Source organism: Mytilus californianus, unplaced genomic scaffold (genome assembly GCF_021869535.1).
Source record: "Mytilus californianus isolate M0D057914Y unplaced genomic scaffold, xbMytCali1.0.p SCAF_3, whole genome shotgun sequence".
Taxonomy (NCBI): Eukaryota; Metazoa; Mollusca; class Bivalvia; order Mytilida; family Mytilidae; genus Mytilus; species Mytilus californianus.
The window spans coordinates 49429473-49501561 of NW_026262679.1; the positions used below are offsets into that span (position 1 = coordinate 49429473).

The window sequence follows — 72089 nt, forward strand, 5'->3', positions numbered from 1 at the left end:
AAGTTTCATCCCCAAGGGTGACTGGGGAATAGAAGTATGGTCACCATTGGTCTTCCTCCGACCGGCGGTAAAACCCTCGTATAAGTGGGGCGTCCGTTTGGCTGTGCGGGATGTACAAATTTGCAGCCACGTCCGGTCAGAATGGGGACATTAAATCCGATGCCTCGTGTAAAGAGAGTGCCACGCTCTTTGCACGTTAAGAACCCTTGCAACAACTCTTTGAGGGGTCCGTAGGTGACCTGTTGCAAGGCTAAATTTCTGTCCCTATCCAATATACCCTCATTTCCCGTGGCAGTCTAAATTTCTCTGACCTTAATCCCTTAGTCTATTACAGAACCTACCTATTGTATTGTGAACTTGTTCTCGTCCTGAATATGCATGAAATATTTGCCCCTGGACGTTAAGCAACCAACAATCAATCAATCAATAATAAGTTTCAAACATGAAACAAGGGAAGTAAATCTAAATTTTTCTGTTTCATGAGATGTGTTCTAATTTTATGTATCATAAAACATTGATAGCAATATGTATGTAATAGTGCCTAGACTACAGTATACTTTTAAAGAGTGTATATTACAATATACATGTAATTAATGACATTTGCAAGCAACGTAAATAAAAAATGAAAACATGCTATTGTGATTTTTGTACAAAAATAAGAATAACAACTATAATCAATGCTTATTATTCTAATTGGCCTTATAATTAAAGTATATGGCTAAATTTACTGTACTATATAGCTTTTCAGTTAAATCTATAGCTGAATTATCTTGCAAGTTCAATAAGTCTACTGAGAAGTAGGTTCATCTCACTTTTGTTGGATCTCCCATTGTTAGCGTTGTGATATTGTTGACTACCGGTATAATAGTTATAGGGGTTTTGGTTTTCATTGTACATGTAGTTTTGCCTGTAAGACTGATTGTCATTGTTTTGTCGACCATAGGAGCGGTTATGTCTAAAGTTTCCGTTTTGTGTTTTACTTGTAGAAATAGAAGTTTTGTACTCATTTTAAGGTTTAAGTCCAAATACTGGGTTCAAATGTGTTTTTATACGACCACGGTCGTATATTGGTATCACGTCGTAGTCATCCGAAGACACTTTGGTTTCCGGACAATAACTGTTGTTTAAGTGTATGGATTTCTATGAAATTTTACCATAAGGTTTATGACCACAAAAGGAAGTTGAGATTGATTTTGGGGGTTATGGTCCTAACAGTTCAGGAATTAGGGGCCAAAATGGGGCCCAAATAAGCATTTTTCTAGTTTCCAGACAATAACTTATGAAATGGTGTATGGATCTCTCTGAAATTATACCACAAGTTACCATATCACAAAGGGATGGTGAGAATTTGCTTTGGGGGTTATGGCTCAAACTGTTTAGGAATTAGGGGCAAAAAAGGGGGAAAACAAGGGTTTCCAGGTTAATGGACAATTACTTAAGTACAAAACATAATTTTAAAGCAGTGTAAGGGAGGTAATTCAAACACATATTGTCAAATTACCTCCCTTACACTGCTTGTAAATTATTTATAAAGAAACGTATTGTCTTTAGGTGATTAGCTGTCAATTTATTTTTAGAAGTTACTATTTTAAAAATGTTTAATAAAGGTAATTTAATTATAGCCATGATTATGTATGTGAAGGAATTTTATTTTTAGATATTACTATTTAATGTTGCTGATGGAGGCTTTTTAATTTTAAGCATGATTATGATGTCATTTTCTATTTTAAAAATTATTTAATTTTAGCCATGATTATGTATGTGAAGGAATTTTATTTTTAGATATTACTATTTAATGTTGCTGATGAAAGTGTTTTAATTTTAGGCATGATTATGATGTCATTTTCTATTTTAATACTTTTATGATTTATTTAAATGGGTTTTTATGGTTGCAAAGTCCTAGTTGTCAATTTATTTTTAGAAGTTACTTTTAAATGCTGATGAAGGAATTTTATTTTTAGATATTACTATTAAAAGTTGCTGATGAAGGTTTTTTTAATTTTAGCCATGACTATGATGTCATTTTCTATTTTAATACTTTTATGATGTATTTAAATGGGCTTTTATGGTTAAAAAAAACATTTTTCTAGTTTCCAGACAGTAACTTGTGATTAAGTGTATGGATCTCTCTAAAATTATACTATAAGGTTCCATACTACAAAGGAAAGACTGCAATTGAGTTTGATGGTTAATGCTAAAAGGGGGATTCAAAAAGTTTAGGGGGAAGGGGGAGTTTCCAATTTTTTTTAAAAGGGTTCATATTTTTTTTTCAAAAATTTCAAATTTTTGAAAAGTTTCAAGAAGAAATCTTCAATTGCACAGTATTGCGCATTAGATTTGTAAGATCTTTGACCACATTTATTTTGTGTCAGAAACCTATATTATGTCAGAAATTTGATCACAATCCAAAGTCAGATAGTATCAAGCTTGAATATTGTGTCCAAATTTGCCCTAACTGTTCAGGGTTCGACCACTGCGGTCGTATCAGGTTGCGCTCAGCGAAGCATTTTATCAAGATTCTGACGAGGCATTTTTTGCCTGATTGATTAAAATGAATGCCATCCTCTTGAAAAATGGACGTGTTAATACCACTTATGTCATTGTTCAAAATGAATTTCACATCTGATTGATTTTCGCAATATTTCTTTATTTCTTTATTGAATTCTTTTGCTTTTTGTCGAGCCTGCGACTTTTGTCGCAAAAGTGAGACATAGCAATCCTACATTCCGTTGTCTGCGGCGTCCACAAATATTCACTCTGTGGTTAAAGTTTTTGAAATTTTAATAACTTTCTTAAACTATACAGAACAGAAGCTTGTTTTGATCATATAATAGTATCCAGAAGTAAATTTCGTAAAAAAAAAAATCAGGTTTATCTTTATTTTACTTATAAATGGGCTTAGTTTTTCTGCCAGTTAACATTACATTCACTCTGTGGTTAAAGTTTTTAAAATTTTAATTACTTTCTTAAAATATCCTGGATTTCTACCAAACTTGGACAGAAGCTTGTTTATGATCAAAAGCTAGTATCTAGAAGGAAATTTTGTAAAAATTTATTTCCTGTTTTCCCGTATATTACTTATAAATGGACTTAGTTTTTCTTCCAGTTAACATTACATAATAAGTCTGCAGTTAAAGTTTTTAAAACATTTATTAGATTCATAAACCATCCTGGACTTTTACCAAACTTGGACAGAAGCTTCTTACAATCAAAAGATAGTATCTAGAGAAAATGTAAAAATTATCTTCTTTATCATTTGTTCATTCAATAAATTTATGTTTCAACTCTTTTATAAATCTATAGATTTGATTGCATACTGTATTCATTTTTTACAAGCATAACTTTTTTCATACATTTCAAACGTTTTATTTCATTAACTGTAAATCTATTATGTGCATTCCCCTATCACACTGAAACATAGACAACAGCAAAAGTAGGCGAGACACTGGGTTCCGTGGAACCCTTACGAATTTTTATTTGTTGAAACAGGGCTGTTTCACATGATCAAATGTTGGTAAAACATGTATGTCGGAACGAGTGTGACTGTTTTTTGTGTTTTCTATAAGGTTTTTCATTTCATTTAGACATGCAGTAGTTGTTTTGATACTCAAGTCATTGCTTCCTACACCTAAGACAATATGTCTGGTGTCTTTGTTGGTTGTTTCAAGAATAGTCTCCCCTGCACCTTTATTTTATTCTTCTTTCCTGGTCCAAGAACCTTGATTTTGGATTGTATGTTTCTGTACAGTTTTGATGCCAAAAATAATAGACCATTTCCATGAGAGTCAATAATTATTTCTAGATCTTGAGCATACCTGTATGGTTTTTCTTTCGAAATACTGTTATCATCTTTCTTTACTTTTTGTTCATCTCTGATTTTTTCATGAATACTGTTATCATCATATTTCTTTATTTTTTGTTCATATCTGATTTTTTCACTTATATCTGTCATGTCATCATTTTGTGTTGTAAGCCCTGTAAATCGGTTGTGTGTGCTTATGGTTGCCTCGTATTCAATTTCAGGTACATGTATCTCATGAAGTTGCTTTTCAAGATCAGATAGTTTCTTGTTTAAAAACTGATTTTGCTCCTCAAAAGCCTCATTTTGTGTTCTAAGTTTTGAGTTTGACGACTCCAAATTTGTCAATGCTTTCTTTAAGTCAGAATTTTCCTTTAATGTGACAGTGTAAGTAACTTCGTTTCTTTGTAAATTTATTTTTGTCAAAATTGATTTTTCAAAGTCTACAAGTTTCTTGTCAAGGACTACTGAACTTACAAATTGTTTCTTCATCTGATTAGATGATAGCACAAGACTATGAAGCTCTTTTTCTAATTTTTGTTGATTTCCTTTCAGGTCATCAAGATTTTGATTTAGTTCTGACATTTTGCTATCATAGTTACTGTTATCTGTAGGGTTGTCATCTTTTAAGCCTGCACAGGTGTTTGACACTTCACATAGTTTACTCTCTAATAGTTGCAATGATGCAAGAATATTTTCAGTAGGTTATTTATCACAGTATCATGTGTTCTTGGCGTTACAATTGTAGGGGTTGGCATTTTCATAGGTTTTGTCTCACTTTGGTCTAATTGTGTTATGAAGTTGAGTGTATTCTGTGTTGGATGAATCAAGAAGACTATTGTGTTCACGATTTGTGACTGTATTGTCTTGATTAAAATGATTGTCTAGTATTGATTAAAGATATTGGAACTCTGTTTTTGTCCATGATAAATAATGTGTTCCTTGAACTGTTATGAAAAAGTTGTTGGATATAAATGAAATGTAAGTAGTTTGTTTGAGTCAGTATTTATTTCATCTTCAGTGCCCTTGAAAATTGTATAAATATTTCACCTATTATTGCCCTATTTAGTATTTTCTTTGTCTGTCCACTTGCAAGTATAGTTGTCAAGAGCCCCAAATTGGGAATGGTAGCAAGCGAAAAGCAAAAGTTTTTATCCAAAGCAGAAATCGATCTTTTGTTTCAACTCGGAATGCTACCATACACGCAGCTGGCCTGTACAAGTCGTGATCAAGTTTTTCAAAAGGTGCCTTGATTGCAATGCCTGTTGGTGGTTTTGTTGATCAGGCAACTCATACTTAATAAATTCAGTGTCGGGCATCCAAAGATTGGATTGAGTAACACTCTCAAAGGCAATTTAAGGTAGATCGTCAAAAATAGACGCCATATTATTGTTAGTTTTTACAATGACGTGACAAGTTTTGGGTTAAAGAATGTAGATAATGGGCACAATGGCGATAATTGACTGTTGTGGTGGATGTTAACAATATAAGGAGTCTTTATATATTACTTGGAACCATTCCCTGAACCTTTGTCCTTCCATATTTAGGAATTGTTTATCATAGTTTGTCTATTATTAAAATGCACATGTTCCTCAACCAGAACCGGAAGTAATATTGATGGACTTATATATCTTCTTTATTATTAAAAATAAGTGGACCCCTTTTTATACGACCACTAAAAATTTTTGCGGTCGTATATTGGTATGACGTTGGCGTCGTCGTCGTTGTCGTCCGAAGACACATTGGTTTTCGCACTATAACTTTAGTTTAAGTGAATGGATCTCTATGAAATTTTACCATAAGGTTAAATACCACAAAAGGAAGGTTGGGATTGATTTTTGGGGTTATGGTACCAACAGTTAAGGAATAAGGGGCCAAAAATAAGCATTTTCTAGTTTCCAGACAATAACTTGTGGAACGGTGTATGGATCTCTCTGAAATTATACCACAAGTTTCCATACCACAAAGGGATGGTTAGGATTTGCTTTGGGGGGTTATGGCTCAAACCGTTTATGAATTAGGGGCAAAAAAGGGGGGAAAACAAGGTTGTCCTGGTTAATGGACAAATACTATAGTACAAAACATAATTTAAAGCAGTGTAAGGGAGATAAATCAAATACATCATTTGAATTACCTCCCTTACACTGCTTTTAAATTATGTAAAAAGTAATGGTCAATGAACAATTAAGACAATTTAAAACAGTGTAAGGGAGGTAATCCAAATACAACGTTTTGATTACTTCCCTTACACTGCTTTTAAATTATGTTTAAAGAAATGCATATTTATAAAGGAAGACCAGTAAAAATATCTGCAAATGTTGCATCTTTTTTTTTACAAAAAAATCCATATGAAAGATTTGACACCATATTTTAAATTCTAATATAAAATAGATTAAGTTAGCACTATGGTAAATTTAAATGGGTAATTATGGTTGCAAACTCCATTGGAAATTTGAATTGAGATTATGACCATATCTTGAGGGAAAGAATTTTTTTGGGGAAAAAGGGGGGGGGGGATAAAAAGAAATTGTGGGGGTCAATTTTTTCTCATTTCAGATTTCAGAAATTAAAAAGAATTATTCTTCAAGTATAATTTTTTTTTCAAATTTCAAATATTGAAAAATTTCAAGAAGTAATCTTTAAGTGCACAGTATGGCACATTAGATTTGTTAAATCTTTGACTACATTTATTTATTTGTTATGCCAAATCTAACTGTGTATTTAGATTTTTAATTTTGGGTCCAGTTTTCAAATTGGTCTACATTAAGGTCCAAAGTGTCCAAAATTAAACTTAGTTTGATTTTAACAAAAATTAAATATATGGGGTTCTTTGATATGCTGAATCTAAACATGTATTTAGATTTTTAATTTTGGGCCCAGTTTTCAAGTTGGTCCAAATTTCGGTCCAAAATTAAACTTTGTTTGATTTCAACAAAAATTGAATATATGGGGTTCATTGATATGCTGAATCTTACCATGTATTTAGATTTTTTATTTGTAGGCCCCGCTATCAAATTGGTTCATATTGAGGTCAAAAGGGTCCAAAATTAAACTTTTGTTTGATTTCATCAAAAATTGAATTATTGGGGTTCTTTGATATGCCAAATCTAACTGTATTTAGATTTTTAAATTTGGGTCCCATTTTTTAAATTGGTCTACATTAAGGTCCAAAGGGTCCAAAATTAAACTTAGTTTGATTTTAACAAAAATTGAATTCTTGGGGTTCTTTGATATGCTGAATCTAAACATGTGTTTAGATTTTTGATTTTGGGCCCAGTTTTCAAGTTGGTCCAAGTTAGGGTCCAAAATTTAACTTTGTTTGATTTCAACAAAAATTGAATATATGGGGTTCTTTGATATGCTGAATCTAACCATGTATTTTGATTTTTGGGCCCGGTTATCAAATTGGTCCACATTGAGGTCAAAAGGGTCCAAAATTAAACTTTGTTTGATTTCATCAAAAATGGAATTCTTTGGATTCTTTGATATGCTGAATCTAACCATGTATTTAGATTTTGGATATTGGACCATAATAGGTAAATTAAAAATTTTGAAGTTCTTAGACCACATTCATTCTGTGTCAGAAACCTATGCTGTGTCAAATATTTAATTACAATCCAAATTCAGAGCTGTATCAAGCTTGAATGTTGTGTCCATACTTGCCCCAACTGTTCAGGGTTCGACCTCTGCTGTCGTATCAAGCTGCGCCCAGCGGAGCATTTTACTTAGAAAAGTTGTTTCAAAAATAATGAATTTTTCCACTTTTAAGTTAAAAAAGCTAAGATTTTCTTTTTTCATTTCTACAACAGCAAAATGACACCTTGTCTTGGGGACAGTCCCTCATTTAAGGGATATCCCTCATTTGGAGGGTTGTTCCCAACCTGATAATATTTTTATAAATCAAGGTAATTTGGTCACAATGTGTACCTTAAGGATAAAGTGATAAAAGATAAAAATGAACTCAATGAATGCACCAGTGACTTATTCATAAAAGGAGTCCTGTATCTTCATAAAAAGAGTCCTGTAACACACCCCTTATTGTACTGTTTTTCTATAGCTATGCTGGGGGCAAAGTCGTACAACTTATATTAAAACTTTTCCCTTAAGGGGAATGTTTTATTATCTGACCAAAATTCTGTTACATAATTTGGTGAAATACCTTTGTCAGGTTAAATTATTTTTGTACACAGCTAGTTACTCAAGTGTGAAGTGAGTAAATGTGAGTGAACAGATTTATTACCTGTATGATCATGTGATCAAAAGGTTAGCATTTGACTCCAAATTAGTTTGATCTTTCCTTGAATAAAGACATGGATTATTTCCTTAGAACTTTGTTTGTACACCAAATATGTTCAGAGGTTTATGAGGAGTTTAAGGTATTATTTAGTTATAATTATTTGCTTCAATGCGATCACTTTGGGATTTGAAAGCATTTAGTTCTAGAAAATTACTTTTGTAGAATCAAAAAGATTTCACAAAATTTTCATGCAGAATAAGGTTGGATGTGAAACAAAATGATGACTATTACAGTTTCTTCACATTTGTTTATATATTGGAGAATTTTGTAAAACACTCTTCCAAATGTCTGTACATGTCTTCAAGTTTACAAGTTTTGCAAAAGCAGAGGCTGATTTAAGGGGGTGCCTTTCCCCTTATGGAGCTACATTTATGGGTCCCCCTTTTCAAAATCCTGGATCTGAAAACCTTATATTTATTAATATTTCTAGGGTCATTTGACTTAATTAAAATCGGAATGTATTGAGGCAAGTTTGACTTCTCTCATCAGCAAGTAGATTGTTCTAGTCTATACCGGTATGTAAAAATTTTCATGACCTGTTTTAATATTAAATGTTTCTTTTCAGTTCTTGGAGTACTATGAACTTACAGTCGTCTAACTTTGTATTCAGATGCATTTAGGATAGCCAGACATTATATTACAACTCTATTATATAGACTTTCAACAATGGTAGACCCAGTGTATACAGGTATAATAGTTAATAGTAAATAAAAAAAAAACTTTTACAAACCCTGGTTTTTGTCGAGCCTGCGACTTTTGTTGCAGAAAGCTCGACATAGGGATAGTGATCTGGTGGCGGTGGCGTTATCTAACTTCTTAAAAGCTTAATATTTCAGAAGGTAGAAGACCTGGATGCTTCATACTTTGTATATAGATGCCTTATGATATGAAGTTTCCGTCTGTCATATGTCCATTGTCCTTGACCTCATTTTCATGGTTCAGTGACTACTTGAAAAAAAAGTTGATTTTTTGTAATGTTAATTTCTCTCTTATTATGAGTAATAGGATAACTATATTTAGTATGTGCGAACCGTGCAAGGTCCTCATACCTGTCAGACAGTTTACACTTGACCTTGACCTCGACCTCATTTCATGGATCAGTAAACAAGGTTAAGTTTTCGTGGTCAAGTCCATATCTGAGATACTATAAGCAATAGGTCTACTATATTTGGTGTATGTTATGATTGTAAGGTGTACATGTCCAACTGGCAGGTGTCATCTGACCTTGACCTCATTTTCATGGTTCAGTGGTCATAGTTTAGTTTTTGTGTTTTGGTCTGTTTTTCTAATACTGTATGCAATAGGTCAACTGTATTTGGTGTATGGAAATATTTTACGATGTTCATGTCAGTCTGGCAGGTTTTATTTGACCTTGACCTCATTTTCACGGTTCATTGCTCAATGTTAAGTTTTGTGTTTTGGTCTGTTTTTCTAATACTGTATGCAGTAGGTCAACTATATTTTGTGAATGGAAATATTTCACGATGTACATGTCAGTCTGGCAGGTTTTATTTGACCTTGACCTCATTTACACGGTTCATTACTCAATGTTAAGTTTTTGTGTTTTGGTTTGTTTTTCTAATACTGTATGCAGTAGGTCAACTATATTTGGTGTATTGAAATATTTTACGATGTACATGTCAGTCTGGCATGTTTTATTTGACCTTGACCTCATTTTCACGGTTCATTGCTCAATGTTAAGTTTTGTGTTTTGGTCTGTTTTTCTAATACTGTATGCAGTAGGTCAACTATATTTTGTGAATGGAAATATTTCACGATGTACATGTCAGTCTGGCAGGTTTTATTTGACCTTGACCTCATTTACACGGTTCATTACTCAATGTTAAGTTTTTGTGTTTTGGTTTGTTTTTCTAATACTGTATGCAGTAGGTCAACCATATTTGGTGTAGGGAAATATTTAATGATGTACATGTGAGTCTGGCAGGTTTTATTTGACCTTGACCTTATTTTCGTGGTTCATTGCTTATGTTAAGTTTTTGTGTTTTGGTCTGTTTTTATTAAACTTTAAGCTATAGGTCAACTATATTTGGTGTATTGAATGATTATAAGGTGTATATGTCTGTCTGGCAGGTATCATTTGACCTTCACCTCATTTTCATGGTTGATTGGTCAATGTTCAGTTTTCCTGGTTAACTTTTTTTCTTAGATACCTTAAGCAATAGGTCAACTATATTTGATGCATGGAATGATTTTAAGGTGTACATGTCTGTCTGGCAGGGTTCAAATGACCTTGACTTCATTTTCATGGTTCACCGGTCAGTATAGAATTTCCATGGTTTGGTCTGTTTCTTTTATACAATAAGCAATAGGTTATCTATATTCTGTGTATGGAGGGATTGTATTAAAGGTGTACATGTATTTCCGGCTTGGTTTATCTGACCTTGACCTCATTTTCTTGGATCATAAATGTTAATGTGATACTTGTAGTAAAACTTTATATGTAGGACTATCAACATAAAATCAATGGTCAGTATAGCTAGCTGCTAGTAGGCGAGACATTTCAGTGTGTGCACTCTTGTTTTAAATTACCTTTTGGATACTTGTAGCTAAAAAGATTAATCAGATATAGATTATAACATATCTTTTCAACATAATAATATCTGTCTGTTTCTTTGCTTTAGTTATGAGCTGATATTCAGTATTTACAAATATTTGCCATGTATTATATAATTTATAGTCATCTACATATGCATCCATATGAACCGCAATAGGTCATGGAACAATAACCTTAATCTTACTTAATGATATTTACATGCAAAGAAATGTTTTATGGTTTAAGTTTTACAGGATAATATTAATATTTGGTTGGATATGTTTTTATTCTTGTTGAGATAAATATATTAGAAATTGATTGAAATATGACATTGATTAAAGGAGAATTTTTTGTACTAAAGAAAACATAAACAATCCGGGTTACACTTATCAATCCTTAAAAAAAACTTATTCTAAAAGGTTACCTATTCAACACTGTAAATTAATCTTTGAATATTGTTTTTATTGGTGTAAATATTGATCTTGTCATCAATGAATTAAAACCATACCAAATATTACACATATATATGTACTTTCACAGTTCTACAATCTGTCAATACCTATAGTTTGGCATTGCACAAGGTCATGTTTTTCTCTTGACTGGTAATGACGTATTTACCCTTAATCCATGGATGTTGGATGTGTACTGATTGATAATTAAGCCTTAGATACATGATTTTTATGCCCCATTTATGGGCATTATGTTTTTCGGTCTGTGCGTCCGTTCTTTAGTCTGTCTGTTCGTTCGTCTGTCTGTTCTTTCGTCCGTCTGTCCACTTCAGGTTAAAGTTTTTAGGTTACAGTTTTTGGTCAAGGTAGTTTTTGATGAAATTGAAGTCCAATCAAGTTGAAGCTTAGTACACATGTTCCCTATGATATGTTTTTTATTAGTTGTTATTGGCTTTGAACTAGCTGTCAGTAACTGCGAGTACTCTCAGATCTGTACTTTGTGTCTTTTTGTTTTTGGGATGTATAAGTACCCGTTTACGTCTACTTTGTGTTTTTATACGACTGCAAAAATTTTTTGCGGTAGTATATTTGTACATGTATTACGTTGTCGTCTTCGTCGTCTGAAGACACATTGGTTTTCGCACTCTAACTTTAGTTTAAGTGAATGGATCTCTATGAAATTTTACCATAAGGTTCAATACCACAAAAGGAAGGTTGGGATTGATTTTGGGGGTTATGGTACCAACAGTTAAGGAATTTTTTTGTAACTTCCAGACATAACTTGTGTGTTAGTGTATGGATCTCTCTGACATTGTACCACAAGGTTCCATATCACACAGGAAATGCTGGGATTGATTTTGGGGGTAATTGCCTGAAAATATTAGGAATTAGGGGCCAAAAAAGGGGCAAAAAACAAGCATTTTTCTAGTTTCAAGACAATAACTTGTGTGTAAGTGTATGGATTTTTCTGAAATTGTACTACAAGGTTCCATATCACAAAGGCAAAGCTGGAATTGAGTTTGGGGGTAATTGCCCAAAACGTTTAGGAATAAGGGGCCAAAAGGGGGCCAAAAATAAGCATTTTTTTTAGTTTCCAGACAATAACTTGTGTTCAAGTGTATGGATCTCTCTGAAATTGTACTGCAAGGTACCATACCACAAAGGGAAGGCTGGGATTGAGTTTGGGGGTGATGAATAATAAGGGGGTTCAAAAAATTTTTTTGGGGGGGGGGGATTTTTTTTTCTTTAAAATTTTCCATTTTAAATTGGTTATATCTGATTTATATATGAAAGCAAATAATAATGATATGGTTTGAATAGGTAAATTAAAAATTTGTAAGTTCTTAGACCACATTCATTCTGTGTCAGAAACCTGTGCTGTGTCAAATATTTAATCACAATCCAAATTCAGTGCTCTATCAAGTTTGATAGTTGTGTCCATACTTGCCCCAACTGTTCAGGGTTCGACCTCTGCGGTCGTATCAAGCTGCGCCTAGTGGAGCATTGTATTGTTAGATGTATTTCTATTTTTATCCATCTGATGGTTAAAGCCCTTTTCAACTGATTTTTATAGATTGTTCTTATGTTGTACTGTTACACCTCTGTCCCAGGTTAGGGGGAGTGTTGAACACTTACAAACATGTTTAACCCCGACACATTTCATTCTTTATGTGCATGTCACAAGTCAGGAGCCTGAAAGTTCAGTGGTTGTCCTTGGTTCATTTTTGTCATATTTGTTTTTATGTAAACTGTTTTGTTATAAATTAGACTGTTAGTTTTCTCAATTGAATTATTTCATATTTTTAGTGTCTTAGGGCCTTTTAAACCCGACCATATGATTTAGGGTTATCTCATTATAGAAGGCTGTACAGTTGCCTATAATGACTTACATCTACTTCATTTGAACTTTTGTGGATAGTTGTCTCATCATACCACATCTCCTTATTTTTATATGAATGTGTTAGATTGAATAAACATTAATTTTATAAAGAACTATAAATAAAATAAAGTTTTAAGTTTCCATCCTTAGATATTTTATACTTATCTGATATTTTAGAGGAACCCAACAACTGAACAGAGCAGAACAGTATTCAATGACCTTGAAGAGCATTTAGCAATGTGTACAGTAAAACAGCTATCTTTGTAGTTACCAAAGAGTATGGTATAATAGGTCCTTATGATATTTTTTGACTATTTGAGGACCATCTGTGTTCAATAAATATCATAAGGACCTAAGAGCTATGGTTCCGCAGCTATAAATAATATGGTTGGTTGATCTATTTCATTTTATATATTTTTATGTATAATGTTGTATACGTATTTATTTTTTAAATAGGTTGCTTCAAAGAATTGATGGTAAGGTAGCTGCAGAACCGTAGCTCTTAGGTCTTTATGATATTTTTTGACTTCTTGAGGACCATCTATGTCCAATAACTATCATAAAGACCTAAGAGCTACAGTTCTGAGCTAACAGTAAGGTTGGTAGATTTATTTCATTTTATATATTTTCATGTTTATGGTTGTATATATATTTATTTTTTATATAGGTTTCTTCAAAGAATTGATGGTAAGGTAGCTGCCGAACCGTAGCTCTTAGGTCTTTATAATATATCATAAGGACCTAATTAAGAGCTATGGTTCGGCACCTAATAGTAAGATTGGTTGATATATTTAATTTGATATATTTTCATGTATAATGTATATTATTTATTTTTTATATAGGTTTCTTCAAAGAATTGATGGTACCTTAGCTCTTAGGTCTTTATGATATATCATAAGGACCTAATTAAGAGCTACATTTGGGCACCTAATAGTAAGATTGGTTGATATATTTAATTTGATATATTTTCATGTATAATGTTGTATATATATTTATTTTTTATATAGGTTTCTTCAAAGAATTGATGGTAAGGTAGCTGCAGAACCATAGCTCTTGGTCTTTATAATATATCATAAGGACCTAATTAAGAGCTATGGTTCGGCACCTAATAGTAAGATTGGTTGATATATTTAATTTGATATATTTTCATGTATAATGTTGTATATTATTTATTTTTTATATAGGTTTATTCAAAGAATTGGTGGTAAGATAGCTGCGGAAACGTAGCTCTTTGGTCTTTATGATATATCATCAGGACCTAATTAAGAGCTACGGGTCCGCACCTAATAGAGGGATTGGTTGATATATTTAATTTGATATGTTTTCATGTATATTGTTGTATATATATTTATTTTTTATATAGGTTTCTTCAAAGAATTGATGGTAAGGTAGCTGCCGAACCGTAGGTCTTAGGTCTTTATAATATATCATAAGGACCTAATGAAGAGCTACAGTTCCGCACCTTATAGTAAGGTTGGTTGATATATTTAATTTGATACATTTTCATGTATATTGTTATATATATATTTATTTTCTATATAGGTTTCTTCAAAGAATTGATGGTAAGACAGCTGCGGAACCGTTGCTCTTTGGTCTTTATGATATATCATCAGGACCTAATTAAGAGCTACGGGTCCGCACCTAATAGTAAGATTGGTTGATATATTTAATTTGATATATTTTCATGTATAATGTTGTATATTATTTATTTTTTATATAGGTTTCTTCAAAGAATTGATGGTACATTAGCTCTTAGGTCTTTATGATATATCATAAGGACCTAATTAAGAGCTATGGGTCCGCACCTAATAGTAAGATTGGTTGATTTATATCATTTTGTAGATTTTCATGTATATGCTTGTATATATATTTATTTTTTATATAGGTTTCTTCAAAGAATTGATGGTAAGGTAGCTGCGGAACCATAGCTCTTAGGTCTTTATGAAATGTCATAAGGACCTAATTAAGAGCTACAGTTCGGCACCTAATAGGCCCAAGACCACAATTAATGATCCCGCTTTTCGTTGTCCACGAATATAGTTCCTTTTAATTAGAGTGTATTTTTTCTTAATTTTTTTTCTTTCCCTTCCTCACTCATTTCTTAGTTTTTTTTGGGTGGAAATGAAAGAAGAGAGGTGAAATAATCTTTTGGATGTTGTATTTTAACTAATTTTGATATGGAAAGAGTGATTAGGCCAGGTGCAAAAAGGTGATATTTACAGTTTTCGGAACATCTCTTGACTTGTTCATAGGGGTATGGATGTGTATTGGCTAAATTTGTAAGAGTCATTGGTTCAATCTTTCTGAATTTTGGATATATTTTTGGACTAGTACTATACATTATACACACAAAAGATTTGACAAAAATGCAAGGTGCAATTTTTTTAATGAAACAAAACGTTATAAAGAACTAATAGGGGAATTTAATTGTGGTCTGTGGCCTAAGAGGTGAATTCAGGAAATATTGAATTTGTACTTTGACAACTTCCCTGAATGATCTATTGGTATTAATTTGTCAAACTACATGAGAATAAATGATTTCCACTTTTATTTGATAGAAATTTTGTAAAAAAGTGACATTTCAGCCTACATGCCCAAAATTGAACTTTTTCAGTTGTTTCAATATTTTTACAAAAGTAGCATGCTTACTTTCTCTCTGAAAGATTTTTCTGGTTTTCTATTTGTGTTTGTGGTATCTAATGTAGATGTTTAACTCATTTTTGAACACTGAACACAAAAAAAAGTAGATAAAATCAGAATAAGAGTGCAAAATGTGCTGCTTTAATGGTCTTAGTCTAACGGTCAGTATGAAGCAAGTGAAAAATGAGGTTCAAGTACAAGTTGAATTCCTTTTAGCAGATTTCACTGAATCTGTATCAAAAGCACTTATTACTGGTTGTTTGACCTTGTCTGTTTCACAGACTACCTTTATTTTCTTTTGTTTGATAGCTAGTGGTTAAAATATTGGCCTTTTGAGGCTGAAATTTTATGCCGGTTTTAAAAAGTAAAGTAAATAACTTTGCATCAAATCATACTGTCTACATATATAGTTGAAAGTGACAGTCATGTTACATCCAGGCTCCATGTTTTATCATATCTAAACAAAGATTTGAGCAAAAAGAAGCATATCTCTATCTACCATATCATTTATATGCTTTTTAATATGCAAATGTGGGGAACGACCTAAATTGACAACCTGTTTTTTTAAGCTTGACATTGCTGAAGACCATTTTATTCACATGTGTTATGCTATTTGAAACTTATATTTCCATTAAAAGTACATTTATAACATGTAAAAGGTGTTTTTATAACTTAACAACTTCAGAAAATTGTGGTAAGTGAAAAATATTACATTTCATATAAGGCCTCGATTCATTTGAAAACCTCTATTTTTTGGCACAGGCTCATATAAAATTTACTTCTGGCCATTTTTTATAAGTCTGAAACATGAAGTATGCTATCTGTTGCTTTTAATAGGTGATAACTTATACATAGAAACATTAAAAAATGTAAGTTTTGGTATATTTTGGTTTTTAGAAGCCCAAATTTGATAGTTGAAATTGTTCTAATTCAACGCCACAATTCAGCACCCAAAGTTCAGATATAAAAAATGCCACATTTTTTATAATTGGTATCATATGGCTTTGAAACTTTGTAAACTGTTTTATAATACACTAAGCTTAAATCATGCCAAGTTTTATTAGAATTGGTCAAGTTTTAGACCCCTAATAGGCCCAAGACCACAATTAATGATCCCGCTTTTCGTTGTCCACGAATATAGTTCCTTTTAATTAGAGTGTATTTTTTCTTAATTTTTTTTCTTTCCCTTCCTCACTCATTTCTTAGTTTTTTTTGGGTGGAAATGAAAGAAGAGAGGTGAAATAATCTTTTGGATGTTGTATTTTAACTGATTTTGATATGGAAAGAGTGATTAGGCCAGGTGCAAAAAGGTGATATTTACAGTTTTCGGAACATCTCTTGACTTGTCCATAGGGGTATGGATGTGTATTGGCTAAATTTGTAAGAGTCATTGGTTCAATCTTTCTGAATTTTGGATATATTTTTGGACTAGTACTATACATTATACACACAAAAGATTTGACAAAAATGCAAGGTGCAATTTTTTTAATGAAACAAAACGTTATAAAGAACTAATAGGGGAATTTAATTGTGGTCTGTGGCCAATAGTAAGATTGGTTCATATATTTAATTTGATATATTTTCATGTATATTGTTGTATATATATTTATTTTTTATATAGGTTTCTTCAAAGAATTGATGGTACGGTAGCGGCGGAACCATAGCTCTTAGGTCTTTATAATATATCATAAGGACCTAATTAAGAGCTACAGGTCCGCGACTAATAGTAAGATTGCTTGATTAATTTCATTTTATATATTTTCATGTATATTGTTGTATAAATATTTATTTTTTATATAGGTTTCTTCAAAGAATTATTGATAAGGTAGCTGCGGAACCTTAGCTCTTAGGTCGTTATGATATATCATAAGGACCTAATTAAGAGCTACAGTTCGGCACCTAATAGAGGGATTGGTTGATATATTTAATTTGATATGTTTTCATGTATATTGTTGTATATATATTTATTTTTTATATAGGTTTCTTCAAAGAATTGATGGTAAGGTAGCTGCCGAACCGTAGGTCTTAGGTCTTTATAATATATCATAAGGACCTAATGAAGAGCTACAGTTCGGCACCTTATAGTAAGATTGGTTGATATATTTAATTTGATACATTTTCATGTATATTGTTATATATATATTTATTTTCTATATAGGTTTCTTCAAAGAATTGATGGTAAGACAGCTGCGGAACCGTTGCTCTTAGGTCTTTATAATATATCATAAGGACCTAATTAAGAGCTATGGTTCGGCACCTAATAGTAAGATTGGTTGATATATTTAATTTGATATATTTTCATGTATAATGTTGTATGCTATTTATTTTTTATATAGGTTTCTTCAAAGAATTGATGGTAAGATAGCTGCGGAACCATAGCTCTTAGGTCTTTATGATATATCATAAGGACCTAATTAAGAGCTACAGGTCCGCACCTAATAGTAAGATTGGTTGATTAATTTCATTTTATATATTTTCATATATATTGTTGTATATATATTTATTTTTTATATAGGTTTCTTCAAAGAATTGATGGTAAGGTAGCTGCGGAACCATAGCTCTTGGTTTTTATAATATATCATAAGGACCTAATTAAGAGCTACTGTTCCGCACCTTATAGTAAGATTGATTGATATATTTCATTCTATATATTTTCATGTATATGCTTGTATATATATTTATTTTTTATATAGGTTTCTTCAAAGAATTGATGGTAAGATAGCTGCAGAACCGTTGCTCTTAGGTCTTTTTAATATATCATAAGGACCTAATTTAGAGCTATGGTTCGGCACCTAATAGTAAGATTGGTTGATATATTTAATTTGATATATTTTCATGTATAATGTTGTATATATATTTATTTTTTATATAGGTTTTTTCAAAGAATTGATGGTAAGGTAGCTGTGGAACCATAGCTCTTAGGTCTTTATGATATATCATTAGGACCTAATTTAGAGCTATGGTTCGGCACCTAATAGTAAGTTTGGTTGATTTATTTCATTTTGTATATTTTCATGTATATTGTTGTATATATATTTATTTTTTAATAGGTTTTTTCAAACAATTGATGGTAAGGTAGCTGCCGAACCGTAGCTCTTAGGTCTTTATAATATATCATAAGGATCTAATGAAGATCTACAGTTTGGCACCTTATAGTAAGATTGGTTGATTTATTAAATTTGATATATTTTCATGTCTATTGTCGTATATATATTTATTTTCTATATAGGTTTCTTCAAAGAATTGATGGTAAGATAGCTGCGGAACCGTTGTTCTTAGGTCTTTATAATAAATCATAAGGACCTAATTAAGAGCTATGGTTCGGCACCTAATAGTAAGATTGGTATATATATTTAATTTGATATATTTTCATGTATATTGTTGTATATTATTTATTTTTTATATAGGTTTCTTCAAAGAATTGATGGTAAGATAGCTGCGGAAACGTAGCTCTTAGGTCTTTATGATATATCATAAGGACCTAATTAAGAGCTACGGTTCCGCCCCTAATAGTAAGATTGGTTGATTTATTTCATTTTGTATATTTTCATGTATATTGTTGTATATATATTTCATTTTTATATATGTTTCTTCAAAGAATTGATGGTAAGGTAGCTGCGGAACCCTAGCTCTTGGTCTTTATAATATATCATAAGGACCTAAATAAGAGCTACGGTTCCGCACCTAATAGTAAGATTGATTGATATATTTCATTTTATATATTTTCATGTATATGCTTGTATATATATTTATTTTTTACATAGGTTTCTTCAAAGAATTGATGGTAAGGTAGCTGCAGAATCTTAGCTCTTAGGTCTTTATAATATATCATAAGGACCTAATTAAGAGCTACAGTTCGGCACCTAATAGTAAGATTGGTTGATATATTTAATTTGATATATTTTCATGTATATTGTTGTATATATATTTATTTTTTATATAGGTTTCTTCAAAAAATTGATGGTAAGATAGCTGCGGAACCATAGCTCTTAGGTCTTTATGATATATCATAAGGACCTAATTAAGAGCTACAGGTCCGCGCCTAATAGTAAGATTGGTTGATTAATTTCATTTTATATATTTTCATGTATATTGTTGTATATATATTTATTTTTTATATAGGTTTTTCTAAAGAATTGATGGTAAGGTAGCTGCGGAACCATAGCTCTTGGTCTTTATAATATATCATAAGAACCTAATTAAGAGCTACAGTTCCGCACCTAATAGTAAGATTGATTTATTTATTTCATTTTATATATTTTCATGTATATGCTTGTATATATATTTATTTTTTATATAGGTTTCTTCAAAGAATTATTGGTAAGGTAGCTGCAGAACCTTAGCTCTTAGGTCTTTATGATATATCATAGCTCTGCACCTAATAGTAAGATTGGTTGATATATTTAATTTGATATATTTTCATGTATATTGTTGTATATATATTTATTTTTTATATAGGTTTCTTCAAAGAATTGATGGTAAGGTAGCTGCTGAACCGTAGCTCTTAGGTCTTTTATAATATATCATAAGGACCTAATGAAGAGCTACAGTTCGGCACCTTATAGTAAGATTGGTTGATATATTTAATTTGATATATTTTCATGTATATTGTTGTATATATATTTATTTTCTATATAGGTTTCTTCAAAGAATCAATGGTAAGATAGCTGCGGAACCGTACCTCTTAGGTCCTTATAATATATCATAAGGACCTAATTAAGAGCTATGGTTCGGCACCTAATAGTTAGATTGGTTGATTTATTTCATTTTATATATTTTCATGCATATTGTTGTATATATATTTATTTTTTATATAGGTTTCTTCAAAGAATTGATGGTAAGGTAGCTGTGGAACCATAGCTCTAAGGTCTTTATGATATATCATAAGAACCTAATTTAGAGCTATGGTTCCGCACCTAATAGTAAGATTGGTTGATTTATTTCATTTAATATATTTTCCTGTATATTGTTGTATATAAATTTATTTTTTATATAGGTTTCTTCAAAGAATTGATGGTAAGATAGCTGCGGAAACGTAGCTCTTAGGTCTTTATGATATATCATAAGGACCTTTTTAAGAGCTACGGTTCCGCACCTAATAGTAAGATTGATTGATTTATTGCATTATATATATTTTCATGTATATTGTTGTATATATATTTATTTTTTATATAGGTTTCTTCAAAAAATTGATGGTAAGGTAGCTGCTGAACGATAGCTCTTAGGTCTTTATAATATATCATAAGGACCTAATTAAGAGCTACGGTTCCGCACCTAATAGTAAGATCGGTTGATTTATTTCATTTTATATATTTTTATGTATATGGTTGTATATTTTTTTTTTTTTTATATAGGTTTCTTCAAAGAACTGATGGTAAGGTAGCTGCGGAACCATAGCTCTTGGTCTTTATTTTATATCATAAGGACCTAAATAAGAGCTATGGTTCCGCACCTAATAGTAAGATTGATTGATTTATTTCATATTATATATTTTCATGTATATGGTTGTATATATATTTATTTTTTATATAGGTTTCTTCAAAGAATTGACAGTAAGGTAGCAGCGGAACCATAGCTCTTAGGTCATTATAATGTATCATAATGACCTAATTAAGAGCTATCTTTCATCACCTAATAGTAAGATTGGTTGATTTATTTCATTTTATATATTTTCATGTATATTATTGTATATATATTTATTTTTTATATAGGGTTCTTCAAAGAATTGATGGTAAGGTAGCTGCGGAACCATAGCTCTTAGGTCTTTATAATATATCATAAGGACCTAATTAAGAGCTACGATTCTGCACCTAATAGTAAGATCGGTTGATTTATTTCATTTTATATATTTACATGTTTATGGTTGTATATATATTTATTTTTTATATAGGTTTCTTCAAAGAATTGATGGTAAGGTAGCTGCAGAACCGTAGCTCTTATGTCTATATAATATATCATAATGACCTAATTAAGAGCTATGGTTCGACACCTTATAGTAAGATTGTTTGATTTATTGATTTTATATATTGTCATGTATATTGTTGTATATATATTTATTTTTTATATAGATTTCTTCAAAGAATTGATTATAAGGTAGCTGTGGAACCATAGCTCTTAGCTGGTCTTTATATTATATCATAAGGACCTAATTAAGAGCTACTGTTCCGCACTTAATAGTAAGATCTATTGATTTATATCATTTTATATATTTTCATGTATATGGTTGTATATATATTTATTTTTTATATAGGTTTCTTCAAAGAATTGAAGGTAAGGTAGCTGCGTAACCGTAGCTCTTTCGTCTTTTTAATATATCATAAGGACCTTAAATTTAGAGCAATGGTTCCGCACCTAATAGTAAGATTGGTTGATTTATTTCATTTTATATATTTTCATGTATATGGTTGTATATATATTTATTTTTTAGCTAGGTTTCTTCAAAGAATTGATGGTAAGGTAGCTGCGGAACCATAGCTCTTGGGTCTTTATGATATTTTTTGACTATATGAGGACTATCTATGTTCAATAAATATCATAAGGACCAAAGGGCTATGGTTTCGCAGCTTTAAATAATATGGTTGGTTGATCTATTTCATTATATATATTTTCATGTGTATTGTTGTATATATATTTATTTTCTATATAGGTAACTTCAAAGAATTGATGGTAAAGTAGCTGTGAAACCATAGCTCTTAGGTCTTTATGATATTTTTTTACTATTTGAGGACAATCTATGTTCAATAAATATCATAAGGACCTAAGAGCTATGGTTCCGCAGCTATAAATAGTATGGTTGGTTGATCTATTTCATTTTATATATTTTCATGTGTATTGTTGTATGTATATATTTATTTTTTATATAGATTTCTTGAAAGAATTGATGGTAAGGAAGCTGTGTAACCGTTGCTCTTAGGTCTTTATAATATATCATAAGGACTTAATTAAGAGCTACGGTTCCGCACCTAATAGTAAGATCGGTTGATTTATTTCATTTTATATATTTTCATGTAAAACTATATGGTTGTATATATATTTATTTTTTATATTGGTTTCTTCAAAGAATTGATGGTAAGGTAGCTGCGGAACCATAGCTCTTAGGTCTTTATAATATATCATTCGGACCTAATTAAGAGCTACGGTTCCACACCTAATAGTAAGATTGGTTGATTTATTTCATTTTATATATTTTCAAGTATATTGTTGTATATATATTTATATTTTATATAGGTAACTTCAAAGAATTGATGGTAAGGTAGCTGTGAAACCATAGCTCTTAGGTCTTTATGATATTTTTTACCTATTTGAGGACCATCTATGTTCAATAAATATCATAAGGACCTAAGAGCTACGGTTCCGCAGCTAATAGTATGGTTGGTTGATTTATTGCATCTCATATATTTTCATGTATATTGTTGTATATATATTTATTTTTTATACAGGTTACTTCATAGAATTGATGGTAAGGTAGCTGTGGAACTGTAGCTCTTAGGTCCTTGTGATATTTTTTGACTATTTGAGGACCATCTATGTTCAATCAATATCATAAGGATGTAAGAGCTACGGTTCAGCAGCTCAAAGTTAGGTTAGTAGATCTATTTCATTTTATATATTTTCATGTGTATGGTTGTATATATATACTAGTCAACAAAAGAAATGATACAAGGCAACGTATTTTCCATATATAATGAAATTGGATACACTGCACCAAGGTAAATAATTGCCCAATTGGTCTAGTATTTACAAAGTGTTATATTCTTACCAAAATCATTGATTTAAGGGAAATACGTGAATTTTTTGTTGTTGCAATTTTTGTTATTTCAAAAATAGTATTTTCAACCAAAAATTCAAAAATCGATGTTAGAACTTAAAACTTATGCATGGTCTGCTTAAAATTTTGAATGCCTTTGCAGATATCTGAATACTTAATTCTCATCTTCGAAATTAAGTGCTGACTGTCATCATTTTCTGCAAAATAAATTTGACCCCTGTGTTATATAACACGGTAGTTTCTCACTTTCCAATTTGGTCAGATTCTTTTAATCATATGCATTTGCTTTGGATAATTTAACAGTTTTTCCTATTTTATTATATTTTATGATAAATTGGAGTTCAAACTTGTGTATTGTTACTTTTGTTGACTAGTATATTTATATTTCATTTCAGAGTTCACTCACAGATGTTTAATTTGTAATTTTGGAATTTTGCAGATTCAGCTTAGAGAGGATGTTTCAGTCGTCGACCTTGAATATGGCTAACAGACCAGGAAGAGTGTCATATAGATTTCTGTAACTCTATACTCTATACTCTATATATTTTATTTTTATCACAGATGAAGCTAAATCTACTGTAAGCTTTTAAGAGAGCCTGCTTTGATAGAAGTGACAACAATTTTTCAAACATCACTAATCTTTATTATTTGTTTCCATTACAGAGTTCTTACAGAGATATATAGGTTACAATACTGTATTTATTATTTCTGACTGTCTTTATTTGTCCTATGTGTGTAATTGTTTGTCTTTAAGAAATAAAATATGGTATTGACTATTGATTTCAATGGGTTAAAACACACAGAAGAAATCAACATAAATACCTTTATAAAGTATCAACACCATTCTAAGAAAATTCTGCAAATACTAATGGTATGATATTATACACCATTACATGTACATTGGCCAGTTGAATTCTTATCAGGATAATTAAAACAAAAATAATTAAATCAAAGTACTGAAGTACTGAACATCGGATGACCGCAAGTTATTGTGGATGTCACAAGCACTTGTCTCAGAAAAAAAATCACATCTTTATACCTGAAAGTGAGGTTAATGTACAGATGTATTTTTTTTCTGAGACAAGTTTTTGTGTGGAAGATAAATAAATGAAAGGGAATTCAACATCACCGTAATAATATATATTTTATTTTGTTAAATCTTGTGATCAATTTATTTGGCAATCGTCAATGGCAGTCATCAGGGTTTAAGAACATCAGTTGTTCGACCTGTTAGTCAAATGCGTTTTGTTAAAATATACTTTTTCACTCTTTTTGGTCTTTTGGAAATTGTTGTTTGTGCTGTATTTAGACCCCTCTACCACGAAATTGTTTTACATGCACACTTATAAAAATTGCGGTTTTTATCCAACGCAATCATAGGTTTGAACGTTGTTTTCAATTTAGCCTTGTTTATATATATATATGTATTGTAGTGATACAAATTAATATACTCTGGTTTATATTAATATTAATATTTGTATATTACAGTTACATGTATATATAATTTTCATCCATTTGTATATCATTCTATTCTAATTATTAATAGTGCAGTGCAAGTGCATGGTGGACACTCTTCTATAATAATTCGATATTTCTTATAGATTGGATTTGAGTAGGCATTCATATTTTCCCGCAAAACAAGAGAGCAAGGACCAATAACTCTGCATGTATCTGTATATAATCTTCACCTCCTTTATAGGAGATTGCAATCGTTCTTGAGATATTCTTCCGCATGCGTTAATACAATTTTTCTGTAGTCTGCATAGATATTAATAATTTTTACTTACATACATATAAAACATTTTAAAATTAGTAAATTATGTTCTAAAAAAAATATTTGATGAGTATTCATTGAAGAAATGAATATATAGCAAGCGATAAGGAATGTTATTTTGCACTCGATGATGTCTGCGTATTTATCATGTTTATAGATCGGTTAAAAACCCAAAACTAATTTACATAATGGAAATTTAGGCAATAGCAATACACCGGAATGACCTCAAGATCATCCGCTGTAAAAATAACTGTATTAGACATATTATAAATGTTTTTCTCACAGTAGCCATGTGAAGGGTGAGAACATATTTTCCAAGTCAGAAAACTGAAAACTAAAAGTTGTGAAAACATCTAGCTACCCGACTGAGAATTATTTTACCAGTTTAATATTTAAAGATACATGTACTAAGTATATTAACAAGATTTTCTATTAAAATAGCAATAGTAAATCCTGAGGTTGGAATAGAACTTCCAAGGGGAGACAAATTCAATAAACAACAAGATTTGTTAATTCAATGGGAGATAACTCTGTAAAATATGCAAATTTTAATGCAGTTGAAATTCAAATCATTATTCTTTGACTTCCTTTTTTTTTCCATCTTTATATTAATTTTACAAACTTAGGTGTTGATGTTATACTATTGTGAACATGTAGTAAGAAATCAAAACAATATTTAGTAAAGGTTTATGTTGACAGAAATGGATTTATAAAATATATAATAATGTATCCATTTTAATTCCTTTTTAGGTTCTTTCTGTGACATGTTTTTCATGGTGTTGGGAATAAGACTTTGGGGTCTAATACTTCTAAAAGGAAGGTAAGTACCAGAATGTTATTCCAGTTTTGAAGAGAAAAAAAAACATGCATTATAAAATTTCTTTGGAAAATTCTCTCTAGGCTTTTAGTTGGTCAGGTATACTCTCTCATTTATCAGTACCAGTATATAAGTTAATTTTAGGATCTGATGCAATTACATAAAAGTTTGCTGGGTTGCTGGATAGCTGTCTAATCCACATGTTCTCAACATCTATTACACATTTATAGACTACCAGTATTTATATTAAATATATATAAGTATACCAACAATGATCAGTTTAAACAATTTTTGATGATGAGGCATTTTATATTTCAGGTTAACATCACAGTTTGTCCGTAAGGATTGAGGTTGGGAATGGCAATTGGAGCTGACTTTTATGGTAAGAATCAGTACATAGATTTATGAACTATTCAACTTAGAGCATGTCACTAGAATTTTTCATGTTATAAGTGTATGTATAATTTTGAAGGGGGTATCAAGATACAAATAAGGGAAGTCAAAGTTTTGAATTTTGGATATCTTCTGTTTTTTTTATCTAAATTAATCCCACTATATAGAAATTAAGAAATGTAGTATGATTGCCATTGAGACATTAATTAACCAGAAACCACATGACAAGGATGTTAGCAACTATAGATTGCCATTCTATGGTCTTCAACAATGAGAAAAACCTATTCTGTATTGTAAGCTACATAAGGCTCCAACATGGCAAAATGTGAAATAATTCATATGAGAAAACCAATGACTTGATATAGGATAAAACAATAAACAAAACAAAAATATGATAGACAACAAACAACGACTTGTTTTTCATCTTTTTTTGCCAACAAAGACTGGTAGTCTAAAAGTTATGTCCACTAGTCAATTTAAAGCTAGGTAAAGAAATGTTATATGCATCATAATTGTAATGTCCAGTTAATTATTCTTTTGCATTAAATATTGTTTCAATTATTTTTCACATAGTTTTGACAGATATGTTTAAGAATGAATATTTCTTTTTCAGGTAACTTTAACTGTGGCTGCATGAAAATGATTGGGTGACTGTACCAGTAAAGAATGTAATTCAGACAATTTTTGTGTATGTTTGAGAAAATGTTTATAATTTTTTACCAAAAATAAAAATAGTGTAAAGATTCTTCATTTTCAACAAGATTGTAAGTTATAGATAACTTATTTTGAATTTTAAAATTTCTCTTTTTACCATTAAAACCAAAGGATATATTCAGGTAGCTCTACTCATGTCCATTCTTGACAATTTTTTTGTCATGCATATTGATACTGAACTGGTTTTTGTATCACCTTGACAGATTCGAAAAGTGAGACATAGGTATGCTGTTTCTGGCGTCAGCTGCGGCGTCAACAATGTATTAGTTTGTGATTAGGTCTAGTTTATGGTGAACCACTAGTGGTAGGTCAATGATATTTGGTATGCAGTTGAATTAGCATTGGCACATCTCATTACCATGGAGATTATTTGGCCCTGCCCCCTCAGTCATGGTTTATTGACTTTGAAACTTTGCTTAGTTTTCATGCATTAGTTTGTGATAAGGTCAGTTCATGGGGAAACACTAGTGGTAGGTCAATGATATTTAGTATGCAGTTGTATAAGCATTGGCATATCTCATTTCCATGAAGATTATTTGGCCCTGCCCCTTTAGTCATGGTCTATTGACTTTGAAACTTTTGCTTAGTTCACAAGCTGGTGTTTATGTTTAGGTTTCTTTAAAGGGAATGACATGAAAAGTCAATGGTATTTGGTATGCAGTTGTATTAGCATTGGCTTATCTCATTTCCATGGAGATTGTTTAGCCCTGTACCTTTAGTCATGGTTCATTGACTTTGAATATTTGCATAACTTACATTTAAAAGTATTGTTATTTCAATTTCAACATTTGCATTATCAAAATAACAAATAGGCGAGACATATCTCTGTGTTAACAGTTTATTGGTATGTATAGTTTTGTTTTGAGTTCATAGTTCAGATTGTATTCATTATTTTTTTCCCCTGTGGCTAGATTTAATTGGTACTTTGAAAATTAATTGAAATTGACCACTTTTATTTGAAGACCTACTCTTTTAGATTTATTAATAATGGTCCATGTCTAGTCACTTCCAGAAGTTAAGAATGGAGAATCTTAAAATAAAAGAAAAAATGAAATGTATATTTTGGCTTTCAACATTGTTAAATATATATCTTTTCCGAATGTTTTCATTTTTTTTATGCCCCTGCCATAGGGAAAGGAGGCATTAAGTGTTACTCTTGACGTCCTTCTGTCCTTTTGTTGTTCCTTTTGTCCCATTTTTGTTTCCGCACTAACTTTTAAGAGTAATGCCCCTTTATCAGCTGGAAAGTTGCAAATTTGTGCAGTGAGTCACTTACTTTTCTAGAGTTATGCTCCTTTTTAAAATTTTTAAAATTGCAAAGCTTGAGCAAGGGCATTGTGTCCTCAGACACATTCTTCTTTTATTTTTTAGCTGAGTTTGATATAATTTATTATATTTTTATCAATTGTTTTGTTCGGAATAATTATACATTTTTTTATACTGTCTAAAGTATACTTCCTGAGACAGTCTTCAGAGCATTAGGTTTTGGACTCAGGTTTCCAACATTTTCCCACTACAAATTCAGTTTTTAAAGAAGTTTGACCAAGTTCACTCGTTTTAGTCGGTTGTCATGGTTGTTCCTGGCAGGAAGATTGTTGATGATAGAGATTTTGTCATTATTTGGTAATTAACTTAAAATACAGCATAGAAGCATTTCATCAATTATGATTTTTATGATTATCTTTTATGTATATATGCTTACAATTTGTATACATGGATATTGTTTTAAAAATCATTAAAATCTGGTGTCCAGACGAGCTGTCTGGGTTATCAGCAACATGAATATATTGTTAGTTTTGTTTAAGCCTAAATATTTAAGGGATTATAGAAGTTATAGTAATATTATATGAATTATAAGTCTCGTTAATGAAATTCATTATACCCCACGCAAATTTTTTGTGAAGGGTATAATGTTTTGACCCTTCGTCCGTCCGTCTGTGCGTCCATCTGTCCGTCAGTCCTGTTTCTTGTCATGGCAACTCCTCTCAAACCTCACAACAGAATTTCATGAAACCTTTTCAGATAATAAGGACATACTATGTAGATGTGCATATCGACAGGAATTTACGAATCAATTTTTTTCCCAGGAGTTACGCCCCTTTGAACTTATTTGCCCAATATACTACTGCAACCTTTGTCATCGCAACTCCTCTGAAACCACACAACAGAATTTCATGAAACTTTGTAGATAATAAGGACATACTATGTAGATGTGCATATCGACAGGAAATTACGATTCAATATTTTTTCTAGGAGTTACGCCCCTTTGAACTTATTTGCTTCAATGTACTACTGCAACAGTTTGTCATCGCAACTCCTCTGAAACCACACCACAGAATTTCATGAAACTTTGTAGATAATAAGGACATTCTATGTAGATGTGCATATCGACAGGAAATCATGATTCAATTTTTTTTCTTACACTTATTTTATTTCTCCAATGACAATGTGGGGACGTAGGGTATGTGAGCATGCTCACTAAGGTTCTTTAATTTGAGAATGTCATGGACCATAAAAGTACAGGTCAAGTTAGATTTTGATTTTTTTCACAATTACTGTTCAAGATTTGCAGCTTGCCTTTGAAAATGTTAGTTCTTTTGATTTCTGGATGATAATTATAGTACCACTTGACCCAATCCTTTGAAATTGTACATAATATCATTGATCATCGAAAAACTGTTCAAGGTCCATTTTGATGGTTTTGAGAATAACCGTTCAAGAGTTATGCCCCTTAGTTACCTTAAACATTTAACTTTCTTATTTCCAGATGATAATGAAGTAATGTTTGACAAAAGCTTTTTTGATTTTAACACTTAATTTATGAAACACAAAATACTGGTCACATTCTTTTTTAGCTCACCTGGCCCAAAGGGCCAAGTGAGCTTTTCTCATCACTTGGCGTCCTCCGTCCATCGTCTGTTAACTTTTACAAAAATCTTCTCCTCTGAAACTACTTGGCCAAATTTAACCAAACTTGGCCACAATCATCATTGGAGTATCTAGTTTAAAAAATGTGTCCGGTGACCCAGCCAACCAACCAAGATGGCCGCCATGGCTAAAAATAGAACATAGGGGTAAAATTTAGATTTTGGCTTATATCTCTGAAACCAAAGCATTTAGAGCAAATCTGACATGGAGCATAATTGTTTATCAGGTCAAGATCTATCTGCCCTGAAATTTTCAGATGAATCGGACAACCCGTTGTTGGGTTGCTTCCCCTGAATTGGTAATTTTAAGGAAATTTTGCCGTTTTTGGTTATTATCTTGAATGTTATTATAGATAGAGATAAACTGTAAACAGCAATAATGTTCAGCAAAGTACATTCTACAAATAAGTCAGCTTGACCAAAATGGTCAGTTGACCCCTTAAGGAGTTATTGCCCTTTATAGTCAATTTTTTACAATTTTCATAAATTTTGTAAATTTTTGTAAATTTTTACAAAATATTTTCCACTGTAACTACTGGGCCAAGTTTATTATAGATAGAGATAATAGTAAGGAGAAAGAATGTTCAGTAAAGTAAGATCTACAAACACATCACCATCACCAAAACACAATTTTGTCATGAATCCATCTGTGTCCTTTGTTTAATATGCACATAGACCAAGGTGAACGACACAGGCTCTTTAGAGCCTTTAGTTAATTTCGGTATTTCATTTACTGTTTTTTTTCTGCAAGCAGGTGTATCTGCTCAATTATTAGATCTTATCACTTAAATCTAGTTTGAATCTGGACGGCAAATGCCAGTAGCACTTACTTACTTACCTATATACAATTTTGAAATCTAAAATGTAAAAGTGCAACAACACTATCTACACACTTTAGATGTAGCATCGTACATATCCCCATTTATATAATTTTAAGGACAAAACAAGCAATGATTTTTTTTTTTATTCAGGAAAACATTTATTGTTATATAATATTATTATTTTATTCTCCCGGAGCTTTTTTTTCTTCCCCGGGCGCTTTTTATTTTCCCAGGGCGCTTTTTCTTTTTCCGGGCGCTTTTTAGTAGGACCGAAATATATGTTGCTTACTAAATTTCATGGAAACTTACGAAATAAAACTGATGCATCTCAAAAACTAGCATGTACATATAAATAGGTTTTTTTACGTCATGTAATTTATTTTGTATGTGCAAATACATATAAATAGTATGGTTGCTATGCCAAATCAATGTTGCTAGGTAGTTTCTAAGCAAAGTACCAGTCTGAAAATGATGCATGGACCAAAATAGCTGGTATGTATTAATAAAATGTTGTTGTCAGACACTAAATGTTACAGTTACTTGTGCAAAAACATGTGTTAAATGCCTGCAATAGCATGGTTGCTATGGAAAATATATGCTGCTTATAAGTTTTTATGTAAAATATCAATGTATAAATGATGCATCGGAAAATCTATTTAGTATGTTCGGATTATTCATTTGTGTCATGCAATTTAGGTTGTACACAATGTATGTGCAAATGCATACTTTAAATACATAAAATAGTTTGGTTGCTATGCAAAATCCATGTTGTTAGGTAGTTTCTAAGCAAAGTACCAGTCTGAAAATGATGCATATAACAAACTAGCTGGTATGTATCAATGCTATGGTGTTGTCAAACACTAAATGTAACGGTTATTTGTGCAAAAAACATGCATGAAACGCCTGCAAAAGTATGGTTGCTAAGCACAATACAATAATTTACGATGTTAAAGGAAAGAGAAAACCTTATACAGATTAAAGATGTAATGTTATTTAACATAATACACCATAAAAAAAACAGAGAAAAGTTTCTTTGACAGAAAGCAGACACAGCAAGTTTGAATTTATGAATAGGTTGCTATGCAACCATCGAGTAACGTGAACAAATAAAAGTTGATATTTTTTTTGTAGTACCTATCCAAAGGCTATAGATTGTATGAATATGAACTGGTTCTGAGAGAGCACCAAAAAATACCATTTTCATGAATTGTCCTTTCTAGAATATTTCCGGTCTGAATTTGAATCCAGACTTATACTCAAGGCAGTACACGTGCAATGACTGTTGCAATTGAAGGATTAAACTGTTAACATTTATTATACCCAGAATAGGTGGCAACTATCGAATACTACATTCAAAATGGTTTCGCCTTTTACCTATTCTGGCTTTTAGAGGTTTACAAGTAAGGTAAATGAAAATGATTAGAACAATTTCAAAATTTATGTTTTTCTAAATTAACTGTCTGGTACTTGGAAGAGACATATGAATTTTAACTTTGAAAAGAGGAATTAAGAATATTACCATAAAATATTTAATGTGAAATACCTGAACGTATAAGATGTGTGCATGCTGATTTTTATTTACGAATGATGTCCTTGTACCGATGATAAAATTTAGTAAATTTATATATGATACAGTAAATAGGTGAAATTAGGAATTACACGTAATTGCTAAACAATTCAGTAAATACCTATAATTACTAATCAATTCAGTAATTACATGTATTTACTGATTGTTTCCGAGATAAAATTGAGAATGGAAATGGGGAATGTGTCAAAGAGACAACAACCCGACCATAGAAGAACAGACAACAGCAGAAGGTCACCAACAGGTCTTCAATGCAGCGAGAAATTCCCGCAACCGGAGGCGTCTTTCAGCTTGCCCATACACAAATATATATACTAGTTCCGTGATAATGAACGCCATAATAAACTCCAAAGTGTACACAAGAAACTAAAATTAAAAATAATACAAGACTAACTTGTGGTACTGTGGATTCATTAATTGGGTACCAATTTTCGTGGATTGCAGAAAACTAGCTTTCTATGTGAATAAGTTAAATATACTTGCCTGATACAAGTAAAGGCAAGTATATTGAACTAAAATATTTACAAAAATATCTTCCTGATATTCCAAAATATCCATTTTCGTGGGTATTTGAATTCGTGGTTGTAAAACATTCTGCATGCATTTCTTTTTATTCCCATTTTACACAGGATCAGCTTTCATACAACAATCAATATATGAAAGGCTGATAAAACCCATTTTATACAGGATCAGCCTCCATACAAAAACCGTTAACAAAGCACAGGCTGATAAATCCAATTTTATACAAGATCAGCCTTCATAATAACCATGAACAAGCACAGGCTGATAAATCCCATTTTATACAAGATCAGCCTTCATGATAACCATTAACAAAGCACAGGCTGATAAATCCCATTTTCTACAAGATCAGCCTTCATAATAACCATTAACAAGTACAGGCTGATAAATCCCATTTTATACAAGATCAGCCTTCATAACACCCATTAACAAAGCACAGGCTGATAAATCCCATTTTATACAAGATCAGCCTTCATAATAACCATTAACAAGTACAGGCTGATAAATCCCATTTTATACAAGATCAGCCTTCATAACACCCATTAACAAAGCACAGGCTGATAAATCCCATTTTATACAAGATCAGCCTTCATAATAACCATTAACAAGTACAGGCTGATAAATCCCATTTTATACAAGATCAGCCTTCATAACAACCATTAACAAAGCACAGGCTGATAAATCCAATTTTATACAGGATCAGCCTTCATAACAACCATTAACAAAGCACAGGCTGATAAATCCCATTTTATACAAGATCAGCCTTCATAATAACCATTAACAATCACAGGCTGATAAATCCCATTTTATACAAGATCAGCCTCCATACAACCATTAACAAGCACAGGCTGATAAATCCAATTTTATACAGGATCAGCCTTCATAATAACCATTAACAAGCACATGCTGATAAATCCTATTTTATACAAGATCAGCCTTCATAACAACCATTAACAAAGCACAGGCTGATAAATCCCATTTTATATAGGATCAGCCTTCATAATAACCATTAACAAGTACAGGCTGATAGGTACCCAATTTGTTTTGGATCAATCTAAATAAAACTATCAACATAGGTAAGGCTGATAAACCACCATTTTATACCGGATCAACATTTGTTCAACCGTCAAAATGAGTAAATCTTAATTGTTAAATGGTGTGAAGCAGACAAAAAAGCATTAAATTTTTAATAGAAAAAATATGACAATTACAAAACATATATATAAGTATACAAATACATCAAATAAGATACAAATGATACATATATATTTAATAGTTTAAGCTGTATAGCTTATACACTTCAAAGCTATAAACATATAGATTGTGAAAGTAGACAGCTATGTCTCCTAAAGTAAATTTGAATGACAGGAAAGTTCTTATATAAACAAGTTAAATAATGTTTATCTGGTGAAAGGAAGGCACAAAGTAGTGAATACTGATGGCAATACTCTAATCTGAAGGTAAAATATAATGAATGCGGAATATGTAGTAACGTTAAATTTCCTTTACTAAACTTATTAGACTGAAACCAAATTATACAAATTATGGAATGGCAGTAAAAAAAATCTGATAGTGTGTATAGGCAGCAGTAACTAATTTATGACAATTACAAAATACAAATAAACATTTATCAAATGAACACACAAATTATACAAATCAAATAAACGTTTTTTCACTAAACAACCAGCATGCCTAAAAAAAAACCAGCATGCCATAGAAGCAAGACTTAAAAAAAAGGAATTATGATGCTGTCTAAAATATTGAAGAACATAAGTGAATACCTAAAATATGTTACAGTAAATGTAAAAATTAAAGTCCATGAAAAGACTAAAAATACCATTTTATGCTACAATTGAAAATTGCATACTTCATATATAACATATGTAATAAGTACTGTAAAATTGGCACTTAATGATGATCCATTAAGATAATGATAATTAAGGATTTTAAAAATACACATCCATTAGTCATACCTTTCTGATTACCCATTACCAATGCTATGCTAACCTAAATAGTTGACAAAATTGATCACTCATACAATCTTTTCATTTATACTATCAGTAGTGCACATAGTACCAATTTTATATATTAAGAAATAAAAATCTTTGAGGAAAAGAATAATTATATATCTTAATTGATGTATGTTTAGATATGATAATATTCTGATAAGAATATAGAGTATCCTAGTAAAATAAATGTACTTTTGTTTCATCAGTTAACTGAATAAGCTAGTTTAAAGACTACCATGAAAATAATGTCAGTTTTTTTTTTACATGTAACCAGACTGAAACCAAGTGAATTGAACTTTTAAGCAAACAGGAAGGAAATTTAAATAAGCATAATACATGACAAAAGTGTTCAGTATATTGCAAAAATCCATTGAAAAACTACACATATGAAATATTTTTTATATATTTTAGGTATAATAAATAATATACTGTACTTATATGGGACAAAGTTCTTGTACATATTTTAACTAAGCTCACAATATCCTAGAATTCCAAGTTTTATTGTGAACCAAATTAAAGTTTACCACAGAGTCGTCTGCTCTTGACCAAGGTATTTAAACTTTTGCAAGTTTACCTGTCCCAATGAATCAATTCAATAGCTATTGTTCTCTGTGTAGTTTATTCACTTGGGACATTTAAATTTCTTCCAAGAGAAATCTATCACTCATTGAATCATTTGCCTGACCAAAAAATATCTTCTTTGTATATTGAAATACATGAATAAACTCATATAAACTGCATGTGATACAGTATTTATTCAATATCAATAATATATTTTCAATCAGTTCAATATAAAAACTGATTCAGTTATAAAAAGTTTATTTCTGAATTCTTTTTTACTACAGTTTCAAAGAATTGGCATGCATGTTTTATTTTTGTTGTTCAGTTATAAATAATATATTTACGAAGACCTTCATTTAAACATTATCATTTTCAAGTTTATATTTGTGAACACACTAAAAAAGCAAATTTTGATAGGTAAAATATTGAAATTTGATCAGAAATCAACTTTTAATTTTTAAATCAGTGTTTAAATTAAACAAATTGAAAATGAGTAATTGATATTGAATAAATACAACATCATATGCAGTTTTGTGGTTCCTTATTTGTACATGTATTTTCATCATTGACAGTTCAATTTTTGTTCCGGTAAATTAATCAGTGAGTGATAGATTTCTCTTGGAAGAAATTTAAAGGTTCAATTGAATAAACTAAACAGAGAACAATAGCTATTGTATTTGTTAGATGGGACAATAGAACTTACAAAAGTTTAAATCGACAGGTAACTTGCAGGTGAATCTGTGGAAAAGTATCATTGGGTTCGCAATAAATAGCAAACCAAAATGTACCACATAGATAATAACGATCTAGATATTATACCAAACTTACTAAAACTGTACATCACGACATCAACTTTTATCTTTACATTGATAGTTCACAAAAGTTTAATACATTTTTTTAATTATTTTCAGAAGTTGTGATCTGCCTTTGACCTTCCAATCTTCAAGATTCCCATTCTGAAAATAATATATGCTATCAAATAGAAATTAAGAAACATTATACAATTATTTATGTGTCTATCTTTTCCTGAAAGACATCTATTTTCTACTGTTTTACTTAATGAGTATTTATTTCATTTGACCTTTTTACTTTGTAAAGTGATCCTATCAAGTTGTCAGTGTGAGCATGTGTAGTATTATTTCATTTCATTTCATTTATATTGCATGTGTTTGGTGTGTGTACTGCATGATAAATGCGGGATATTCAATAAAATTTATTGACGTCTTGGTGTAAATGGCCAAGCCATATGCTACTTGCATTTTTATTTGTTGAAAAGTAAAAATTGTAGTAATTATAACTAGTGCTTTCATGATGCACTTGAAAACTAAGGTATGTGAGCAGTATGGATAATGTTATATATATATATATGAAAAACAGTACCTTGAGTAAACATTCAGCATATCCAACTACAAATACGCCACAATCATTACCATTTTGCTGCTTTTGAACCTATAAAAACAAACCTCTATTATGTAAAGAATTATGAACAGAAATGGCCATTTTGCCAAGGAAATTCAAATTTTGTGATTAGCAAAATTTAAACCCATGTTAGTGTAACATGATCTGAAAAAAAATGACATTCAAATTGTTTCAGAATATCTAAACAGAAATCAATAACCATAATTGAAATTCTGCTTAAAGCAACACTTCCTTTTAACTTTTTCAGTTATTAATGTAATACAATGAAATAGCTCTAGAATTGTACAGAATGTTTATGGTTTACAGGTCTCTGCTTGCATGTACAAGAGTGTGAATATTTGTTTCAGATTTTATAGTTGTGTATCTTTGAAAGCTCTTACATCCACTTTGTTTGATTTTTGGTAGATAGTTGTCTCATTGGCAATCATTCCACAACTCTTTATTTTTATATCGTTTGTTTAAGAAAAGTTAGAGTAAATGACTATTCATTTAGATAATAGCAAGTTGTTGTCCCTTAAGGATGTACTTAGGTGAGGTTTTGGAATTCGTGACAAATGTTCGGACTCCTTGGTGTTTTTCCATACAATACAATGTAAAATATTTTGCCCCATAACACCCATTTATTTTTTCATATAAGACTTAATAGCTCATGAAAGGTGATTTACCAAAATTTTAGAAGATTCTTGATTTCTTTGTTTTGTTTTGAGACCCAAATCATACCAATGCAAATATAAGGTAAAAGTCTGAGTCAGCCTTTTAAAGCCAATTTATTTTAAATCTCAAATATCTCGAAAAGGAGGTCCATGACCTATCAATATTTTTAGCTTATTTTTGTCCTTAACGGATGCTCTCCCAGTTTATAGTATCAATTTTAATTTCTTGATTTATTAATTTTCACCTAAACTCACCTAAGTACATCCTTAAACACCTACTATTGCTCTCATGTTTTGCTTCAATCAAAAGTGGATAACTCAGGACAACAAATTTGCTATTACCCTTATAACAAGTTAGCCAATAAGCGTATATGTAACTATTTATTTCTTCCTCTGTGATGTTTTATCCTGGGTATAATTTGTCACAAGAATTTTGCTTTATATATACTACTAGTTAATTAGTTAATTGCAGTAAATACATATAAAATAGACCAAACAAAACACTTTACCTTTGCATGACTGATTTTAACTTCCTCAAATGATTTTGCATACATTGCAGCAAAGTATCTGCAAAACAGAAAAGTATAATAAAAACTTGATCTTGATTAACATAGATTTGGATATTGTTAATTGTTGATCATTGTTTATAAAGAATTTGAACAGAATCACAGACTGGTACAAATCATAACTCTGGCAAATTATAACTTAATAATTTGGCTCTGATTTTGATGAACTCATGCTTAAACTAATATGTATTCCAACTGTTTGATTTTAAAAAGTTCTTCTCCGTAATTTTTCATTTAACTCAAAATTTATTATTTGAAAATTCATCTCTTTTCAAGATGAATTTTTGTGAAAGGATTTACTCTTGCCAGGTTATCATTCTATTATCTAATCATAAGCAAACCAAATAATACTTTGAAGATTGATATTTAAAATGCTTTTTTATTGCATTTGTAAATAAATATTTTAGATTGATACGTAAAATTATCAAATGTGCAATAGTTATGATTGTGTTGTTTATGTATAGCGGCAGGTACATTTATGACAAGATGTTTATTCTATCTCTCTGTGTTTCAAATTCCTAAGATGAATGACTGATTTGTTTCTATTCAAATTGATTTATGAGATTCAAAAATCGGTATAAAACTATTTCCTTAATGAAATTTGTTCATTTATTTTTACCTTCCAAGTGATTGTGCTGTCTTCCGATAGCAACCTCCCATTGAGCACATCATGGTTACAGTGAAAGTCTTGGGGCAAAAGGAAGCCAGAATCCAGTGTGTACTAAAACATCAATCATATAATATTAACTTTAGGTATATCTAACTTAACTAGATGAATACTTTAAAATTATCTGTTTGCCTAAATTTGAATTAATCAAATGCTAAAAATTTTCCTTTGACCTTTTTACTATTTTTATTCAAGCATCAATGGAGGAGTCTTGTTATTAAGAAATGTGCACTTGTCATTCAAAATGATAAACCTGGTCTATTCAGTGATATTTTCTTTTACAAAATCCATTCAAAAATTTAAATGAATAATAAATTAAATAAGATAATACTTTTGAATATTGAGTTATGATATCAAGATGATACATCACTAAACTAACTTGTCACATATTGGGACCAATATCAACCGTTTCTCTTCAAATGCAATTCTCCGGCTATAGGCATTCACAAGATCTATATTGCATGAGTGGAGGATCAACCTAGAACTGAAATAGATTTATTTAATTATCCACATGACAACAATATTTAGAAATAAAAGAAGAATGTGTCCATGGGATACAACTAGATGCCCCAGCTTGTAATTATACCACAAATTCAGAAATTTTTCTATTTACATGGGGAAAATTTTACTTCTAAGAAAATTTAAGATTTTTTATTTTTTTATAAAACTTTTACAGATTACATAGCGCCATGCCGTAAGATCACTTTTGTTTCAGTGAAATAGTATACTTTAAGAGGCAATCTCCTGATTTTTATAATGGTTTGAAGACAAGGTAACATGTACATAACAATGTCATTGGTATTAGCAAAAATCAACAGTTCTAAATGAAGCAAAATGTCTTATTATTTTATTTTGACAGTCAAATGATAAAATCTGAGCATCAATGTAGAACTCAAGAATTGTCTTCAGTTACTTGAGTATTCAATTCATTGTCCTTGAATTTTTGATTCAGTTTAATTGATCTGGACGAGAGGATGACATTAAAAAAAATTGTCACCCTTTCAGCCATATGATAGAGTAAATAATTACCCTGTTATTAGCCAATCATGATATGGCATTTTAACGTGAAGTTTAATAAATTTAATTGCATTGCTTGTGATAAATTTAAGTATTACCCATCATCAGGACAATTTTCTTTTGCCAAGAGCTTCCTGCTGAAGACTGGATCAAATGTGTGAATACTATCTTCTGTTGCATATGTCTCTTGATGATGTCTTTAGAATACATAATCAATATATGTTAAATCATATCAATTGTATATTTTGAAAAAAGGCTGTATTTTTATTTTTACAAGGGTATATAATATTTAATTATCAAAAACAACTTTAAGTGTTAAAGTAATCTTCCTTGTCAAAATTTTTCTAACAAACAATTTATCGCTATATTCCTTTTTTTTTTTATTTATTCAAGTAACATATACTATTGAATAATGCTGATAACAAAATCCTTTCCTAATGATGAATGCTGCATATAAGCAGTATAAGTCTTGTATAGTAATCACCTTATTGCAACATAAACAATGCTGTCATCCAACCAATGACCTTTTGACAGTCTATTTATGTCTCCCTGCCAGATTTCATGGCCATATCGCTGAAAAACTCTGTTCCAATAAAATATAATAATGACATTGTTGTTATAATAACTATATGGATTAAGTGTTTATGACTTCTATATGCACAAGATTGAAAATTTTCTTTCATTTGAGAATTAGGTAATATTACAATATCTTATACATTTGTATTCACTTTTAGCTCAGCTTATAATGAAATTGCATATCACAGCTTTGTGACGTCAAACACCCAGCCTTAATTACTTTGACCATGACATATCAGTGACGTTACAATTTTTGAACTGACGTTTATTAGTTTGACCCTAACTTATCAAGTCAAAAAAAAAAAAAAAAAAAAAAAAAACACTTCAAAAAGACGCAAATATAGCCTGATAAATCAATTATCAGGTTATCTGTATATTGAGATTGTAAAATATCAGCTTCTAGTCACAAAATGAAGGCTTTCTGATCTCGTTCACTAAGCTCACTCAACAAAAAAGCTTCTTATTGTGACTGTCAGCTAATATTTTACAATATCAATATGCAGACAACCTGCTCATCGGTATTTATCCATATATTAATAGGTGATGGAAAATACATTCAATAGCAATTAAACTACTTGATATATTATGAAATGCAGGTATTTTATTGATACACCAATGGATTTTCGTGGTATACATGGTACACATCATATATATATTTTTTGAATTCTCACACTGAATCTGATTCCATTCCTGGTAAGCATCTGACATATAGAAAATGAGTGTAACAGTTTTAAATTTGCATTTTTGATTGGATGATATTAAATGAAGTATTCTAGTATGCAAAAATTGAAGTCCGCTATAACAGACCCCAAATACAAACAATAAAACAAATGACCTTAATTAGGCATATAAGAAGAGACATCTAAAAATGATGAACAAATATAATAAACAGTACAAAAGGCAATCACTGAATTAATTCCAGGCTCCTGGCATCAGATGGGCATATATATATATTTACCTTCCTAAAGATGCAATAAATTTACCATGGGAGCCATTCATAGTCTTTTAAACATGATTGATTGATTTCAACTGACAGGATGGTTGGTTATATTTTATTTGAAGTAAGTGATTTACAGCTTTATACATATTCAATAAATAAAAAAAATGCATAGTAGTACCCTTTATTATCCTCTTCCAATGTCTGGTAATTGTCTCTGATTTTGGAACGGGTACTTGGGCCATCAGCTGTAGAATATACATAAACAGGTTGTTTATCAATCTGACAGATAATCATTTCGTGTATTATGTAGACAAATAAAAAGAAAAGTGTACAGCAATGTTAATATGGAGGAATACTTGTCTTCTAATGAAAGCATAGGAATCAACCTTCTACAAGAACAATTTAAACTCTAATAAATAAAGATTAAAAGAAATGCCATTAATGTTAATAAGTAAAATAGTACGAGTTGTCTCCCATTGGAATTGAACCAACCTACAATAAATGTATTCTCCTTCAGATGAAGACTTTTATGTACCTGTTAGTGGTTAGTTAAAAGTTATATTTCCATCACCATAGGATTAAATAAGATAAAGGAAAATGTTAATAAGTAAAATAATACAAGAGTTGTCTCCCATTGGAATTGAACCAACCTACAATAAATGTATTCTCTTTCAGATGAAGACTTTTTATGTACCTGTTAGTGGTTAGTTAAAAGTCATATTTCCATCACCATAATATTAATTAACGTAAGGAAAATGTTAATAAGTAAAATAGTACAAGAGTTGTCTCCCATTGGAATTGAACAAACCTACAATAAATGTATTCTCCTTCAGATGAAGACTTTCAGGTACCACTCCAGTTAGTAAAAATAATACTTCCATTATCAGGATTAAACAACAGCCAAAATATATATACAGCATTTATAACTGATCTCTTCATGTTCAATTTTGTTTAATTCTCCTGCAATTGATGAAAAGATGAAAATGGCAAAAACACAGAATGAAGAATGTAAGGTTTATTAAAAAAATGCATTTTGTCTATACCTGTTTAATAATATCGGAAAAAGACAGAAATTACATACCTCTCCATAGATCCTTATGGGATAAGGGGTAGAAGTTGTCCCCTTTATCATGGTAGATGTGCTGCACTTCTACCCCTTGAGCACAAGGACAGGCACACAAGTAGTCATTGACCCCCTCTTCATGGTATATCACCAGCTCTTTCATTAAGTATCCTGCAGTAAACATTAATGCTGCAGGACCTATAAGGAAACAATAATTTCTTATATTTATGACTTATGTAAATGTTAGAGACAACTGCAAGGAGCACAAATAATTCCTATTTAGTAATGACAATCAATTGTCTAACTGACAAACATTTTATTACATATATAGACTGCAGCCTTTTGTTGTCCTTTCCCCTAACCCTTATAATAAATATATGTCAGTACTTTATTCTATGACCCCAGAGACTTCAACTCCATCTTTGCAAAATTTGTGTTAACCGCTCAACATTTGTATGCAGAACATATAAAAATGTAGAAATCATAAATAGTCTCACTTTATTTTTAAAAAATACAAATGTGCTATGTTGTGGATCAGATACATACTATACTTTTCCTTTGACATTAATATTTTTGAAGAAAAAAACCAAATCATATTTTTGTAAAGTAAGATACCCATTTTTTCATCTGTTAATAGGTTTTTGGCCTCCTCAATTAACAGGTCTCTGACCGTCCTGCTTTGGCTTCTGTTGTTTAGGGCCTTTTTGATGTTATCCATGTCAACTTTATGATACTACAACAAGCCACAATTCACAATTACTTTCATGGAGTTAAAAAGTTCTTTGAGCATTTTCAATAAGTTGCCATTGATTTTCCCCCAATTGTTCATATGCAAATGATGATAAACTTAAAAAAAGAGCCCAACTTTACAGGTTAATACCAATGTTATTTAGTTTTAAAATCCTTACTGATTACTTCAACTGAAATGATGAGGAATTTATCTCACAAAAATAAAGAACTCTAAAATTAAGACAAACCTGCTGTACATAATGGTCCAAGTGGGATTTTGCAAAAATGTAAACAGCAATTTTAGCAAAATCCGGAAATATATTTAGGAGGTAGAAAACACTCATTCCGCCTTCTCCTGGCACCAAAATATCCGGTCCATTATATGTCCTTGCATTTTAGAAGATAAGAAAATATTAGCAGTAGTAAGACAAGTGCATGAAACAGGTATATAAAATGCAAATTCTCCTTTGAAAATATATTTCAGAAATAACAAGTATTTTTTACAGACAGATAAAATTTGCTAACCTAACTGTTGCATATTTGAACACATTCAGATATAGAAGTGTGTACTTTATCAAATTAAAGTCCTATGAAACAAGTGATTGGTGAAAAATAATGTTTATCCAATTCTTGAACCAATGAATGTATATATCATAAACTTAGTCTTCTGTGGAAGATTTTATCATTTTTTTCACAACTATATCGTATAATCGTCATTTTTTTTCTCTCTGTCTGTTATGATTTAACAAATATGGCAGCTCATTAAATGCCGTGTTTTGATTCCAAAGTTTACTGATTGTCACCTTATAGTAAACAATCAACCAAAAAGGCATGGATATTGAGCACGTGTTTAACATGTACAATCAGATAATAGTTTATTTCAGTGACAGACCCATGCCTGTTGTGTGTACAAATTAAATAATTTTCTTCAGAAAAAAGTATATGTACATAAGTTTAATAATGAAAACTATCCATTTTGTTATAAAAAAACATATGCATAATTTTTTTTTAATTTGAGGTTTCATATGATTTTAAAAATGTATTGTTGCAATTCTTTTGGAAAAATATAAAACATGATGTTTGTCATCTATTTATCAAATCAGATGTTGGTTTTCTCTTTAAAGGGTATTTGCCGTCAATTGTTTTTATGACACAAGCATATTTTATGAAATGCATCAATATGGATGTGCTAAGTATAACCAAAAAAATGATAATATAATATTATGGTGTAAACTTCGTAACAGGCTTTGTTAAAAAAAAAAAACAGGAAAAATATATGCTTTTTTTTGGTCATCATGAACCTTTTAAATTATTCTGGTTCAGAAATTGAGGTAAATATTGAGGTAAAATATAAAAAGGGCAATACCTCAATGGTCTTTTTCTAGGCTTGAACTGTATTTCACCGCTCAACAGGCTGCAGCTTTCCAAATAGCTCAAATCTGTGTTGAAGTTTTGGGAAATGATGTGTCCAATGATATCTGTAGCATTTCTCTATAGAAACAAATTTAAAGTTTATTTTAATATTTCATTAAGATATTATAATGTTGATGTTATATGATGAATGCAGTGTCATACAAACAACCTTTCCCCACTAGAAGAAAAATGATATGACACAAAATATATTCATAAAATGTATTAAGCAGTTGTTTGTATGACAATGCATTCATCATATAAACAACTGCTTAACACATTTTACAAATATATTTTATGTCATATCATTTTTCTTCTAGAGGAGAAAGGGTTTAATTTTGAAAAAAAAATCATACTCCTGAGATGTTTTATTTTAAGATAACAAAAAACTTTATATACTCCTTAAACCTTTTCAAATAATTCCTTTATTAGATAACTGCTGGTGCCCTTTTTAAAAAAATCAATAGGAATGAATTATACCATAATAAGTAAAAAAAAATGCACTCTTATTAGGACAAGGACTGAAACAGACATCATAAACATGCTTTATGTTTTAAAGACCGCACATACAAGTTGTTATGTTTGTCGGACATATTTGTCTACATGCTGGCCACAGTGCTTTAATATATTTAACCTTGTCAATTGCTTTAGCCAATGGAGAGATCTGTTTTTCTGCTGTCTACAAAACATAAAAAAGATATGTCTCAATAATAATGGTTTATAATGTAAATAAAAACAATTATTTAAGCTAGTTTTTTTTTCATATTATCTTTTTTCAATTTTTCCAATGACAAATATCATTTTCATCTGCAGTTTTATTTCTGTATATTTGTATTGAATAATCATGGCTGATTGTCCATATCCAAAGTCAGTAATGAAATCAATTAGAATGTGCTTAAGTCAGTTTTTTTTTCATCACCAACTGTATTATCAAGGAATTTGAAACTAAGTCTGATGTTCAATTCTTACGGTTGTGTAATGTTTCAAAACTAACCTTCTATACCTAAAATTAATGCAAATAGATAGTTGAATCTGTTATTGATATATAATCAAACTTATTATTTTTTTCCTGAACAGATTCTTACATTACGCTGTACTTTTGATGCACTCTCTGCCTCTACAGTTTCTGCCTCTACAGTCTCTGCCTCTACAGTTTCTGCCTCTAGAGTTTCTGCCTCTACAGTTTCTGCCTCTACAGTTTCTGCCTCTACAGTCTCTGCCTCTACAGTTTCTGCCTCTACAGTTTCTGCCTCTATTTCTTCATTTTCAACCTACAGATTTCATAAAAATAGTATCCTTTAGATTTCTTTGAAAAAGAATATATACAGAATAAATAGTATAAAATATTTGAAAGCTGGAACTGTCGACTGATGATACCTGAAATGAACTGCTTTTTTTCCCCAAAAGAAATCTACAGGTTGTTTGCTTGAAGGAACAAATAATCATTTGTACATTTTAAGTACTATAAATTTAAACAGTTTATTTTCAGTACTGTATAATTATAGTACAATGAAATACACATAAAAAAGTAGATGTGTACACCACGCCAACGCAGTGTAACTAGACTAACCAAATCTCACCAGATTCCTAAGTTCAATGACTAACAACTCTACAAAAGTGAACTGATAAAAATCATCTTGTGGATATGCACATTTACATAGTATGTCCTCATTAACTACCAAGTGTCATGGAATTCTGTTGTGTGGTTTCAGAGGAGTTTCGATGACAAGAACAGCACTGACAGACTGTCAGATGGAGAGACAGATAGACAGACGGGTCTAAAACATTGTACCTTCTGCCTGGGGTAAATAATTATTATTAATCTCAATTTTTAATTGAAAGCTATGAATTTCAAAAATAATTTCTTACTTTATCTTGGGCATTTTCTTCATCCTTCGCTAGGAACTGCTCTTTTTTATTATCTTTTTCTTCTTCAACTCCTGTTTTAATCTAATCATATTGGCATTGATAAAATAAAATTGGAGTGATTCTCAATCTGCAGAAACTTTTTAGATTCATTATACATCTTAATTGAGATATATTCTCTTCTATTTAATATATCTCTGATGTTATGGTACTCCATATTCTTGGTCATATTGATCATTTTGTGTAAAATTAATTTTCATTTTTTTTTAAATAGATGTATCTGTAATGTTTTTTCTGACTGTAAGTGATCCTTTTTCTGTTTGGTTTTGTTTAATATACTTATATGCTTCTTCTTTTCAATCTGATATTAATAATGTTTTTTTGGAAAACATATAATAAAAAATGAAGAAATTTTAGAATAATACAGACAATTGAAGACACATACCATAAAATATTTGGACAATACATTATGCGTTTGACATTTGTGTTGTAGCAAAGCAAAGTGAAAATAAAGCTAAGTGAAAGAAAAAAATGTGATTAGACAGATAGAATGGTGGCAGATCACAGTTACATTCAAAATTAGCAGAGAAATTGACAAAGCCATTAACAAAAGTGAAAATCAGACAGCAGTACACAAAATACAGATTAAAAAATATAGAGGTGAAAAGGAAACCACCAATTACCTAGGATAACCTCACATGGTAATTAGGAGGTTAATTTAAAGTCGACATGAATATGGATTCAATGAGGTTAAATTATTGACTTGCAAGTCAATAATTCATCAGTGATGTACAATGTATTTGATTTTATTTTGACCAATTTTGATCACACAAACTGCTTATAACGAATCATTAATTAAAAATTAATCACAAATAATTTCATTATTACTTAAAGCAAAAGAACTGTTTTTATTTTTTTTGTCTAAATCATATTTTATTATAGTTTCTCAATTATCTTGTGTCATAAATGTCCAATGTTAATATTAGGTTTTAAATTTTCATGAAGTTAATTAAGTAATAATGTATGCAATTTCAATATAAAGAATAAAAATACCCTTGAATGTCCTCATGTAAAATGGTCATAAAAAATAATGTAGTGACTGAGGTACTGGAATCATAGCCTAGACAAGGAGTGATGAGAGATTAAAACTATTCTACAATTATGTACGCATGTCCAATATACAAAGAGAAAATATCAATTTAAAGTTCTAACAGTGTTGTGCAGATGTTTATATTTTGTCATGCAAGCAGAGAGGAAAGCATATACTACGAATATCTTCTTACCTATTCATTTCTGTAAATAACAATAAGAAAAACTCAAAAAGACTGTTAAAAGTATCATAGAGCGATTTAGACACTTTACACTGGTTTGTTGATGCTATCTTGCTGATTTGTTTTTACATTCTAGAGGGAAGAAGTTTTAGATATACAATTATACAGTGTCATATGACAAATGGTAATGTATCCTAAAACTATTCATCAACCTTTACTCTGTCACAGCTATGAAGATTATGTCATGGTGTCTGTTGGTGCATCTGAAATTTAGACTATTATAAACCAATTATTTTTGCTATTTACCTTACACTATCTAAATGTCAAATACCTTTAAAATGTCATATGTCTCTGGTACATTTATTGGGGTGAATCCTGCTTGTACTCCCTGGAAGAAATAGGATAAAAGGTGTAATGGTGTTTTGTTATAATTGAGCAATTTTATATGAATTTGATTAAATATACTTACCATGAAATTACATTTATTATATGGAATATGGTTGCTTTCACAACATGTTCTCATCGCAATTAACTTTAATAGGTGAATAAAAATTACATCCATAAGATGTACTCACTGAAGTCATGATAATATAATCTAAATGTAATTTCACGATAAGTATATCTAACCATATAAATTCATATAAAATCTCCTCTTGAGATTTTAAAAATAACCATTTTAGACAGTTATTTATAAAAACTAAATATTAAGGTTTAACAACACTTTTTTTCTTGGATTTATCTTCATGCTAGTTCAGCAGAATTGGAACCACCATGTGTAGATGTGCAGTTGTAACGGGTGATTTCTTTCTTGTGATATATTATCCTGGGGATAATTTGTCACAGTAATTTTTTTCAAGACATGGTATTTCACAGGTCCATTTTTCCATAGGTAGAACAAATTTGCACAATTTATCAATCAAAGGGAGGTAATTATGAGCAATTTATATTTTAAAGATATTAATATTATATTCGTGAATCTATTTGACAAAGATTTTTTCTTGAATCTTATTTTTTATATTAATGCATATAAAAAGATGACTTTAATCATGATTTAGTAATAAGACAGAAAATATTTCACAGTTAAATGCTATCCAGCTGTTTTAATTGTGTTTGTTCCTATATATTGTTATGCTATGATTCATCTGATTTCCACATAATCATTAACTACATCTCTGTCCCCAGACCCTTGCTTTTTATAATTTACCTAAATGATATTGAGATAACAGTTTTTTCTCAATGCAGACTTTCTACCTTTACTTTTTATATTTGAATTGAGATTTGAAAACAACTCACTTGTACCTGTTTTTCACTTACATTGACTTACCTGATCGTACAATTTTGCCTAACCGGTTACTCGGCTTATCGTTCGACCGATTAACCGGTTAACCGGTAGTGTTTGTTGATGGTTGAAGGCCTTATCTATAGTATCCTACACATGGATATAAGAAGATGTGGTATGACTGTCAATGTGACAACCTTCCATACAAGTTATAATACATTTCATTTTGATAATACAATGAATTGAAGTTTGTCAGTTGGTTTTATAAGGCTTGTCTGTGAAGATTCCTGGCGAGGTTTGACTTTTATAATCAAATACACTGTATCAACTACGGCGTTTGTACTAACTTCAGATTGAAAAATAAAAAAAAATTCTTGATCTCGTAGATTTTAATATGTCTGAAACCAATGATTCTATACAACTCATAGCAAAATATTTTCCTCCAGAATAAAAAGGTAACAACAACTACTTTGACATTTTTTCCACTGGATCAAATTTCACCCAGATATTATTTTGCTTTACACAGTTAGGGTTTGAAATTTTTAGAATGGCAGACTTTATTGTCCTTAACATGTAAACAAGACAAATATATAAAATATCAAAATATTCAAAATGAAAGAAACTTTACACAACATTAACAACACATCTGGAGATTTGTTGTTCAGATTTTAATTTTCAAAAGGCTGTGATTTCTTGGCAACCAGGTTTTCTGGCAATGTGGAAACAGGTTGATATCATTTATTGCTGGCAATGGTAATTATAGATTAATTTGTTTTTTCCAGATGCTTTATAAATGTTTATTTTTTTAAACAAGAAGCTTACTTTTTAAATATCTTAAAATTAGGGATGTTAAAATATATGAAATTTAATACTCAGGTACTCTGTCATGATACTTTCAAGTACTCAAGTACTCAGATAAATCTTTAACGTCCAGTGAAAAGTTTCGAATTTCGTTGGAATTTTCCATTTCAGAAACTTAATATTGATATGATGAAAGACATATGTATTGTTGCAGAACTCCAACTAAATGACTACAAAAATATAATGTGATCATTGGTTATATGTATAGCTAGCCCTTTTTTTAATGTCAAAAGAACAATGAATAACGCACCACTGTCTCTAAAAAGTAACATAATGATAGCAGTAATTGTTTGTGTGTTCTTGAACTAAATCAGAAACATGCCATATGATCATAAAGTCTGACTTCATAGACAATTCATATTAGCTGTTTCTATAGAATTAAGCATTTCATCTCTTCTTGATATTCAAAAATATCCATTTTATATTAGGACTTGTAACATCATTTGTCACCAAAATATTTGACTTCAAATTTCTTATTTGAAACGACATCTAATTATATAAACTAAACAGCAATAAAGTTTTATATAAACATTTATGACATGAAATGTTTACAAAGAAGTCTTGATTAACGAACAAAGACAAGTAGTAATTATATAAAAAAAAAATACTAAGTTTACAACTTCTTAGTTAATTATTCACGAAAGTGTTAATCTGTGTACAAACACTGTTATAAATGTCTCTTATCAGTTGCAGTAGGTTTTATGACAGGGCATTTTGATTTTAGTTTTGTCCAGAAATATGATATTAACCACAACTTTGGATGAAAGATGTTTCTAAATTTTGTTAAAAGTCCTGCACATGAAAAAATGCTATTGGAAGCTACTGGTTATGCTGGTATTTCTAAAACATGTTTTGTAGTTATGAATAAACCTAGCTGAGTCTTAGTTACTAGTATAACACACAGCAGTAGGGATAAACGAATTCACATTGTGAATATATACTATTTTTATCAGTATTACAAAGGATATTTCAAAGGGAACTAAAGTCCGGGGAAATATTTCAAGATTTATTAAAGGCAAATGAGTATCCAAATACTAAAATTGTACTCGCGTACTCTACCTTCCGCGCAAGCACTTGAGTACTCCCGTACTCGTTGCCATCTTAAAATACTTCAAAATATTATAATTTTGCTACGTGACATTAAGTTTTGTATATGTAAGATAAGATACAGTTTTTAAAATTTGAGAGTAAATGATATGAACAGACAACCAGCTAATGTTCAGTTCTGAATATAGAACTTGTTTTGTCTTTAGTCAAATTTTTGTGACAAATTCCACATTTACATTCTCTAGTCTATGTATTAGCTTCTTGCACACAATTTCTATGGTTAATTTTTAAACTTCAATTTAACATTTGCAATATAATCATGACGGTTGTTTATTTGTTAAATGTGCAGGGATGAACCCTAAATTGAATTGCCATTTCACAATGAGTGAAAAAAATTTGCCTACACATTGCTGTTTTAACAATTTCACAAAGCACTGTGAATAAGGAACTTTTACAGATGTACGTGATATAGAAATGGCAAAACATGTTGCACCAAAAACACCCTTTACCTTTATTTATTATGCAACATGAATGTAATTCACATATTTACCTCAATACAGTATTCTTTGAAGGAATCCAGGCACTTCACCATCATGTCACATGTTATGATTCTTCCAGATCCATCACCTTTATTCAATCAGTAACAAAAGTTAATATTGGTATTGTTATTCATTCCCTCATTCAACATTATTTCATAAACTATAATAAAAATTTTCCACAGAGGAAAATTGTAGAAATTACAAATTTGCAAATTGGAACAAATTAGTACTTTATTTTCAACTTGAGGCTCTCAAGAGCCTATGTTGCTCACCTTTATGTACTGCTGTTTTTTTTTATTTCATGTGAAATAAGGTTAAAATCATAATTAACAGTTTAAAATACTATAGATTATTAGATATTATTAGATACTATAATAATATTCAAGATAATTACCGAAATCAGCAGAAGTTGTCCGGAAATTTCAGGGCAGATAAATCTAAAACCTGATGAACTTATGCAACAAATGTCCGATCGCTCTAAATACTACAGTTTCGGAGATATAAGCTGAAAACTGCATTTAACTCTATGTTATATTTTTAGCCATGTCCACCAGGGGATCATCAGACACATTTTTTAAAGTAGATACTTCAATGATGATTGTGGCTAAGTGTGGTTTCAGAAGATAAGATTTTTGTAAAAGTTAATCACAACAAACCACAATGATGACTGACGTCAAGTCATGAGAAAAGTAACTTAACTATGTGTCAAAAACAATGAGATGGCACAAATTTATAATACATGTAATAGCAAAACTGTTGTAATGATTCTTACAAACTCATACACCTTATATAATGTTAATTTAAGAAATATGGTTTATAGTAATATCACATTTTCAAACCTTTTCTCTTAGAGTGGGACACAAAAGGTATACCCTCTGGCCAGTATGGTGGTCTGTTTTCAACCTTGTAAGTTGATCTCTCACCTGCTCCTATCAAATTAAATATTTTTTTTCTTAATAAAAATGCTAAATGTAAATTCACTTTTACAAATTGTGACTAATTGTGACTTGGATGGAGAGGTGTCTCATTGGCACTCATACCACATCTTTTCATATCTAGCAAAATGAAAGCTCAATAAAATGGAATCAGGTTTTTCATTTCAAATACAAAAGCTATTACTATAATATATGAGCCATATTGTAGGGAAGGCTTAATACAAATAATATGTAGAAATGGATCATAAAGTATTATTAACTTCCTCCTCACGTACAATTTACAAGAGTACTCCAATTGTATTTTATTGAAATTCATGAAAAGAATTATACTAATTCAATTAAGCTTTTAGTTATGTTAAATGGTATTGAAAGCATTAAACCATGTGTATATTTTTAGAAGAAGACATTCCATGCTTTATACAAAATGTGTCTTGCTCAATATTTTAGCACACCCATAACATAACAAAATGAAGCATTAAAAGATAGACTAAACTATTGAAATTTAGAATTGTAAAATTTGTGTAGAAAATATATCAAAATAAAATTTATAAAAATCAAAAGGGAGCTGATGTCAATAGATATAAACAATTATCCAAAATTTCTTGCAAGTTTGTAAAAGCATTCTTGAGTTGTTGTCCAAAATCTGGATAAATCGCCAATTTTTTATTAATGTATAAAACCCCATAGCTCTGAAACTATAATCTTAAATTTATAAAAAAACGAAAGGGAGCCCACGTCAATATATACAAATAATTCACCAAATTTTTATGCAAATTGGTTAATGCATTTTTTAGTTATTGTCCCACATGTTGACAACAGAAGGACAGACGGAACGACAGACAGACAGACAACAGTATAACATAATACGTCCTGGAAACAGGCTTATAAAAATCAAAGATGCTTTTAAATAATATTTCAGTATTTACAGATGTTATGTGATAATTATTTTCTGAAAATTATTAGACATAGACAATAATAGTGTACTGACTTGATATATCAACAAATATAAGGATGAGGCTTAGAAATGAGGAAATACGAGGCACTGTCAAGCTTTTTCTTTGATTCATGCTAACTCCTTATATCACTGATGTGTCAAGTTAATACACTTTTAATGTTTTTATACTACAATCTACCAATTGTTGTTTATTGAGTTATTGTTAATAAATTTAAATTTTGGGAAAATCTGTCTTTAAAAAGGCCTCCCATTGGGTGGAGAAATGAACAACATTATCTGTTGAAAACAATCGTAGGTGAATTCGCTTTAGTATGGACTAAAGATATCGACAATAAGCATAAAACTTAACGAATTTTAGGTTTTAAACAAAAATATTTACAAGTGAAATATGTTTTATTCAACAATTGTAAAATAAATAAGTTTGAGTCGTTCCACGCCACAGTCTGAAGGGGGTTGTCATGAATATTAAATATATTTCTGGCTATACTATTTAAATATTCATGAGGAAAAGTGATATTGGGTCAGTGACTGTATATGACAAAGAAATATACAGTCAACACAACATTGACTGCTCAAATAGAACGAGTGCAGTATAAATGTAAATACTTATCTTTTGAACTAATTTATTTGTAAATGTTTAAACATATATTTCAGGATTTTTAATACCCATTGAGTATAAGGTTTAATTTGATCATTATGAATTCTAACTATGGTAAAAGCATGCAAAGTAAAAACTAGAAATATTACCTTTATTAAAACTTAGTTGAGAGTAGCTCTGTCTAAGAGTGTTGATATTGACATTATTAAAATCAATATCAAGATCAATATTTCTCATGTCTATTGTGGGCTTGTCATCTGAATAATAGCAAATAAACAAATAAATTAAAATTATGCTTCATATAAAATTTTCTTTATTCATCAAGAAATGACTAATGTAAACTGCTACTAGACTAGAGAAGTAATTAATTTCTTAGCAATTAAAATATTTATTACACAAAAGCAGTAAATATGAGACTGTAAAACGTTAGAATAGTTGTGTCCCACTAGAATTGAACCAACCTACAATAAATGTATTCTCCTTCAGATGAAGACTTTTTATGTACCTGTTAGTGGTTAGTTTAAAGTCATCTTTCCATCACCAGAGGATTAAATAACATAAAGGAAAATGTTAATAAGTAAAATAGTACAAGAGTTGTCTCCAATTGGAATTGAACCAACCTACAATAAATGTATTCTCCTTCAGATGAAGACTTTTTATGTACCTGTTAGTGGTTAGTTTAAAGTCATCTTTCCATCACCAGAGGATTAAATAACATAAAGGAAAATGTTAATAAGTAAAATAGTACAAGAGTTGTCTCCAATTGGAATTGAACCAACCTACAATAAATGTATTCTCCTTCAGATGAAGACTTTTTATGTACCTGTTAGTAAAAATAATATTTCCATCACCATAGGATTAGTTAACAGCAGGAAAATGTTTATTAGAAAAATTGTACATGAGTTGTCTCCTATTTGAATTGAACCAAACTACTAATTTTTATCTACATGTAAGTAAAAAAAAAAATTCAATCAATAATCAGGGAATAAATTACAACAGGAAAATGTTAATAAGGAATTAGTAAACGATTTGTTTCTCATGAGAATTAAACCATTAGATAAAAACATCAGATGCATACTGATAATATATTAGGGACGACATCAAAAAATCAATGAAGGATAAAAAAATTAATTCAAATAGTTGGGGAATGGGGGTCAAAATTGCTGCAAGTTTTGTTTAATTGACATCGATTTTATGTATATGGGTAAAGCCAAAAAGGTGCTCCAAATTGGTCAAATAACCATCTGAAGCTTAAATCCCAATTTTAAAATATTTAATATATGTTATTTGATTACAACTTGTTATTGAGCATCAGTGACATGATGAAGTAGAAGATTTGATAAATATCAAATATCCGCTAATTCAATGTGTCTTGTTATTGAAGTTTGTCAAACGTAGATCTGTACGTTCCTGTGTCCCAAGCGTGACATGGAAACCCCCTTCTAACAAAAAATATACCTGGTTGCTTTTATGGGCAAAAGAAAAACGGAAAGAAAGTTAAATCGTCAGAAAAGTGTTGTTGCACTATAAATACGTCAAAGTTTTGCGTGAAATGCAGTAAAATTAATCAAAGAAACGATAATTTCGACAGGGTTAGTAATGTTATATTGACAATAGACTACTATGGTAAAAATAACGCACGGGGTTTTCCGCGATATCGTCATCTGCGGAACATTTGATTGGTTCCTGTCATATTCATGCGCCGTCGTATCTCGGCTGTTTCAAATAGTTCTAATTTTGGTTTCGTATTCCGTTTTATGAGAAGCATAGAATGGCAAGTTTGTAATGTCAAAATAACGTATAATGTACGTAAATGTTTATTCCTTATTATTAACGGAAAGAGTTTATCCAGGGAGAAAAAAATACTTTGTTTCATTTCAAAATTGCTATATATACGAAACTAAATGTAAGCATCACTATCATTCATGGATGAAAATGGAAGAAGAACTCGATGGTAAGTTTTTAGCAAAATGTCAAACTAATAACGACCAGGGCGTCAAACAAAGTATAACGACCAAACCATTCTGTCAAATTGACACTGTTTTATATAATTTTTGCCAAAATAATATGCTTAGAATGATAAGAACTAACGAATATAACGCATTCAAGCACCCAAGTCAAACCATTCGTTCACTTTTTACGGTAACATCGATATGACCGTTACTTGACCAATTTTGTCAACCCAGTCAATATAACACCTAGGATGTAGATGATCTTTGTAGAGATATACTGCACCATTCTTTTCATTTAACTTCTATTTCAACTTACAGATAATAAAGGGGGAAAGTTAATATACATTTAAAAAGGGTGAAGTAATTTTCAGTGCTTTTTCACAGGGTGTTAGTTGACAATTATATGCATAGTCAATATAACCAGGGTCATTAAGAGAGTTAGTTGACACCTTAATGTAAGGGTCAATATAACTCCTACTCCCTCAGTAGTCCTAAAGCTACTATTACTACTGAAATATGTTGACTTTGGCTTTTAGCCTACAAATCTCTTGTACAATAAAAAAATTAAGCCTTTTAATGAAATTGTAAGCATATTTCCTGCTTCTTTGAAAATGAGCATAAGTTGTCAACTAAAGGATTCAAGTCAATATAACCATGGTCCAAAAGAGAGTTAGTTGACACATTAATTTTATAGATACAGCCTTTTATCAAAAGAACATCAACAATAAACAAGAAAACAGAAAATTGTCACAAGACTATAACATGCAAGTTTCTGTCTTGAGACGGTGCAACAAGTTTGTTTTTAAGCACTCAACCTCCCCATACCCTTGAATTTGACAATAAAAACATGAATGTAGACACAATGCAAATCAATGTGAAGTGGTACTTATTTCCAATGCTGTTTTCAACATGGATAACATACAACAACATAAACATAAGAAGATGTGGTATTATTGCCAAAGAAACAACTCTCCACCTAAGACCTAAAGAAGTAAAAAAAAAACAATAGCCTATAAGGTCACGTTATGGCCTTCAACATGGAGCCTTGACTCACATTTTCATTCATTTCAATTTAAAATCATGTATAAAACTATTGTAACTTTATTTATTTGCTTTTCAGATCTTTGAGATAAATCAACTGAGTATGAACAGTGGAATAGACAGCAGAATGAACTTTAAAATGTTTTTAATTTGTTTAAATAAATGATTTATGGTTTGATTCTTGAATAGTGGTTTAATTATTAGTATTGTCATACATTAATCATGTTAATGTGTTTTATACTTTACTTTCAAAAGTGTTGATTTAATAAGCTCTTGAAAAAAAACTGTTGAAAACAGTTGATCAATAAAGTCACCATCTGACATAGCCAAGAGTATCATAACTGTACATATTAAATGAGCAACCTTTGACCAAAGTACAAAGTCAGTTCAAGTGAGCCTAATTAACAATACTCCTAAATACCAACAGTAAACAATATGTTCCCCTAAATACTGTGAGTAACTCATTAAGTGTCTGTTTACCATCAGGCTAAGCTAACTCTTGCAGTGCACCGGATAGTTTTATTGGGTTAAAAGTATGTCGGTTAAAAGCTCATTAGAGCTTATGTTGTCTCTGTTTGTATACCTTGCCGACTCTAAAATAAAGCTTATTTATTGGGTTTGAGTTGTTATTTAAGGTTTGTTCTTTTCTTGTTATTTATCTTGATTTCTCCTCTCCCTTTTGGATTTGTGAATTAGTGCACCTTTATTTTTCTTGCATTCTATAGTTGTCAATTTGATCTGATAGATCTCAGATAGTTTTGGTTATGAGCTTGTGACTTCATTATTAGCTGAACAATAATGAACATGAACCCCTGCATGCATTCAAAAATTAAGTTTATATCAAAATAAACATAATGGATCAAACTCTTTGTGTTCGGATGTTACACCAGATTTCCTGTTTTATTTCAGTAAGTTACTTGACATTGTGTCAATATAACAACCAAAAGACGGTAGTGTTGTGAGCAATATAAGCATTCAATCATAATTTGGTAAAATGAAAAATAACCATCAGTTACCTAGACAATAGTAGAAAAAAAATCTTTAATAAAAATGATTTTGAAAAAGGTTAAATTTAAACACTATTCGTCAATATAACCTACATGTAAGATATGGTATACAAGATTTATAGTCCTCTTCTTCATTTAGAAGATTAAGCTGTATTGGATAAGTTTTCCCCTACTTAAAAAATCAGCTAGTGTTGCCCCCCTGTTTTTTGAGTGGCCTGTTTTAAAATTAAGGCAGAAAAACTATCAAAAAGGGTTATTGTCAAAATAACATACATTGAATTTGGATTTAATTATGTCAACAAAGATCTGGGTTTACAACAACTACATAAAATATTTCATTTGAAATATAATAATTATGTTTACAAATATAATTGCTGTTCAAAAAACGTTTTACACAAGTTACTAGAAGAAAACTTTATTTTGGACATCTATAACATACTGATCTTGCTCAGAGCACTGACATTTCAGAACATCAGGGATATCTCTGTGAATTGGTCTATGATATAATGATGTTGAAAGATATTATGTGCAGCTAAGTATTGATACATTTCATTAATCCCATAAGAAACTATTTAAAACAAAAGATTGCACTATTGTCAATATAACTTACACAAAATATACAAGGAAGGTCAATTTTACAAAAACATAGCAAGACCATGGATTTCAAATAAAAAGAGGTAGTAAGATACAGATGGTTGCTAACAAAATAATGTGAATTGATAGAGATATCAAAAACTTCAATTTTATATCCTAATGTCACACTTTCCAGACCACCTTTATGGCTTTACCCATATCCTTATTGGTCAATCGATTTTTCCCAAATTAAGTTAAGAGGAGGGTAGGGGGTCAGTGAAAAAACTATATGAATTAAGTTCTTTATCCTACATTGAACTTTTGATGTTGTCCCTTAGGTAGTAAGAATATAACAAAAAGGTAACAACTTAAGGAAAGGACTTCTTTTAATGAGATTCCCTATTAATACTGAAATTTGGCAAATTTTGCAGAGAACAGATGAAATTTAATTTGATGAAGATGACAGATCTATCTAGGCCAGTTGAACTTCTGTTCATAAAATGCTGGGAATTTGAGGAACATGACAGATTTATCAATGAATTAATTTTACCTTTTTTTGTTACTTCTGTATCCATCACTGTTACATCCAATTTTTGTACATTTTCATTTGAAAAAAATATGCTGCAACTTTGTTCATGAACTTAAAAAAAAACCCAAAAAAAACACATAAATTGTAATGACAAGAAATATACTTTTTTCCCGAATTGTATACACAATGGTAAATGCATCCTTTTAACCAATTCTTTGGCTAGGTTGAGCTAAAAGTACATGTTTAAGTAAAGCCACTGACTGAACATTGAATTGAAAAATTAATGCAAAGACAAGTCATACTACTTACCAAATGCATGTACAGCACCAGCATGAATATAAAAAAAAAACCCATAGGTGGAAATGCTGTTTCTGCTGAAAATCTTTTCACCTAAAAAATATTTATTTTTTATTTTTATAACAAATAATCCATTAAATAAGAGATAATAAATTTAATAGAAAATGCTTATCTTGTAGAAGACAGCATAACCCTAATACAAAGGTAACTCATTCTAAGAACTTTAAGAATTATTTCAAATCTAAATGACAATAAGAATAAATTAAGAACAATAAAAGTGAGGCAACTGAAATAAAACTTCATCTGAGTTTTGTGGAAAGATTCACTGTCATGACTGTGTATGAGTGTCATAACATTTGGTTGATGCAAACTGGAGTTAGAGACAAGAAACGAAAAAATCAGAATTTTATCCATTTGTAAAGGGGCATAACTCTAGAATGGTAACAGTGATACCATCAAAATTTCAACTGGATTTGTGTTTGTTGTAATAAGCATAAGGTATTAGTTTTATAACATTTTGTTTCGGCAAACTGAAATTAGAGAACACAAACCAATTTAGGGATGTATAGACATACAGACAAGGCTAAAACTTAATGTCCCCTCAGAAATGGTGGGAACTTTAAAATAATAGAACAGTTCAGTTCATGCTTTAATACCATTTTCCTGTGTGAATGGTTTTAAACTAGTCATTCTTGGGGCCCTTTAGCTTCTGTTCCATGTGAGCCAAGGCTCGGTGTTGAAGGCCCTACTGTGACCTATAATGGTCAACTTTTACAAATTGTGTCTTGGAAGGAGAGTTGTCTCATTGCCATCATTGGCACTCATACCACAACTTATTATATATCTGTTCTCATGATTTATAATAAAATGTTTTTCTCTTTCTTAAAATATTTGTTTGAGCCTGATGAAAAAGGTTGTAATGTTGTGTTTTTCTCAAAGAGTTTTTTTTCTTGAAAAACCTGCTGTTCAGCTAAAATTACAAAAAGAAGTTAAAACTACTTGACATGTACTAAATCTATTGAGCAATAATTTCGATTTTGAATTGGTACATAATACTTTATGATAATTGAATGTAATTAAAATCATAATCATGACTTTTTTTGTTGCTTTTTATACTTATTTAATATAGTTTGGCTAACACTTATTCAAACCTTATTGGCCAAACGCTTCACTCTTTTCAGAGCATTTTGCTCTTGAGCTTTCCACTCTGGTACTGGCAATACCTACAGAGAAAATCTTTATTGATTAGGTTACATTTTTATAACAAATAAATCAATGGAATTGTTTAAATATTGAAGCAATTGAAATTTGATATATCATTTGATTCAAATTAAATTCTGCATAGATTTATTGTAAAAGGATTTTTCCAAAAAAAAAACAAAACTGAAAGAAATGTCTCTTTTTATCCATAACTGACAACGGCAAGGAAAACAAAATTAAAAAAAAATAATAACAAAAGCAACCTTTTTTTGTTCCCTTATGTTTAATTTCCTTTCTAAGACAGAAATGTTGAATGCCATTTAAAACTATCTTATTTACAAATAGATTTATTAATAATATGCTCATGTCTGTATTAAAGTGAAAACTTTCAATGAAAATAATCTATTTATTACTGCAAGATAACTGTCAAGATTTAACTACAAGTTTCATATTTGTGAAATTAAAGCTTTTAACAACAAAAGAAGGGATTTAAAGAGATATCATGTATTAAGCAAGTATCAAATCTAAAATAGCATATTTGGACCAAATGGTAATTGGGAAAAAAACTCAGTGGTGGATAATATGTATTTTTTTTTCTCTAGTAAATGCATTTTAAAAATAAGGAATGGAATTATTTAATGTTATCATACAGATGTTTTCTATTGTGATATTAAAATTTGACTTACAGTTTAAAACAATTTTGTTCTGTTTTTAACTTATGTACTGATGTTAACACAAAATAATGTTGTTGTATTTATATTTTTGTTAAAAAAAAATACATTATATACAAGAATAGAATAAAATAATTTCATAATTACCCTGGTTTTGCCATCAATAACATTTCTCAATTTTTTCTTTTGTTCTGAAACAAATGTATAATATAAGTACATTTATCCTACATTCATCTCACTATTAAACTAATAAAATGCTCCGCTGGGGCGCAGCTTGATACGACTGCAGAGGTCGAACCCTGAACAGTTGGGGCAAGTATGGACACAACATTCAAGCTTGATACAGCACTGAATTTGGATTGTAATTAAATATTTGACACAGCATAGGTTTCTGACACAGAATGAATGTGGTCTAAGAACTTAAAATTTTTTAATTTATCTATTCAAACCATATCATTATTATTTGCTTTTATATATTAATCAGAAATAACCAATTTAAAATGGAAAATTTTAAAGAAAAAAAATCAAAAAAAAAAATCCCCCCCCCCCAATTTTTTGAACCCCCTCATGATTCATCACCCCCAAACTCAATCTCAGCCTTCCCTTTGTGGTATGGTACCTTCAACTTGCATACATGTGATGGACTGTGAAACTAAGATCAGGAGTTTGGGAAATTTTGGTCAGGAGATTAGGACTCAGATCAGGAGGTTTTTAATCGACATAAATTCTGTCATAAATGTAACCGTGTGCTGTAGAAATTGTCTGTTAAAGTGTGTTTTCTTCAACTTTCCATCCGAATGTATTATGTTTATAGTACCCTTGTACTTATTAATTAATTTTCTCTATCTTTTTAAACTTTCAACTTGTTCAATCTAACATTCTTCTTTTTTTGATTGTTCTTTAAATTTTTTAGGTCATATCTGTTTTACCATTATTCATTGCAATCAAAACAATTGCTTATCTATCTGCAAGTAGATCTTTTGTTTTATCTTTATGCAAATAGATTTATAATGCTTGATAAGTAATACATTCAAGCTGTATTCATGGGTCATATTTATTATATAAATTTCAATTTAAGCCTTGAAAGGAAGTATAGAACCCTCAAATAATTTTCAAATTATTATTTTTTTATTTGTCCTAAGACATTTAAAATCATTTGATTACCATCCTTTTATGATTATTTGTTCAATTTATATTTTATTTATATTCTTTTAAAAATTAACATTATCTAAAGGAAAGTAACTTAAAACAGGATAAATCAAGGGAAGTAACCCAACATTCATTTTAACTAAACAAAGTTTTATTACACAACGGCAGTTAGCCTGAGGTAAAAATCGTTGATTACCAGTATGTTTGACACCCAAGGTGACAAGTGAAGCCATATAATTATGCATGTTAATTGATTTACAGGTAAAATATAACTTCAGATAATGTCAGTTACACCAGATATGTTGGGCTGAAATTTTTCATTCATGAAATATTTCATACACGGGAATTTTTTGTCTTCAACGGGAGGTCATGAGGAGACCCCTGAAAACAGGATTATTGTATTCCCGTCGGGAGGTTCACATGTACAATTTCAGAGAGATCAAAACACTTGAACACAAGTTATTGTCTGGAAACTAGAAAAATGCTTGTTTTTTGGTCCCTTGTTGGCCCCAAATTCCTAAACATTTAGGGCAATTACCCCAAACTCAAACCCAGCCATTGTGATATGGAACCTTGTAGTACACTTTCATAAAGATCCATACACTTACACACAAGTTATTGTCCTGAAACTAGAAAAATGCTTGTTTTTTTGCCCCTTTATGGCCCCTAATTCCTCAAATTTCTAGGGAAATACCCCAAAAATCAATCCCAGCCTTCCCTTTGTGGTATGGTACCTTGCAGTACAATTTCAGAGAGATCCATACACTTTTTGGTCCCTTATTCCTAAACGTTGTGGGCAATTACCCCCAAAATAAATTCCAGCTTTCCCTTTGTGATATGGAACCTTGTAGTACAATTTCATAAAGATCCATACACTTACACACAAGTTATTGTCATGAAACTAGAAAAATGCTTGTTTTTTGCCCCTTTTTGGCCCCTAATTCCTAAAATTTGGAGGCAATTACCCCCAAAATCAATCCCAGCATTCCCTTTGTGATATGGAACCTTGTGGTACAATGTCGGAGAGATCCATACACTAACACACAAGTTATGTCTGGAAGTTACAATAAAATGCTTCGCTGGGGCGCAGCTTGATACGACCGCAGAGGTCGAACCCTGAACAGTTGGGGCAAGTATGGACACAACATTCAAGCTTGATACAGCTCTGAATTTGGATTGTTATTAAATATTTGACACAGCATAGGTTTCTGACACAGAAAGAATGTGGTCTAAGAACTTGAATTTTTTTAATTTACCTATTATGGTCCAATGTCCAAAATCAAAATACATGGTTAGATTCAGCATATCAAAGAACCCCATATATTCAATTTTTGTTAAAATCAAACAAAGTTTAATTTTGGACCCCAACTTGGACAAACTTGAAAACTGGGCCCATAATCAAAAATCTAAACACATGTTTAGATTCAGCATATCAAAGAACCCCATATATTCAATTTTTGTTGAAATCAAACAAAGTTTAAATACTGGACCCTATCTTGGACCAACTTGAAAACTGGGCCCATAATCAAAAATCTAAACACATGTTTAGATTCAGCAAATCAAAGAACCCCAAGAATTCAATTTTTGTTAAAATCAAACTAAGTTTAATTTTGGACCCTTTGGACCTCAATGTAGACCAATTTAAAGAACAGGACCCAAAATTAAAAACCTAAATACACGGTTAGATTTGGAATATCAAAGAACCCCAATAATTCAATTTTAGATGAAATCAAACAAAGTTTAATTTTGGACCCTTTTGACCTCAATATGAACCAATTAGATAACGGGGTCCACAAATAAAAAATCTAAATACATGGTTAGATTCAGCATATCAAAGAACCCCATATATTCAATTTTTGTTGAAATCAAACAAAGTTTAATTTTGGACCCCAATTTGGACCAACTTGAAAACTGGGCCAAAAATCAAAAATCTAAATACATGTTTAGATTCAGCATATCAAAGAACCTCATATATTCAATTTTTGCTAAAATCAAACAAAGTTTAATTTTGGACCCTTTGGACATTAATGTAGACCAATTTGAAAACTGGACCCATAATTAAAAATCTAAATACACTGTTAGATTTGGCATAACAAATAAATAAATGTGATCAAAGATTTTACAAATCTAATGCGCCATACTGTGCAATTAAAGATTACTTCTTGAAATTTTTTAATATTTGAAATTTGAAAAAAAAATAATATTTGAAGAATAATTCTTTTTAATTTCTGAAATCTGAAATGAGAAAAAATTGGCCCCCCACAATTTCTTTTTATCCCCCCCCCTTTTTCCCCCAAACAAATTCTTTCCCTCAAGATATGGTCATAATCTCAATTCAAATTTCCAATGGAGATGGCAACCATAATTACCCATTTAAATTTACCATAGTGCTAACTTAATCATGTTAATCTATTTTATAATAGAATTAATAAAAATATAGTGTCAAATCTTTTATATGGATTTTTTTGTAAAAAAAAAAGATGAAAACATTTGCAGATATTTTTACTGGTCTTCCTTTATAAATATGCATTTCTTTAAAAATATGCATTTCTTTAAACATAATTTAAAAGCAGTGTAAGGGAAGTAACCAAAACGTTGTATTTGGATTACCTCCCTTACACTGTTTTAGATTATCTTTATTGTTCATTAACCATTACTTTATACATAATTTAAAAGCAGTGTAAGGGAGATAATTTCAATGATGTATTTGATTTATCTCCCTTACACTGCTTTAAATTATGTTTTGTACTAAAGTATTTGTCCATTAACCAGGACAACCTTGTTTTTCCCCCTTTTTTGCCCCTAATTCCTAAACGGTTTGAGCCATAACCCCCCAAAGCAAATCCTAACCATCCCTTTGTGGTATGGAAACTTGTAGTATAATTTCAGAGATCCATACACCGTTCCACAGTTATTGTCTGGAAACTAGAAAATGCTCATTTTTGGCCCCTAATTCCTTAACTGTTGGTACCATAACCCCCAAAATCAATCCCAACCTTCCTTTTGTGGTATTTAACCTTATGGTCAAATTTCAAAAAGATCTATTCACTTAAACTAAAGTTAGAGTGCGAAAACCAATATGTATTCGGACGACGACGCCGGACGACGACGACGCCAACGTCATACCAATATACGACCACAAAATTTTTTTGCGGTCGTATAAAAATGCTTATTTTTGGCCCCTAATTCCTTAACTGTTGGTCCCATAACCCCCAAAATCAATCCCCACCTTTCTTTTGTGGTATTGAACCTTATGGTAAAATTTCATAGAGATCCATTCACTTAAACTAAAGTTAGAGTGCGAAAACCAATGTGTCTTCGGACGACGACGACGACGCCAACGTCATACCAATATACGACCACAAAATTTTTTTGCGGTCGTATAAAAACTGTACTTCAGTTTTACATTTGTACCTTTAAAAATCAAATATTATTTATTCTGCTTCTTTCATTGTCTATGTAGTTGTTTCCTCACTTTTGAAAAAATATAGTCTTAGATCTCAACTTTATATTATAACATCTGGGAGCACACAATTGGATTTTAGTCGTATAAAAATATTATTGAGAAAGCGCAGATGGTTTAAATTTTTCATTAATTGACTACAAGAAATGCACTATGAAATAACTGTGGTCTCAGACCATCAGTTAATTATGTTTGACTGTGCCAAGTGACAAATCAATTCATTCAATTCATTTTTATTTAACCCAAACATTTGCAAATTAATTCAAATACATTTTTGTACATGTACATGTATGAGGTACATATAACAACATACTCTGTTTTTCTGGAACCTTTTCACTAGTTTCTTCCATTATTTCCTGAAAATAAAAACATAATTTGATCCAAAGAGTTAATCTATAAAACAATAAGATGCATGAACATAATGCTTTGACATGGTATATATCTGCAGACCTCACTATTTAATTAGATTTTCAGGATTGATTAATTTTTGGTGATTAAATGCCACTTTTAAGTCGAGTGCCACTACATGGACAGGGTTCAAATTCACAACCTCAGTCTTGTTTGGCTAGTGATTACAGTACTAAAACTTATAAGCTACTTTGCCACTAGACCCCCGAAAGAAAGAAAGAAAGAAAGAAAGAAAGAAAGACAGACAGACAGACAGACAGACAGACAGACACAGACAGACAGACAGACAGAAGCTGCTATCTTTTCTTTTAGACCTCGGTAGGGATATAAATGTACTTATTTCTCATTTTATTTCATATCAATATAACACTTAAAATACACATGTCATGATGCACAAGTCTTGTCTAAATTCGTAAATGACATAGGCAGAAAGCTGACCACAGTTTCTAGACCATACCAGTAGTCATTGTAGTTATAAATGAACACAAACAGGGGTCAAGTTTAGGAGGGAGAGACAAATGGATGTATTTAGACGAATTCATGTATATATTCTGCTTATATGATGCTGTACAGACTAATTCCACCGTGTAGTGCGCAGACATAAACATAGACCTGCAATCCCACATGCAGAAGTAGTTTAATGTCATATTTTAAAGCCTGTTGCTCTGATCACACAGATTACCTGTGGTGCTCAAGATATTGGAGGGATTTACCCCCTCCCCCATTTACTCTACAATCCACAGGCATTTGTTTCTGTCAATATGGGGTTTACTAACCACACCCGTACGAAAAATTACAAATTCAATGGTCTAGAAAAAGGTCAATAATTCTCATCTCAAGTGTGTTATTCTGTTCAAGGGTTATTCTCAAGGTACATGAAAGTTGTTTTAGAGTAAAGATAAATCAATTACCTACATACTGGTGTATCTTTAATTGCGAGAAAGGCAAGGGAAAGTAATTAAATATTGGTTGAAGCGAACACATTGAAAATTTCTGTTAGCTACCTTGTGATTTTTCGTACAAGTGTGGATTACAACGCTGCTGGATAAGTTCAGGATAACTCTGACTAAAACAAAATTGGCCTATCACAAAATCTAAATATAACAAATTCAGAATATAACAAACTCGGATTATCACAGACTCAGCCTACTCATTTGTATGCAGAAATATATTTAACAAACTTAAGACTACGATTAGTAAATTAGGATGTTAATGGAATTTTTCTTACTTTAAAAAGAAAACGATATATAAATAAAACATATAAACAAATTTATGAAAATGTGATAAACATTTTTGAAAAAAAAATTATACAGAAATGTAATGAGATAAACTTAAATCCATCATACTATTAATGTGATATATGAGTTGAATTTGATATTTTTAAATGAGGATAATTAACTTCTATATTATTGTGATTTTCTCGTTTATTATGTTTATTGACAAAAGATGTTTTTTAATGCATGTTCGTATTGAGGTTGTGCACGATGTTGGTACCGATTCTTTTTTGCAATAGATTAGCATATAAATAAATATGTAGTCTGGTCAGTTTGATATAAAGATAGTGATTTCTGGACCGCCAGTTCACTGAACCGCCGGTTACCATATATATATATAAATAGGGTGCAATCATTAATCAACCATTCTGCCTCTGATTAAGGTCCTATTTGGACCGAAACCGGTCAGGCTATGAAACATCACCAGGCGCTGTTAATTATGTGTATTGGCATATATACTATATTTTTACACCATACTTCTAGTAGTCCGAATTTGGTATAGTTCCGAGTTTGTAATAGTCCGATTTTGTAAGGCAGATTGTGTTATAGGCCGAGTTTGTTTTAGGCCGAGATATCATGGATTCGATAGTAAACCCCACATTCATCATTGACAGAAACAAGTGCCTGTATAATAAATTTATTATCAGGCTATATGTTGCAATTTTTTCCCTCTGTAAATACTGACAGGGATCGACTAATTTATCTTAATATAGAACAAAACATACAAAATTGAGGCACTGATACCAAAATCTCCTGTCAGAGACTAAAACTTATTTTGTAAATTGTTCATTTTACTTTATTGGGCTCATTAAAATAGATAGTCTTTTCAAGAATTTTCTGCCCAAAATGTCAATTTCTTTGCTTATTGTTTAGCTTCATATGTATATATCAAGTCAAGTATCGTGAACTTCATTTACCTTTGTTTACAATTCTATCACCATGTGCTGCTTTATGTTACTCTTTCGTGTTGAGGTTAAAATGTAGTGCTTAAGCGTCTAAAAGAATATGATAATATTAAATAAATGCTCCCGCACATCTCGCGTGGTTTCATTTAAACGAGACCTACCGAGGTTGATCCTTAAGGTTACTAGATGAATATGATATGCTATTATAGCTCAACACCAGGGATCAATAATTCATAGATATCACTTCTGTAATTATAAGCAATAAAATATTCTCAACTTAGCATGATATGAAACGGTCTTATTCTAGTATTATGCAACCATGATTACCAAAAAATAGCTACTTTCTCCATTCATCTGTAATTTCTATGTATACATGTATCAAGTGTCAGAATTGCTGAGCATGCAGTTAAAATACAATTTATAACATGTACAAATGTACCTCATACAGGTAATGATGTAATATCAAAATCTATCAAATATAAAAGTGAGCATCATGTATGAATGGGACAAAGATCAGAGCTTCAAATAGACATGCATGTCTTATAAAATTTATGAATAAATTATCATAGACTGATAGAGAACGAGCTGTTCCTTTTCACATTCACAAATTTTAAGGTCAAATGCAAGTTCTTCAATGTTCAACTTTGTAATATATAGCAAACCAGTACTTGACAATTCATTCAGACACCAATATACAAAAAATAAACAGATAAACATAACATTTTCATTTGTATCCACGCAAAAATCAATTAACATAAGAATATTCTTTGCACCTAATACCTTGGTATTCAATTGCATACCCCTTAAGCAATGGAGGTCCAAAAAGGTATTTGACAGATGTGCAGATAATTAATTTTACTTTTACTGACACCTCATGTAAAAGTAAACATAAGATAATAGTGCAGCTTGAATTGTGTGAAGTAAAGCAAAATGAAACTAGACAACAGCAGTGATTTCAAGTGGTAACTTCCAATGACATCCTAGTAAATATTTAAGCCAATACAGATGTTAAATCTATCAAACCAGAATAAAGCACATCATTATATACATGTACATGGTGACATTAGTGGTCTCTCATTGTGCATATACATGTAGTTGTAAATTGTAATAAGGCTGGATTACCTACAGTAAAATTTGAATTTCAATTTGTATAGGGAAATATTTTTTTACATTTGCAGGGATTTCATTATTTTTCATGTTGACTGGTACTTTTCCCATTTGTAGGTGGTACTTTTCAATATATTCCATGAATAAATGTACCTTACATAAAAATCCCTAAATTCTGTAGAGAACAAGGGTACCAGGTACCACCTCCTAATGAAAGGGCCTGCATTTGTAGATTGGAATAAACATTCAAGTAGGCAGTGTGTGAAAATTCTCAGGTTTAAAATCCCAGAGAACAAGTCTATGTAATTTTTAACACTAATCAGCATATTTCATTCAAGAGATACATGTATGTAAGGGTCCTTTTTGAGATTAGTTTGATATATCATATATTTAGAAAACAAGTTTTTAATGCAATGCTGAAAGAAAACTACATGTAGCTGTAGGGAGATTATCAAGTTGAAAAACATAAAAAAAAGATGTTGGTTTCAAATGTTTATTTCATGTTGAGATGACAAGTTCTCTGCCAGATTACAAATAAATCAGCAGGCTCTAGAGAGAATGTTCTTAGACTATCAGATCTGTACAAGTAACTCTAATCATCTAAGGGCTATCAACCTATATAAAATGTTCTTTTGACAAATTATGGTAACAAGAAACGAGTCATAAAATCCTTGCTGGTACTTACCAAGATATTATAGCTTCTTCTGACCCTCAATAAAGCTGTTTGTTTATATATCCTCACTATTTTTTATATTTAGCTACACTTGGACGCACATGACCTGTAAATTGAAAATAAAATACATCATATTGCTTGTATGTATAATAAAATCAGTCCCTTGTAAAAACATTTTACACTCCATTTATTAGGTAAAAGCTGTCAGAAAGAGATTTTAGTCAAGTGTGATATTCAAATGTTTTTCTTTACACCCACGGTACAGTTACAAGGTAAAATATACATCAAGTAAATCATACCTGTACAAAAATGAAAACATGTATGTAAATCTTCAACGAGCAATCCAACCTTGTAGAGAGTTGATAAATGGTGCACTACTAATGCTTATTTTCACCCTAAATTTTTTTTGCAGTGATTAAAACTCAAAAGTCTGGACACGGGCCTGAATCTGGCATTTTGACAAAAAGGACCTGCTCAATCGATAATAAAAACTCATGGAATCTGTAAATTTTGAATTAATTTATCAAGCATGCAAAATATGACCGACAGACATAACATGACATACAATGTAGCCCATCGCTTTTACAAGTATACAACCCACTGATGTGCATGTGCAATGTAATGTGTTTGTGTGTCAGGAGAGGGGGATAATATAATAATAGACCTACATTTCTATAAATAAGTTCTATTGACTAGATAAGATTTTCTGGATTTCAGATACTAATCTATAGAAAAATCACACTGTTCAACAGGCTTAAAAGAAATTGAGTTACCATGTTTTTCATCTTCTGAAATAAGTTTTGCTTTTGATCTTTAGAATGCATTTTTTTATTGGTATTTGAATCCTCAGGAGTTCTTTTAACAATTCTTTCAAACAGCCAGCACTACATTGAGCACTAAATGGATGCCTTACTTCCAGGACTTCATTTTGTGTAAATGGAAAAATCTGTACAAACATGTATATGTATAAGATTAATTTATGTACATTTGAAGAAATCACCAAAAGAACTCTTGAGCTGGGTTTATTGAATGAACTGTTACAATTTTCAATGAATATCAATATCAACACACAATTGCGTCCAACTAGAACTCTTGGTCTAGTGGATAAAAGTATTGCATGTCTAAAAGAAATCGTTTTCATTATATGCTTATGCAATATACATTACCAATGGCCTTTAACATTTACAGAATTTAGCATTTGCATAACTGTAGTCTAATCTGTAATAGACATGTATGAATATTGGATTTGAGTAGCTCCCAAAATCTAGAAATTTGATAAGTTAAATCGTATATTATGTATAAATCTGCTATAAAAACATCAATACCTTGCATTATTACTTTAGACCCACATTGAAGATGCAAATAAATACTTTAAAACATTACCATATGCATAAACATGAACTACACTTGTTGATATACAAAATGTACATGTATCTCCATAAAGTTGTATAACAATAGGGTTACATTTTTATGTACTTGTAAATTGGTGCAGAAATACATGTATACTGAAGTAATCAGTTTGTGATTAACACTTTCATTCCATGGGAACATGCATACAATTAGTCAATAATTTACTATCATTCAGTATGGCAGAACCCCCTTAACTATCTCTCTAAAGGTCAAAACTATAAATTGATAACACTTGGCTGTATTTTATCAAACAGGAGTACATTTTTCCTACAATAATTGGGTTAAATATTCAGGTGTGTTTCTCTGAAGTACTAACTTGCCTACTCTTAATTATTTGATCAAGCTGTGTGTCATCATTGAAGTGCTATTTTAATGGAGAGAAGTCCAACACTACCAACAATTAAGGGTTTAAATGCTGACAATTGTTGGCTTTCTAAGCTCATTTTTCGGTTGCATACATTGTATTATAGATACATTTTTGACAGTACAAAGAAAGCCAACTTCCAATGAAGAGCCCTGCTGCTAGTTATACA

The 72089-nt window shown here is 30.7% G+C and overlaps 1 protein-coding gene and 2 long non-coding RNA genes across 5 annotated transcripts; 2 read left to right on the forward strand and 1 right to left on the reverse strand.

Annotated features, from left to right (window-relative positions):
* The first annotated feature begins 8665 nt into the window (after positions 1-8665).
* On the forward strand, positions 8666-28867 carry LOC127734775 (uncharacterized). Of its 2 annotated transcripts, XR_007997752.1 has the most exons (4): positions 8666-8784; positions 25911-25980; positions 26296-26359; positions 26984-28867. It is a non-coding gene; the product is annotated as an uncharacterized LOC127734775 (long non-coding RNA). The 2 variants fall into 2 exon arrangements; XR_007997751.1 differs by lacking the exon at positions 8666-8784 and having other exon boundaries at positions 25183-25980.
* Positions 28868-35612: 6745 nt separating this feature from the next.
* Positions 35613-46504, reverse strand: LOC127734780 (sentrin-specific protease 1-like). 2 transcript variants are annotated; one of them, XM_052244782.1, is made up of 16 exons: positions 46416-46504; positions 45632-45817; positions 45181-45225; positions 44503-44627; positions 43385-43523; positions 43023-43140; positions 42426-42605; positions 41523-41589; positions 41076-41105; positions 40313-40411; positions 39927-40025; positions 39191-39295; positions 38764-38865; positions 38088-38145; positions 36887-36955; positions 35613-36462 (listed from the first exon to the last, which is right to left on the reverse strand). In XM_052244782.1, the coding sequence occupies exons 5-16, from the start codon at positions 43478-43480 to the stop codon at positions 36391-36393; spliced, it is 1095 nt and encodes a 364-aa protein (XP_052100742.1). In that variant the 5' UTR covers positions 43481-43523; positions 44503-44627; positions 45181-45225; positions 45632-45817; positions 46416-46504; the 3' UTR covers positions 35613-36390. The 2 variants fall into 2 exon arrangements, with proteins under 2 accessions (XP_052100742.1, XP_052100743.1); XM_052244783.1 differs by lacking the exons at positions 45181-45225; positions 45632-45817; positions 46416-46504 and having other exon boundaries at positions 44503-44737.
* An 8590-nt stretch (positions 46505-55094) lies between these two features.
* Positions 55095-57076, forward strand: LOC127734797 (uncharacterized). The gene is made up of 2 exons (XR_007997763.1): positions 55095-55851; positions 56970-57076. It is a non-coding gene; the product is annotated as an uncharacterized LOC127734797 (long non-coding RNA).
* Positions 57077-72089: the final 15013 nt, after the last annotated feature.

Excerpts from the sequence above, each read along its gene's own strand:
- LOC127734780 (XM_052244782.1), bottom strand. The coding sequence starts at position 43,480 with ATGAGTGTTTTCTACCTCCTAAATATATTTCCGGATTTTGCTAAAATT. Across the intron at positions 41,106-41,522 it reads TTGGAAGAGGATAATAAAGG|ATGCTTACCAGGAATGGAAT; the intron begins GTACTACTATGC and ends TCTATATGTCAG. Across the intron at positions 36,956-38,087 it reads TTAAAATCAGTCATGCAAAG|GTTCAAAAGCAGCAAAATGG; the intron begins GTAAAGTGTTTT and ends TTGTTTTTATAG.